Genomic DNA, 72,089 nt, shown 5'->3' on the forward strand with positions numbered 1-72,089 from the left:
GTTCTTGCGGTTGTTGCAGGGTTTTTCCAACATTTCTTTGAAAAAAAAAAAAAAAAAAAAAAATCCTTTCTGCAATTCATGTCATTTCTGCTCTCTTTCTAGCTGAACACAACCACCTGAGAGAAGCCTGCAAACTATGAACTACTGTTAACTTCTTAGGAGTTATAAGTGTATCTTTATTAATTCATGAAAAAAATACTCCAAATCTTCTTTTTTTTTTTTTTTTTTAATGCTTGAACCCTGACTTTTGGATAAATTATTATGCTTGTAATGAGAAACATTTTTCTTCAGATACTAACAGCTTGAGTGCATATAGTTGCAGCTCTTTAGGTTAACCATTTTTAGAAGCATTTTTCAAATATACTTATTTTGCATTTAACTTCAAGGCAATTTGATGTAGTATTGTTGCAGGATAATAGGACATTCTGATGGATGTACTTTTTATATTTTTTATCTTTTTTAATAAAAATATGTTTCTTTCAACTGAATTCAAAATTGAGAACAAAATATAACCACTAGTCCCTTTGTCTAGTCTTTTTCTCTGCAAAAGTTCAATTGATTTAGACTTGCACTTTTATACTAAACAAATAAATTCACAGATGTAAAATTTGGGAATTCAGGAGTAAAAAGCAAGCAAGATTCTTTCATTCTGCAGTAGAAGCAAATAATCTGAAAGATAATACCACAATGCATATAGAAATTTATATATAATTTTAACAGCAATTTGGATATCTATAAAAACATTAAAAATTTCCTGCAATATATTTTACTATGTGCACTTTACCATAGAAAAATGATCAGACAGGTCTAGTAATCAATGTTATCACAACTGAATAGCCTTAAGTAGGTCTGAATAATGCAATACTATTATTCTCTGTTTGGGTACAGTTCTCAGACTGTATTATAAATTTTTTTTTCTTAATATGATAAAAATTGATATGATAAAAATGATATGATAAAAATTGATATGATAAAAATGATATGATATACCATCAAATCTTTTAATTTTTAATAACAATAATATCCCTTTAAAATAATTTCCAGCAGAGATATTTCAAACCTGTATTTTTTGTGGACTTGAAGTCAATAAATCCTGATAGCATGACTAGCAATTATCTTCAGTGAGCCAAAAAATGTTTTTCACTGGGCACAAAGTATCTTTCCACTTTATTAACTAACATCACTGTTTTTCCCAAATGATTAAAAAACAACAGAAGCCATGACATTCCATACATTTGCAAATGTCAGAGAATATGGAGTGGTAATAAAAATGTGCAATTTGTAATCAAATCTATGACTAGTTACAGAAGGTTTGCCATGGACTTATAGAAAATCAGGTCTCAACATCCTTACATTTGACTAAAAGAAAACCTGTAATTTCAAATTATATTTAGAACGCTTTGTTTTAACACAATCACATAATTCTAGTTAATAAATTTCAGCATCAAGGCTCTTACCTTTCAGTTCTATAATCCATTTCCAAAAGAAAATATTTTCTTGGGATACTTAGAGAAGTATATTTTACTTTGCTCAGGAAATGAGGATATGAATCTTGTATTGTTAATTTGCCTGGTTCTTGCAATAATGGTTGTCACCACTCTCAGTAGTTCCACATTCAGACATTCTTAGCCCTTAAACTGCTATGTACCTAAAGTCTGGATGTTACTTTTAGCTTGAAATACTGATTTCCTTTTTTTTTTTTTTTTTTTTTCCTGGGAACAGATAGTGTTTATTGCTATAGTGAAACAAGCAAGTAATTTAAGATACATACAAACAATAAGTGTTGTTTATGTTATAGAACTACAATGGCAAGTTGAATAAATTCATCCATGTAGGAAAAGGAATATCCCTTTTCATATTAAAATGTCAACTGGCAAGTTCAAACCTACTGTGATATCTCAAAAAACCCCAAATTCTTCTGTTATCCTTTAGCAATGAATTGCAAAGAGCCTAGTTAGATTTCTCCAAAATATTACTCTGCTTACCAAGTGTGGAGAGAGTTGTTGCTCTTATTTTCTTTATGGTGTCAATATGCAGCTTTTCTCTTTACTAAGTGATTAAAGAAGCTTTTCTAGAAGTGTCAACCTCAAAGACATATTTTATAGTGCTGACCATTTACAATTTGACTTTGTTTATATATCTGCTGTTACAATCCAAGCAGTGGTTCAAAAACTTTTTTCTCTATCATGAGATACAACTATAAAAGCAATATTCTAAGAGGTTAACATCAGAATGAAAACTTGTTATCAAATAACTTATTAAAATATATGCAGGCTAAAATTGCGATGCCTCCGGGTCTTTTTCTCTATCTTTTTACATGAAACTTGTTATTGCTTTGAAAACTAATCACAAGTAATGCAGAAAGAACATGAAATAACATTGTGAAACCAGAGTCTAACATCTCCAAATGTAATCCGTGTCTCATAACAATATTTGCTGTTTTCAGGCACAAAGATATTCGCTCAAGCATTTCCACAAGGATCTAGGATTTTACTGTGGGAATAACCATGTAAACACATGAACCATTAGGAAAAAAGCTAATCATATGCTTAATGTTTTCTAGGAGCAACAACTTTCATAAGTCTGATTATAATGTAAAGCTACTGTTATCTTGATCAATATGAGAATTGTGCAAGTCATTTAAAATGAACAGAAGATTTAGTTGGCTGTAATCGTATTCAGTCATAGCAACGCTAAAGCAAACAATAGTAAAGTTGCATTATATATTTGAAATTCAGACATATACACTAGACTCAATTTAATTCCTATAATATATACAAAACATGAAATATTCGAATAGAAGATTCAAGAAAAAAATATACCTGTCAGAAATTGAAAGATTATAAAAGAATAAATATGCAAATGAAAATGGTTTGCTATGGAAGATCTTGATGCAGTGGACAGTAGTACAGAAGAGTGAGAAGCTAGAAGGATATTGCACTACTTAGGTATAACTAAAGTTAAACATATGAGCACACTTATAAGACTATGTTACCATCCTTCAGATTAAGAAAAGGAAACATTCTTTTATGTTTGGAGACACACAAGAAACAAAATTTAACAAAAGTGAATTTCATACTGAAGGATACAGTCATGGATCACAAAAATGCCGAAAGGGAAAACAATGGTATTTGAAAGGCTTCACAGAGCAGTTTGCTATTCGTACTGATTAGCCTGAGCTGTTTCAGTTTTTAAGACTCCACCTCCAGTGTGTACACACCACACCGCAGTCAGAGAAGTAAAGCTCTGTCTCCACCTGGAGTGAGAACCCAGAGAGTTCATCAGTCAGCTCTGACAGAGTCCTTCCTTGTAAAATGTGCAAAGCAAGTGTCTTAGAAAGAAGTACCTTGTTTTTCTTCAACTTTCTCCTGAGTATATTAACTGGGGTTTTTGCAAGTATGGACAGATACTTTTCTCATGGTTCTGTCTCTTGAGATATGCTTAAGAATCATTTCATTTAATACCTCCCTAAAACAGTAGGGTACCATTTTATTCAGGCTTTCACACTATCTTCCCTGAAATTTCCATGTATTTCTATTTATAATTCAGATTGTACAACTTTCTTCTCAAACTAATAAATCCAGTTAGAAACAAACTAGTCTTTTACTAAACAAAATGAAAAGAAGAAACAAAACCTTATCTTGTCTATTTACGCTCTGAGAAATTAGAAAGAACATAGTAAGTCTATGAAATGTGTTTAATTCTGCAACCAAAGTGTGTCTAGAATGAGAATATGAAGGTGTATGTAATATCAGCAGAATGCTTATAAATACTTACTCACTATTAGAAAATCTTGTGATATTAAGTGATGTACTTTGCTAGGAGATGAGTCAGAGTGAGGGGACCTAAAAGCAAATTGTTTTTGTTGTTCTTTAACCTATGAGGAAGAAAAGCTGTGTTATAAAAATTGCTTCTTAAAGTTTGATATATTATTTTAGTTGGCTTTTTGAGATTTTTTTTCTAATTTATATGTATGTTTATGCAGCATTACAGTTGTTCAGATTAAAATACCCCTCTCTTTCTAAAGACTGGAAGACTTAAAGTGTTATATTTCCATCTGTTTCCATGTAAATTAAAGCAGCATTTACAGTAGTACTAAAACTGGTGCTTGTATTTTAAACAATGCCATCAGAAGCAAGAAGCTGAGGTTACAGGGATAACAAAACAGAACCTAGACAGCAATTCTGTCTTCATTTAAAATCCTAAAATATCCTTCTGCTTTTGAGGAGTACCTTATAAGAAAAATTAACTGTGATCATCTGTTTGCTATAGGACAGATGAGTTTTGTTCAGAATATATTTTATTTTAATGTTTATTTTGTGTTATTTAGTACAAGATGTCTCTTTAGGAAATGAGTTGTGCTACAGCATTGGTTTTAAGGTAAGATATTTTATTTCTTTATACTATGTTACATGAATAAATGAAAATTATGATCTTATTCAAAACTAGCAGAATTAAAAATGTTGTGGTGTGCTCTTCAAAGACATCTAGCACTTAAAATACTGAGGGTTACTTTAAATCCAGTTCTTCATCCAAGTGCTCAAGGCACACAAAGATCTAGTTAGTCTGAAAAATACTTACTAGATGCATCCCTAACCTTGGCCTGGTATTCTGCAGGATTTAGGTCTTGTGGAGAAAAATGTAATTTGCCTGATTGTCATAGATGCATAAAGACTTAAATGTTAGAGAACTTTGATATACTACTACTAAATATCAATTACCTTTGTAAAATGATACTGGAACTAAGGTAAAACCAATTAGGATATATTTTCTTAGGCCTGTCAGTGTAAACTAATGAGTTTCTGCTATGGTTTCGATTACTTCATCAGAAAAAGACAGATAACTTAATAGTCCATGGAAACAAATGGATTGTTCCAAAGTTTCCACAGAAATACAGTGTTAATTCCTTTGTCACTAAGCAGTGTCAACAGATTCCTTTGAACAGGAGTCAGTACTGATATGAATGAAATCTCGTTCACCCAGGTAAACTAATTTTGTTACTTTCTGAACACAGAGTGCCAGCATGAAATTAACCAGATAATTAACAAATTTAGCACTTTACAGAATCATACAGCTTTCTAAGAGGATCTATTATTGCATTTGTCCAATTGTTAGTAGCTTCTTTACACAGTCAGGAAACTAACATGATTATACCAAAAGCACAGCCTCATTAGTCCCCTCAGGGAATTAATTAACCTGTTTTATCTAGGAAACTGTAATAATCTTCTTGTTATGAGTTGCTGTGTTTAATATTGCCATGTAGGTCCAACAAATGTAATGAATGATTAAGTTTTGGAAGACCCAGTGACACATTTATCTTCTGTCTGAATGAAAGGAGAGACTTCAGAAAGTGAGAAAAGAAAAAGATGTTTCCTTTCAAAGGGTGAGACATACGAAGATATATCATTTCCTTCCCATATATTATTAAGAGTTTCACAGAATTTTATTACTTAACTTCAGCATTTGTCACATTCATAAATCAGTGATCCAAATTCATGAAAAGATAACTGATTTAATCATTTTGCAACATCAATTTTGTGTTCTTCCTAGAATGTTTGACTTCACTGGGGGCAGATCTTAGGTAGGAAACAAAGTGTGAACAAACAATCCCTGCAAAACTGTACTTTGACTAGTGTAGCATGCTGTAATATCCCTTTTTTCTTCTGGGCAAAATAGACTATAATAGGGCAGTTCATTATTCAAAAAAAGTCAGGGTAAGCTTAGCAGAGGATACAATGAAGAGTATGTCTTTAGTTGAGTGCAGTGTGGAAAAGTCCAAACTCCGAAACCTCAGACCAGAAGCAATACAGTCACATCAGTGTAAAGATGCATCTTCTGGTATTTAGTACTAGTAGCCTCCTGCCCAGGCTATACTCTGTCACAATCCCTTGCTTGGCACCAGCTCAGATGTCACCATGCAGTGCTTCTCCATGTATGGTAGAGGCAGCACAACCAGCTCTGACTGGCAGCACAAATGCTGAAAGAGATGTGGATCAGAAATAAAACAGGGAAAGGAAGAACTGAGCCAGAATACTTTGTTGGCTTGTGAACAAATGCCTGTGGAGGGGAAAATGCATTTAGAGAAGAAATGAAAAGGTTTCTAAGTATGGGAGCAGCAAGCTTCACAGATATACTCCCAATTCAGAAAATCAAACTTTAGCCAAGAGCTCATTACAACCAAGAGGTCTAGTGGGACCTGTCACCTCTTTGACAACTGATGATGAGGGTAGCATTATTAAGTCAGTTGGCATGCATAAGGCTCCAGAAGCTTTTGCTGGATTTCTCAGCATCAGGCCCATGTTACAGGGAGCTCTCACTGTCTCCTTTACAACAGTTTTAGGAAATAATGAGGTCAGTTTCATTCTGATGCTTTCCCAGCAATTTTTGGCAATCCATTTCTAAAGGCATATAAAGATGCAATGCAGCATAAATTTTCTATGACTGAATTCAAAGAGGAGAAATCTGACTCTTGGCTCAGACTAACACATTTGTTGTGTTAGTGACACAATGACAATAAATTACAATATTAACAGGCAATTCATGTTCACCCATGAAAAAGTTCAACTGCCTTTCTCCAGGATATTCTAGGATGGCATCATACAGATAAAACTGTAAAACCTGATACTCTACCTGACAGTGTATAAATGCTCCTAGTATGAGCAAATTGTGATGTAAAATGCTGCCATTTTGAGGTTGTATTTTTTTTTTTTTAAGTTGTAATCACATAGCCCTGGTAAGTTTTTAACCAAATACAGGAAAACAAACACTTCAACTACAATTTCCTCTACATGAAAAAATAATATCACTTACCTATAAACTGCATTAAAATCTTGTTTGAATCATAGAATCATAGAATCTATGAACTTACACTAAGAATTAAAATGGCCTTTAGGTTTATTTACATCTGAAGTCATTTAGTATCGACAAAATTCAGACCTTTTTAATTCTTCTTAAGACCATCCATTCAGGGAGGAATTGTTTAGCTAATCTTCTTTTAATTCATACATCAACAATTTGAATTAAGAATCTTTATGCCCTTTAATTTTATATGCAAATATATTTTTTCTTTCATAAATTTAAAAACAACCTAATGAACCACCACTCAATAACAATATTTCATAAGCACAAGACTTTCATAATGGGGTAGTTGTCTCTACTATAATCTAAAAAATTAATTCAATTAACTGAAAATATTGTAGAGGATTAGTTAATCTGCACTAGGCTTTCCTCTGTAGACATCTTTTTTCATAATTAAAGTGGCCTCATTTTAGGTTAACCCAAATCACAAATTTTAAGTATACTGAGGTCATTTTAATTCTACATGAAAAAAGTATTATTCAGACATTAAACATAGTTTACCAGTCTACTTTAAAAGTTCATTCATATTTATTTACCTGAGTGTGTCTGTATTTATCCTTAAGTTATAGAATAAAAATTGAAAAATCTAACATCTGCTTCTGAATAAGGTCACTATATGAATCAAATACTAGGATTCTAAGATAACAATATATAAAGCTTTCTAAAATTTTTGAGATGTGTTATCAGTTTATTAACTTGGGTATCTTGATATAAAAGTTTCAACTCGAGTTAAACATATATAAATTAATATCAAATTCCCACCAAACTTCATTTTTTCTCTTGTAAGAAAATCTTTTCATAACCCTAAAAACTTTAAGAAAATGTCATTTCTTCCGTACAAATGAATGGCAATTTCTACAGTAACTTTATCTATGAGTAAATCTCAAGGACTTATAGAACTGAGCAAAATATTAGCTATAAAATTACTTTCACTAGGCTGAGTTCTTCCTTAACAGTATTTTCAGGATTGCAGATATCTGAAAGAAATTATGTATTCAGTTTCATTTCTAGAGCCAGTGTGTTTTAGTGCTGCAGACCCAAAGCTGAATTCTGATCCACAAATTTGTCTGGATTTCTGGAGGTGAATTTTCACAAAGAGCAGAATCCGGCATTGAATGGGGCAGAGGTAGCAATTTACAAAGGGAGAAATGAGCCCAAAACAGTGCTAGCAATAAAAGCTCCATTAGCTGAAAACTTGTTGTGTCATCTCCATTACAGAGTTTACAAAAACAGTAAAGAAAATTCTGTAACTCAGAGCTCCACTGCTATTGGCTTTACATAGTAGCCTGAGGTACAATTTTCTCAGTCACAATCTTCTGCAAAGAAAAATAAGTGCAATACCTGTCCTCCCAACAAGAGTGATGACCTCTTCCAGGGTAGACTCATTTGTTCATCATGAAGACAGCAAAAACAGCACCAACTACTTTGCCCTGTTGCAAAAAGTAAAATTGTCATTTTAGTCACAGTCAAGGAGATAGCAACTGCAACAACAATCATAAACTCATCTAAATAGCGTTTTATCTGAGTTATCTACTTAATGAGATATATAGTTTATCTAGATAATGAGTTATTACTTAAACAAGCAAACCCAAAGGAATAGTAATGCATGTAAAAAATAAAACATGAAACATTAAAAAATAATGTTCTTAAGAATAACTACAATCGAATTCAGTATCTATAGCTTCCAATAGAAACTTAAGGACAAAATTCAGCTTTGAGTAGAAGGTTTGCAGGTAATACAGAAGGGCAAGCCTCACTTATACCTTCCCTAGCAAGGTCTCTGCCTCAGTAACTCATTCACACTGCTCTACATTGATGTTTTCATCTTTTACAACTCTATTGGGAGACTGTTTAGCATGAGAGTGGGAGGCGATGTGCAGCACTTTTCCCTTTTGGATTCCCTTAAGACTAAGCAAAACTTATTGTCTCTCATCAATCTTGATTCATGTCCAAATGGCAGCCCTCTATGATTCGGAAGTAATTCATTCATATCACATCTTCATCTGCCCATTGACATTAATATCTGTTTAACATTCAAGAAAACTAACCTACTAATAGCCACGCTTTGTGTGTGCCACATCAGAAATTTGACAATTACTAAATTCAGTTACATAAAAATGCTTCTCCTGCTGAAGTTTCACTCTTGTTAGCAGAGCAGAATGTCCACTACCAGCGTCTTGGCAGATGTTTGTCTGTAATACACACAAAAACTGAAACAGACAGCACCTCCTTCCTCTCTCTAGGTGCTGCCTAATGAGAACAATGAAAAGGACCTGATCCAAGCTCATTCTTCAGGAACAAGATCCCATGCATGAAACACAGCATCTCCAAAAAAGAGTCAAATCACTTAAAGCTGCATGTCCTTAATACTTACAGGATAAAATCTGAGTTGCAGCAGTGGATGAAGACCACAAAAATGTTGCAGGTGGTGTTTATGGTAAGACTAAAATCACTTCATGTAATTTGGAGTATAAGTCTATCAAAGTCACAAAGGTCTTTCCAGAGAAAAACACAATTAAAATAATATGAATTCCATTTACTGCCCCCACCAAATTCTTGGAACTTTTGGTAGGTCAATGTACAGTGGCAAGTGATGCACTCACTCAAAGGACTTTCTCTACATCTGTACTCATTCCCAGACATCATCATAACTTCTTCTCAAGACTTCAACGTGACAAGTTCCTGGATGTGCAGAAGATCATGCTGATAAAGCGATTCACTAACCTCCACTGTGAATAGCAAATACATTTTACAAAAAATAAATGAGAGGTATTCCAATAGAACATAATTCTTCACAGTGACATAGGTTAAGCACAGGAAGGGGTTGCCAAGAGAGACTCTGAAACCGCTACCCAGGAGGATTTTCAAAGCTCAACTGGATAACACCTTGAACAATTGATATAACTCTGAATCAAGCCCTGTTTTGAGCTGGGGGTTGGTAAAGATGACCTGCTGAGAGCTCATTCAACTCTTTTTTTTTTTTTCTATGATTCCTATGATCTACTTTTCTCGTGAAAAAGACCAAACAGGTTTTAAAATAAAAGGAAGCAATAAATTGAAAAAAAAGGTCTCTATATGGGGAAGTAGATATGCGTACAAAGCATAAATTTTAATTCTTTATTTCCAATGGAAATAGCATGTCTTAATAGCAAAAAAAAAAAAAAAAATGGTAATGGCTATATCTGAATAGAGAAGTTTAAATGGCTACAAACAGAAAACAATTGCATGTACTGCTGCAAAAGTTGAAGTGGTGAGCATGAAACAGTAAGACTGTACTTGAGAAAGGGACTTCAGAAATCCATTCGTATTCAACATATGAAGAAAGAAAGAAAATCTATATAGCTGAATAAATAGTTCTGCAATGGGTGAATGGAGGAATCTGCACGTTACAAACTGCTTGATAGAACTGCGCTTGTGACTGAAAACATGAAAACTGAGTGAACATATGTGATAAAAATATCATTCAACATAATTAAGGTCAAAGATAACACTTTTCTAAAAAAAGATTACATTTTGCTGAAGTGGGTGAATAATAGAAAGAATACCATGAACTATGTCAAACTGGGAGAATTCTGAAGTTTAAATAATATATGGGAGACAAATGAAGAACTACATAAGGAAAAAATAGCTCAGTTTCTGCTTTCTTTTTTCATCAAAGGTTTCCTTTTCAGAAACATTTTGAAGACCATGTGTACATAGAGAACATTTAAATGCAGAGAAAGAAAGAATGAGTAACAGTATGACCAAGAACAAATTCTAACATATATCTGTAGGTAAAAATTTTTCTGTTTGTATCAATGACAAGTCCTTTTCTATATTTGACCTCCCAGAATTTCCAGTAAAAATCAAAAATCAAAAGAAAACAACAGGCATTAGGAAAATTAGAAGGAAGAGAAACAGTTTCTGTAATCTACTCACTTACCAAGATTTTTGTAATTTCTTTCCTTCCTGTGCTGGGTTTGATAATCTGCCCTTCTCCAAAATGGCCAGAGTATTTGCTGAAAGAACAGTACCAAAATCCTCTTCATCAGTTCACCAGGATGTTGAGCATCAACTGATGAACAACACTCAACACTTGAAGTGTCAGAGTTCGGCATCTTGGTATTGCATAATAGGACTTGTAGTCAAGCAACATTTCATCAGTTTTCATGGTAATGGTGCTAACATTTTCCAGCCAAAAGAAGCTTGTTTAAATAACTGCTCCTTGAAAGGAGAAGTCAGGGAATCTGCAAACTTGACCAGAGGAGGACCACACAGCCCTTATAAATTCTTTAGAAAATACAGAGAACGCAAGAAGAGATGGATATCAACATCAGTCAACACCAGTGTGGATGAGTATCTGTCCTTAAAGCACTGGAAGTGAGTTACCACTAATTCTGACTGTAGATTAAGACATTTCTCTGTCTCTCACTAGGTGTAGCATTCACCTTTGTTTGAAGTATGTATGTAATCCAGTCCTGCCCCCATCAGTACGCATCGGTACTTTCCCCCCTATACCCTGCTTCCCCAGGCCGTCAGAATTAGTTGAAGACAGGGGCTGGAAAGGTATTCAAGCCAACTTGTTTATGTGGCATGTGTTATTTAATTCATCTGATGTGTGCTCAGGGCAATGGCTGTGTTCCAGGTATCTTGATCTGTGCATGAGCTAATAAATTTTTATGTATGCTTAGCCTTGGTCTACTGTTAAAGCAAAAATTTATACTCTATGTGAAAAAGAAATCTTATCAAGTGTATCCACTACATAGCCTTATTAAGGCTTTATTACCAGCTGCAAGGTATTGTCTAATGAATGTTCAAGATTATTGCCGTTCATGAGTAAACAGTTTTAAGACATCAGTTGATTGCTACCATTTAACAAGTTTGCAAGGGTTATGATTACAAGATTTTTGAATAGGAATATTAAGTTATTTCATGAGATTTATAATTATGGAGGTAAAGTAAACCTCCTGCCTAAAATGGTTTAGTACTACAATTTTTTAAAAAACTTGCACCCCAGTAGTAAGATTATCAAGTATTGTTTTTAATCAGAATGACCACTACATTGAGAAAATAATTAGGTGGTGTTATGCTGTTTTGCAGTACTGTCCTCATTCATAATATGTACTAAACTTTGCACTGAATATAAAGGGGGTGTTTTTATTTTGGGATTTTGTGGGCTGGGTGGTTTTTTTCTCTTACCACACCTGGAATGCGTACATGTGTTAAGGAAGCTTGCTTTCTTGATTTATTATTCACCTTCAGAGTACAGACAAGCAAAATTCATAAACAATTTACACCCGGGGAGCAAAGCACAGATATTTTAAGCTAGTGTTTGCAGAACAGGTATCTCCCACAGCTGGTTTCCAGAATGAACAGCTAGGCCTTGATATTTTGTTCTTTCTTTACTTTTAGTATGTCTTATGCTCACCTGCTGCATATTCGATTACAATTTTAGGCATTCAGCTTCAGCCAGTATAGCTGCATTTTACTCATATCATAAATCTGACCCGAACAGGAACATCAGCTACAGAAACATTAGGAGTAAAACTTGTTCTCCTGGACAGCACATGAACCTTTGGAGGGTCCTTGCTTTCTCTAAAACCCCGTGCTTTACATGGTATGTACATTTTGATTTCAGCAAAGAAAGAAAGCAGGCGTCTTGCACATTATACAGGCTTCTATTATCTTCAAAGCTGATCTAATTTATCCATTATAAATGAAGCAGAAGCCTGACAGAAAAACATGACATCTGATGGTCTAATTAATATAATCACTTCCTAATAACATGGTTTTGCAAGTTCAGAGTTTACTTTCATCATCCTTTGTGCAAATAAATTTGATAGATCAAATGTTGACACAAATCTGCAGCAATGGTGACCTAACCAAAGCCTTTTTAGCAAGTCATGAATTTCCTGCTTGAAATCTAATCTTGGACAAAAAAGCTTCATTTTTTTTCTCTCTTTCAGTACGTGAGCTGAAAGTAAAATGAAGCAAACATACATAGAACTGTAGTAATCACTTTCAGCTGTCATTTTTCTCTACTTGGTGCTCTGCATTAAGTGAAAAACCATGGAATGTCCTCTTACAAAGGGAGGAACTCCATTATTATTCATTTTAAATAGTCTTCAATAGAAAGAGATGTACTAGAATTGCAGTAGGGTAATGCTGCAGACAGCCTTTCAAATTGCATTGGACACTAACTTTACATGTTAGATGCATCTTGGATACATACCTTCTGAAACCTCGCTATGCTACATTTCCAACTCTGCCCAGGTTTAACCAAGCAAAGTGTTATGCAATATAAATACATTTCAGTAACTGAGGTAATTCTGAGGAGAACATTTACTTTCTTATCCGTGTATGACTTTGGCTGTCCAAGCTCATTATCTTTACTCAAAAAGATCCAAACAGTAATTCAAGCAGTAACTGTCATGAAATTGCACTATAACCAAACTAATACTAAGTTTTTTATTCCAAGCAAGGAAATAAATTTATTCTAGCTAACCCTTGCTTCTACTGATTATGTATTCATAAGTCTGGCCATGTGCCTTACAAAATTATGATACTTGCATAATAAGATTTGCATTTAGTGAACACTACCTATCTTTGAGTTGTTATTATGGTAAGGCCCAAATTACTGTGCAGTACACAGTGCCAGAGAAAGAAGAGACTGGTCAGACCATGTTTTGTGAATGATGCCTCTTATTCCGAAAATTACTGCCTTCGTTTTTCACCTTTTTCCTTCTTCCAGGACTACAAGTGACTATAACAAGGCATGTGCTTGCAAACAGCTTCTTAAAATAGTTGTTATTAAGGCCAGATTAACAGTGACAGAAGGCAAGGTAACATGACTTTCTACAGTACACTCCCTTTCTATGAAACATATCCTGGGGCTTACTCTAGGTCACAGCTCTGCCTGCACTCTCGGGACACAACGATTTGGAGTGTCTGTACTTTGCTGACCTCTGTGGCAGGCCACTGGTCTGCGTCATCTTGACAATCAGATACACAGTGCTGTAGTCCAAAAATCTGTGAAAACCATTCCTCACCCACAAGAATGCATTTCTCAAATTTTAATGTTTCATGCTCATTCTTGTTTCTCAGTTTAGGTTTTTCATCCACTTCCTTGCCACAAGCAGTGAAATACAGATTCTCCAACTTTTCTCAAGTCTGAAATTTGTGTATTTTCAACCTTTCTCAAGTCTTAGGTTTGTATGTTTATACAAACTTTTAATGAAATTATAAACTATATGCACATTCTTCTAGTCCTCAGTCGCCACAGTACTGTCAGTTTCTGCTAGAAGCTACACGCAGCACTTTTGACTCCACATATAATGCATATCATAACACAAAGAATGAGTCACTTTTGTTGAGAAAGACTAAATTCAGATGTGTCTTGGGCATTGCTCCTCTTTTTAATTATTGTCATATGAAAATGTAATACTAAATCTTGACTGTCTTTACAGTGTGTGCGTTCATTCACAAGAGCAAACATTTGCAAAGGATGCATTAATACTTTCCTTGCACGAAGAAACTAGATTTTGTGCAGTACTGTGTGCTAATATCTAGGTTTTGCTTAACTTTGGACACCAATACATGTATCTGTCTCTTGAGCACTGAACTACACTACTTTATACTAAGAACCTGTATGGCAATAAAAAAGTATTCCCACTAGAAGTTTGTTGTGCATCTGTGAAGACTGCCTTAGAGACAGCCTGCAAGAAAATCAGAACAGCCTCAGTTATTCAAACAAAGAGCAGTTTACAACACAGACTTTTTATATCATCCTGATACTGTCATTTTTTTTTTTTTATAATGAAAATCTGGTTTATCTATATTTTTCTTTCTCAAATTGCTCTTATTTTATCCTCAGCCACATGCTCTGGATTTCCTGTTGTCATGCAGGTCTCATCTATACAACTTACTTTTCTGCAGTCACATGAAACACTTCGCTTTGTTCTGTTGGGCTTCAAAAGTTTGATTTGGACATTTTGTTGTTTAAAAAGCTCCTATCCCTCCACTTCACTTGTTTTTCTCTCAAGAGAAGAATGAGGGAAAGACAAGAAGAATCTTTTTTCACCTTTCTGTATTGTGCTTCTATCCAGTAGCATCACATTGCACTGAAACTGTTGTTACTGTATGTTCAATATTGATGGTATGTAAAGTAATAGCATTAATTTCTAAAGAACACAGGTATATATCTGTCCAGTGTTTCATTACCTAAAGCAGAAAAGGAACAACATTAGTCCTAACAAGTAATACAGAGTCAGACTAATGGGGAAGAATAATGGTTAAAAAAACTAAAAGTAAAAATTTTTAAGGAAACAACAGACGAAATCATAAGATAAAAGAGCAACAATCAAAGAAGCTGATACACAATCTGCCCTTTTCTTCAAACAGCTGTTCTTGAGTATGACTAGACAAGTGTTAGCGGTCTACAAGGTTGTCTTGCACAGAAAACATGATCAGGGAGACAAGAAAGCAATTACTCTAGTTTTCAAGAAAGGCAACTAATTCCATTAATTATACATCATCTGACATTTCTGCAAGACAGGTTGCTTTTAGAATCCAGTAGACTGGTGACCAGAACTACACCTGGGCACTTATAAGTAAATAAACAAAAAAACCCACCCAAACAACCTAGCTTTAAATGTTTTATTTAATGTATTCTGTATTCCTATATATAAAAAAAATATATTAAAAAATGAAACAACATTATGGTATTTCTATTGCCTAAGTTCCCTAAGTTTATAAGTTAATAAAATGCGCGTTGCCAGCCTTTGATCACAAAAATATTGGTCCTTAAGCCTTTATCATTCAAGGAATAATTTGGGATTTAGACTGAGACTTTGCTATGTGCTACAAAATATTTAAAAGCAAAAAACTAGAAGAAAAACTTTTTACAGAAATCATTAGTGAAATGATCACTGAAAAAAATATCGTATTTAAATCTCTTCACTTCAGGCTAATAAAAACAACATGCACTAGGCATGATTTCTACTTGCTTCAAAATTGCACCAAGTGCTCATGACTCATATGTTACATTTCTTAATCTGTGATCTGGATATATATGAATCAATTCAGCCAGAGCACCCTGCAGTTCTACTTCTCAGTTGCAAGATATAATTCCTCAAAGGGGGAACAGAATTTTCTGAGCATCATTTTCAGCTGTTTATATTTTTCTAGACGCTTGACTGGGTTTCAGAGAAGGGTTGCTACACTATACATATAAATTGTTAGTCAATATATAGATTGTAGTCATGGCAAAGTCCTTTAACATAGCAACTGAGACCATAATGCTTTTAGATTATTCAAATTATACTGTCAGTAGCACAAGTAAAATTTGTTCTCAAACCATTTGCACAAAAACATAAGTCCATACTGTCACTCAGGTTTGCAAATATAAGACAACTTTAAAATATTTACTTTAACTCTTCGTCATTTAACATAAGTTTTATCCCAGTGGAATAGTTAATGAAAGGGAAAAAATGGAGAAAACTCTGTCAAATAAAGCAAGTTAGACAGTTGTTACTTAGACAGTTGTTACTTACAATGACAATATTGACTGCAAGTCAGACTTGTTTGCCCAGGCAAAAGCTAGATTTCAAACCATAAAATCTACAGTATCCTGCAATTGAATTAAGAGAAATTATGTACTCAAGCAAAATGTAGTTGACACAAATCACTTACCAACAGAAGGTTACAGTGCTTCAATTTGCAGAGAAGAAAAGGACCTTGATTCTTGACACAGAAAGGCTGCTAAGGAGCTCTACTTACTTAGGGGTCAGGAGGCACAGAGGTCCTTGATAGTTCAAGTAATTTTTTTTTTTTCCCCCAGGTGTGCTAGTCAATTCGTCTAGAAGATGCTTTCCTCCCCCACCTCCAATAACAGAAAGAAAACACACTACTCTGAGAACAAAATCTACAACCGTGAAGCTTGAATACATAAGAGTGTCCAAGAGAAGAGAGGCTTAGTACTTAACACGAGCGTGCTGATGGTTCATGGCATGAGAAACTACTAGTAAACACAGAACGAAAAAATGTATGTCACAGCTCTGAATGTATTTTGGCAGTATAAATGAGAACATTTGGAATCTCCACTGTCTTATCACTAAAAGCACAAGAAAATGTACTAATTACCTGTTCTTTAGAAGGAAAAGAATGAAAACAAAAGTTTGTGAGGCTCATGAAATGCCAGTGGATCACCAGGAAGCCTTTACTGATTAATAGCAAAACTTTTGAATTCCTTGAATGTGCCTACACTAAGCAAGAGAATGAAAGCAGAGATGGGATAGAGAAATTACATATTCAAGTCTATTTTTTTCTCTCTTGTTGATTATTACCAGGGAGTGTGTGGGAAGATATTTTATTTTATTTTTTAACATTGAATTTTGGAGCCATTTGTAATTCAGCCCATATGTCTAGGTTTTTAAAAGTGGTTTCTTGACCCAGGAAGTGTTCTTCTCCCCTTTGAAGCTGCAGGTGTGTTAAAGACAAATGGAAGTTTGGGAAAGGGTAGCGATCAGTCACAGCTGGAAACCAAATGGAAAGGAGAGCTGTGAAGTATCAAGTGACAATGAAGTCTCTCACCTGATTAGAGGCTTCTCTAACATACAAGATTAATCAGTCATTAGAAGTAAAGTCAGAAGGGAATCTGTGCTCCAACTCATACCAAGAGCAACTTTTTCTTTAGATTCTTTTGCTTCTCTTTATAGTGTAGGGATGTGGCTTCCTTCCTGCCAAGGGAACCTGGATATGGTAGACTTCAAGATCAAGGTGATTTTCTTCCCCAGTCTGTTTGCTGTGGTCTTTTTAGGTCCAGCCAGCAGTGAGGCTGAGCATGTGTTCCCAACAGGCACAAGCAAAATGCAGACAGCCATCCACAAAGTGAGCAGTGCCTTTGATGGCACTCATGTAAGCACACACAGCACTTACAGAGACATGAACAACACAGCCCAGTTCCCCCTCTTCAGCTGATCAGTTTACTAGTGGACACTCACACAACTTCACTCTTTATTTGCAGTTACTCCTACATTTGCAGGTCCCAAGAACAGACCCATAGGTTGACCATCTGTGCCCAGACCCATGACCCTGTTTAACCTTGGCCTCAGGTCTAACCTTTGGTCTTTCAAGATCCTGGTCTCCTCCCACTTGTCAGCTAGTCCAGCTTGAAGTGTGTTAGTGAGGCACTTCCGCACAGACAGCAAGGTTAAACAGAAAAGAGTTAGGAACAGAGTTTAAGAAGGTAGGACAGACTACAGTGATCAGGCACAGAACTCAGATAGACAAACGTAGTGACCAGCAAGCAAGTTAAAAGGTGACTGTCTCCTTTTGTTGTCCTTATTTCTATTTTCTTATGCTTGTTCCTCCTTCCACCCACCTGGATCCCTCCCTTTCCCTGCCTTTGGCTCCTCCCCTAAACATCACAGAATAAATTTTGTACATTCCCACATTGCCTCTATAACATCCCATGATAAATTTCACATAATCCCACAAGCTTCCTCAAATATCTCATATATAATCTTCCCCCACTTATCAGTTACAAAATGTTGGTTAAGCATCTCCAAGGCTTTGAGTTGTTCCTTCAGTTGTGTTTCCTCAATCTGTGACCTGAGAGATTTGGTCTTTGGTCTCCCTTGTCTCCTGTGCCTTAGTGTTTGTGTATCTAGGTCAGGTTTATTACTGTTTCTGTCTCTAGTCTTCTGTTTTAATGTTGAATACTTGTTAATCAGATATGCCCACAAACCAGATGTCCTTACATTCCAAGTATCTACATATCCCTTGTATTCTGTGTATCCACATGCTGTATTTAACAATACTAGAACACTAAGCAACCTTTGGTGAGTGCCTTGACACCTCAAGTTGGACATATAATCTTTAAGCACCTGTTCCAGATTTGTTGTCAGATGCCGTGAAGTTTTTTGTAGGCCTTTGTGAACTCAAAGTCTTTGATTTGATGATCTACCTGGCACACTGACTTACATTCCTATAATATTCTTTTTTACAGGTACCTTTTGGACTAGAACAATGTTTTGTACAAGGATGTGAAACAAAGACATAGAGATACTACAAATCAATAAGGTTTGCTTTAAGCAAGAGCAAGTAACTACAATACATGTCGAAAACAGAAGGAAGTAGCTAAACCGAGATGTCTTTGGTTTGAATGCACAGAGGAAGGAACTAATTAGGTCTAATTGAAACAGGCTCGGGACTATACAGCAGAGTACAGGGCTATACTATCACCACTGCCATTGAAGACTCTCTGCAGGCCTGTAATTAGTCTTGTGTTTTACTGACACCGTAACACTTAGTACAGCGATGGTTGCGGTAGCACTTCATTAAACAGAAATGACCTGACTGAGAATATTCTCTCTTTCATATATGAATGCAACTCACCCAACCTCATGTCCAATTAATGAACAGGTAAAGGAGAGTTTTTAGCAACTATGCTTGAAATCTCTAATTCTCATCCCACCCCCAGAAAACTCTGATTCCCATCCTGTCCCCTTAGCTCTGTCTTTTACTTCCCCAGCTGAGCCCCACTAACTGAAATGACTGTGTGCTAGTTTGCTATCTACAGTTTCCAAGCTATTGATTTCAGTCTCATGCTACTCAGTGCAATACTTCATCCTCACCATGAGAAAAGCTACTTCAGCATTCTGATGTCTTTCATTCCCAATACATGCCCAGCCCACCAAAACTATCCTGTGACTGTTAGGATATCAATCCTTAGGATCCTGCAGCACTCCACAATGTTATTGTTACAGATTATACTCTGCTGCATTATACATAAGATAGCATACAGTCTGAACACAGCCAAAAGCCATATATACCCATCAACAGCAAAGGCAAGACTGGTACCTAAACAGAGGACTCATGTTCAGGTAACCCTAAATCCAAATTTTGCCTGACTGTTAACCAAAGAAGCATTGGTTCTGGATTTCTCAATGCCTTATATGAGAGGGTATCACTGAATAAGGTGCTGGCAAAATGGGCTAATCTGCAGGTGCCTTTAACCCTCTGTGCTCCAGCTATAATTATGGATCTATATACAACTTACTTCACAAAGGCCAGTGTAGAAATTGTGTGCTAGCTATCTCTTGGTTATGCCAATTTATTCACAATCAGCTCCATGTTTTGCTATGTCTGCTTCAAGGGCACAGTCATCAGCATGTGTGATTACCTTAATGATTTTGTGGAGCACTGTAGTCCATTAGGATAATTGGAAGCACATCCATATTCTAGCATGCGTTCCTTTGCTAGCCAATATACTTCAAAGCATTTAAGAAAAAAAAGAACACTGTTGTACCCATCACACACTCTGATTCAATGTTTCAATCATTCAATCATTCAATCATTCATTCAAACACCATACACTTTGACCTCAAATATCAGGAGATGGAACAGACCTGTTTTATCAGTAAATTTCTCTTGTGGAACTGTAAAACACTGAAGAAAAACTATGCTATAAAAAAATCTTTTGTTTTGCAAATCACCACAAGATGGCTGCAAACTGGGAATCTTTATGCTAAAAAGATGTATTGGCAGCTATCGGAAGGGAGTAGCAGGAGGGGGTTGCTCAGTAAAGGGAGGCAAGCTAGCAGCTGGGGGTGACAACAAGCCCGGCAGGGCAGTACCCTCATTGGCAAGGGCACAGACTCATGGTACCCACAGAAGCTCAACATTGTGAGCCTGAGGATGGTAATGAAGTTCATCTGAAGACCAGTGATCTCCAGAGAAGTCCATGGTGATGAGGCAGGTCTAAGGCCAGCCGGAAAGCCAAGGTGCGGCAAGACACATGGCCAGGCATAGGCACAGCTGCAGCATTGCTCAGGCAGATCCCAATGGTGAGAGCCTGAGCTTAAAAGCATCACCCAAGTGATGAGGACAACAAGTTCCTATCAAGGCTTTGGAAACCTCTTGCTCAGACAGATCACTAACACAAGGCCATACAGATGCCATATCAAATTTGGTCTGGGGACCAGGCAGCCAAAACACCAGGATGCAGAAGAAGAGGGTGTTCACTGCCCTGGCAAGTACGGTCAAGAATAAGGTAGTGCCATTATATTCCCTGTTGTCTCTCTATTAAGCTAAACAGACTACGGCAATAGTTTAAAAACTATAATAGATTATTCTTTTAAAATGTCTTCCTCATGCTCTTCATCTTTTATAAACTACTTTTGCTATAGGGATGAAGTGAGGACAAAGCCTTTCCATCACCCTGGTCTTTCCTCAGAACCCCTAGACTATCTGTTGAGCAATGCCTGCTGTATCTGGTTCAGATTTGTCAGCACGCGATATTTCCTAATCACTCCAGAGACTGTTTCCCTAACAGAAATGAGAAACATAATAGCTTGGCTGGCTTCAGTTGACCACAAATGTTCTATCCAGCACTTCAAGACACTAGAGAGGGAGATCAGCAGCTGTGGTTTCTCAGTTGTTCCTTAGACCAGCACTACTAATAGTCAACATTAACATACAGTTAACATAAAAACAAATAATCTTTATTACAGCAGAGATCAAACCCTAAATCTCATACATATCACAAGATAGCAAGGTGATAAAATGCTTTCAGAACTGAATACTCTTCTTCTGCCATTGGAATCAATATAAATGTTGTCCCTTGACTAGGGATTTAGTCAACCTAAGAAGCTCCTCAAGCAGTAGTTTCCACTGTCCTTTTTATTACCTATACAGTATAAATGGTACAAAGTGGTCCGGGTAATCTGTTCACCTATATTGCTTGCAGCTCTATAACCTTTTCACAGCAACTGCTTAGGCTGTTATGCTTAAAAATTTTGACATCATTGGACTGCATCCTTAGATTACCCTCCAGCATTCAAATTGCACCTAATGATTTTCATGGGTTCAGAGCAAAGTTGTTATACAGCTGAAATCAACCATCAAGCAGTTAATTTAATTCAGTCTTTACAGTCTGACTAAATACTATATTTTTCCTGGATTTTAAATTTGTGGCATTGTAGAAACCTCAATGCCACTTAAGCTTTATAAGCACTACCCATGATGAACAGAAATAGGATGTAATTGAATTCACGCTATTCAGTCAAAGAACAAAAAAAACCCCAACCAAACAAACAAAAAAACCCCACAGCCAAGAATTAACTTAACATAGAAATTTTCATACTGCTAACCATCAGAGCACTCAAGTACCAGAACAGACTGCCAGGGGAAGCAGCAATAGCAAAATACCCCATTGTTTTTGAGAAGATCAATGAATTTATGAAAACAAACATATAAAACATGGTGATTACATAATAAGGACTGGACTTAATGGACAGGTGAAATTTTTGAGTCCTATCTGACTAAAATATCAAAAAATATTATTCTGAATTTCTGACGATTGTACTGGAAGACTGAGTCTTAAGAAAATGCCAGGCAAGGAGGGGGGGGATTGTCCTCTAAATGTTTCTTCTGAGTGGCTAATGTTGATCCTTCCTCTTGCATGCATTGGAATATTTCTAACAGTCTCATTTCTAATTTTCTAAAGTATTTAAGAAATGGCTGAAAGTTGTAGCTCAACATGAGAGCAACTGTGAATTAACCTTCACTTTAATACTATCAAAAAGACACATTACTATACCACTACTGGCTTTAAAGTATGGCAGCATCTCTGAAATAATGAAAATTTCAGGCCAGTTTCCTAACCCAGGCAGTACGTGACAACATTCCTCCAAATCACCAATTGCTCAAAAGAGATCACCAATGGGTACTTTCTGATCTATTTCCATAAATATACACAGTTTTACAAAACCTATATAAACAGCTCATTTCCACTTAGATATATCACCATGATTTATGGTCACATTTCAGTTCCTCCATTGAACTTTCTGTTCCTTTTTCCAAAAATAGATGATGAAGTTCAAAAATTACACTCCTAAACAGTGCAGTATTTTCCCCCTTAAGAAATACATGTAGCTATACAGGTTCCATGGTAGTTTATTAAACTTCCAAAATCTTTAGTGTTTGCCTGCAGCTGGCAACAATTTTAAACACTATCAATTTGCCAAAATATTTAATGTAGCCCATAAATACGAGAAGTTGTGGAAGTAGAATAGAACAGATCAAAGTAAGAAGAAATAGTTTATCATTTCACACAAAAGCTAGTAAAAATTCGCAACTTAACATAGGATTAAAAAAAAAAAAAAAAAGGTAACAGGGCTACTTATCATTAAGGCATTGGACCACAACTTCAAAATTTCAATATGTGATCCTTTACCTCACCAGCTGACTTAAGAATAGAAACCAAAACCATGGAGAAGGTCCTCTGCTCCTCTGGTGAAGCGATAGCAAAGCCATCAAAACCTAGATATTTAAGAAAATAATAATAACATTTTAAAAAATCAAAATAAGCCAGAGCCTAAGTGGAGTTTGAACAAAACCTAAGATTTTGCAGTTCTAATTAGGGAGGGGAGGTTGGAGAGGGTCCTTGTGCACATTCCAGACATTCATGTCAAGCTTTTCTGAAAAGCACTATATTTGCCAAAGTTCACTACTGCTCAGCTAGCACGAGGCTTATGGGAGCAATAGACTGCTGGAAGGAAGTTCATTATGTTGTCCACAGTGAAATGCTAACATCAGACAGCCATATGTTGCAATAAAAAGTTTGAGAGCCAACAAGTGCTGAACAAAACAGTGGGGACACAGAGCTATATCACAGCATGCGTGTCACCAGATTCTGAGACATCTTGCACCTGCAATCTTGAAAAACAGTACATGACAGAATAATTACATCATTGAGCAAATCGTGTTGTGCCAGACAGCTATAAAGGAGCCCCTCCTCTCCTTCCCAAAACCTCTTCTTCCCTCACTTCCCTTGGGAAAATTTAGCATTATCTTTTACATAAAACTCCAACTGTTTTATGCAATATACAGCAACAAAACAAGTTTCTCCTCTCATCAGAATATATGGGCTCCAGCCAGCATCTAGCAAAGAGAAGATGAAAACTCCATTGCTAACTAAAGTATCTGCATTTACTAGAGCAGAACCAGCCACAGGGCAAAGTTTATAACCTATTCACAAGAAGAAAGACATGTTTATAGCAAGCACAGCTAGCTGCTCTCTATTAGTGACGTTACCTCTATCTAGCCCTAGATTAATCACAGGGGTTCACAAAAGTTGCCCTTAAAAACAAATCATTAACACTTGACACAAACTACAAGGCTTATTTTTTTTCAGAACATTTCCCAAAAGATACCAGGCAAAGCCCCGTTCATAATCTTCCTTTTAAATTGCAATGCCATATCAGTCCATTCAGCAAGCAATTAAGTCTAACACCTGATCAAAGTAAAAGAAAACACAATCTTGCGTCATTTAGCTTAATTATTGAGCAAACATTTAAGTGAACAAACACACATTTTAATTGCTTACAAAACCAGGAGAAAGGCACAAAAATCTCTGTGATTTGTAGTTCACTAGAAGCTGATGTTTGAGGAGGATTTTTAAGGTTCGTTTTTTTGGAGTAGCACATAGCATTTTTGCTTGGGTAATGTACAGTTTGCCAAGAAATAACCTAGATCTTTGGCAAAATGGGGAAGTTAGTGTAAGTGCTGAGATTGTTCAATAAAACAAAAATCTAGTATCTAATGTCAAGATTTCACAAGTATTTTTGTAATTAACTAATGAAAAAAAATCATGTTTATGTTGCCCTACTGAGGTTTTGGAAAGTTCTTTTCCTAAGTTGATGTAGAAGTCATTGATTTCTGATTCAGGATAAAACCAGCATATATTCACTTATGTAATCTGCATAGACATCAAGGTCTGGACAACTGCCTAAAGGATTTGATGTAATGATGTTCTCAGAACCATCATGTGTAACAACAGGGATTTGGGAAAGTTTGAGCATCCAATTCCATAGTCAAACCCCTTAAACAACAAAATTTTACTTTCTACCTGTGTTAGGATCTCTGCCTATTAAGCCAGAGTTCAACACATGGTAAAAGCTATATAAATATAGGAGATAATCACTGCTCTGAGAGCAGAGACAATAGAATTAACATAGATGTTATAAACGGACCATTGGGACAGCAGCGGACAGAATATAATACACTGTGGTCTAATGTCAGCAGCATAATACATGTGAATTTATATTTGTGCACATGGCAGAAAAGTTCATTACAGTCTCTAAGCTTCTGCTTCAGGTATTTCCATGTAATCTATTGAGATATTGATTCAAGTTCCTTTCCACAACAGGTTTCAATGGGTGATCATCAGGTAATTTCATTCTCTCCAAAGTGCTGTATTTGTATCTATTATCCTTTTCTGGCAATAAGTAGAATAAAATTAGTTTCTTTTTTAACTTTTAGTCTCTAGATATGGTTTATTAAAATTCACATTTTTTTTTTTGTATTATTACTCTGTAGTTTCAAACATTTTTGGTTTTGTTTTTGGTATTTTTCTTGCAGGATATTAGCCTCATCAGTTTGAAATTCCTATGTTGTAAACTGAAATTTTGCATGAAAAGTGAGGCAGGCAAAGTACAGCAACCACTGCTAAAAGGGTGTTTTTCCATTTTGAAAACAAAACTCAAGTGATTTTGATTTAGCTAGGGAAGAAAATGCATCTTTTAGTTTATATGGAATGGAATTGCTACTACTATTCTGCTTAGTACTCTGATTATCTTCAGGAGATGTAACTTTCTAAATTTCACTGTTTAGGAAAATTCTTCATGTATCAACCCAGACCACTGCATTGATTGATCAATGTTTCAAAATATTTCTACAAATACATTAGCAACAAAAGGAGAGATAAGGACAATCTCCATCCTTCATTAGATGCAGAGGGAAACATAGTAACAAAGGATGAGGAAAAGGCTGAGCTGCTTAATGCCGCCTTTGCCTCAGTCTTTAATAGTCAGACCAGTTGTTCTTGGGGAACCCAGGCCCCTGACCTGGAAGACAGGAATGGGGAGCAGAATGAAGCCCCCACAATCCAGGGGGAAATGGTTAGTGACCTGCTACACCACTTAGACACACACAAGTCTATGGAGCCGGATGGGATCCACCCAAGGGTACTGAGGGAGCTGGCAGAAGTGCTCACCAAGCCACTTTTAATCATCTATCAGCAATTCTGCCTGACCGGGGAAGTCCCAGCTGACTGGAGGTTAGTAAACATGATGCCCATCTACAAGAAGGGCTGGAAGGATGGTCCAGGGAACTACCGGCCTGTCAGCCTGACCTCAGTCCCGGGGAAGGTTATGGAGCAGATCATCTTGAATGCCATCACGCAGCATGTGTAGGACAACCAGGTAATCAGGCCCAGTCAGCATGCGTTTATGAAAGGCAGGTCCTGCTTCACTAACTGATCTCCTATGACAAGGTGACCCGCTTAGTGGATGAGGGAAAGGCTGTGGATGGTGTCTACCTGGACTTTAGTAAGGCCTTTGACACGGTTTCCCACAGCATCCTCCTGGAGAAACTGACTGCTCATGGCTTGGATGGACATACTCTTTGCTGGGTAAAAAACTGGCAGGATGGCTGGGCCCAAAGAGTTGCAGTAAATGGTGTTAAATCCAGTTGACAGCGAGTCACAAGTGGTGTTCCCCAGGGCTCAGTATTGGGGCCAGTCCTGTTTAATATCTTTATCAACAATCTGGATGAGGGGATTGAGTGCACCATCAGTAAGACGACACCAAGTTGGGCAGGATTGTTGATCTGCCTGAAGGTAGGAAGGGTCTAAAGAGGGATACGGACAGGCTGGATCGATGGGCTGAGGCCAACTGTATGTGGTTCCACAAGGCTAAGTGCCGGGTCATGCACTTGGGTCAAAACAACCCCATGCAACGCTACAGGCTGGGGGAAGCGAGGCTGGAGAGCTGCCTGGCATAAGAGCACCTGGGGGTGCTGGTTGACAGGTGGCTGAATATGAGTCAGCAGTGTGCTCAGGTGGCCAAGAAGGCCAATAGCATCCTGGCGCGTATCAGGAATAGTGTGGCCAGCAGGATTAGGGAGGTGATCATCCCCCTGTACTCTGCACTGGTGAGGCCGCACCTCGAGTACTGTGTTCAGTTTTGAGCCCCTCACTACAAGGACATTGAGGTGCTGGAGCGTGTCCAGAGAAGGGCAATGAAGCTGGTGAAGGGTCTGGAGAACAAGTCTTATGAGGAGCAGCTGAGGGAGCTGGGGTTGTTTAGTCTGGAGAAGAGGAGACTGAAGGGAGACCTTATTGCTCTCTACAACTACCTGAAAGGAGGTTGTAGTGAGATGGGGGTCGGTCTCTTCTCCCAAGTAACATGGGATAGGGCAAAAGGAAATGGCCTCAAGTTGCACCAGGGCAGGTTTAGGTTGGATATTAGGAAAAACTTTCACTGAAAGGGTAGTCAGGCACTGGAATAGGCTGCCCAGGGAAGTGGTTGAGTCCCCATCCCTGGAGATATTTAAAAGATGTGTAGATGTGGTGCTTAGGGACATGGTTTAGTGGTGGACTTGACAGTGTTAGGTTAACAGTTGGACTTGATGATCTTAAAGGTCTTTTCCAACCTAAATGATTCTATGATTCTATGATTCTAATATTAAATTAACAACTTCTGAGGACTGCAATACCAAAATGTTAAGAAAAAAATGAACATATATGGATTAATCAAAGGTAATTTATGCTGAAAGTTGTTGTTGTCAACAAATGTCAAGAGAAAGACTCCTGAGAGATGCTGTTTTGCAGTACCACCAAACCAATATAGCAGGCAGCTGCTGTATGAAGTGGTGGTCCTGACCCCTCACTGTCCCAGTCCCACATCCCCACCAGGAACTCATCCTATTTTCTTCATAGTTGCATAGGTACCAAGCTGACTCTATGGCAAACCAATCCTGGAAGATAAACAACAGAGAACTAACAAAAAAGAAATACTTTTCTTCCATTTAGTGTCTTGCACCAGCTCACCATTGGATCAGGCAAGCACTAGTGCTGACATAAGAGGGAGAGCAGGAACACACAATTCCCAGAGAGGGAGGATGGCAGAAGTAGGACTGTTCCTGTGAATGAAGGCTAACCAATAATTCATGTTAATTAGATTATGCACCTTCACTAGAAGAAAGGTTTTGATAAGTGTCTTATACAGTGCTGTAAAAAATTCCACCTGTAACTATCAAAATCTGCGGTACTGCTACATTGCATAATTTCCCGTGAAAATAAAATAACTATCTCTTCTTGAGAAAATAATAGTTACATTCTACAGATTGCCTTTGTAACTATTGGGAAGATTGTTCCCGGTGACCAAATACAGATTTTCAGCCTGGTGACAGAGACTGAAGCTGACACCCATTGCTCTGACTGATGCAGAGGTTCAAGATCTAGGGTAAAACACCATTAATTTATCTAAACAGTGAATAGCAGGCTCCAGGTAAACTAGCTTTCTTTCAGGAATAAACAAACCAAGAATAATTTTTTTGTTGTTTTCAGGAAAGAACTGACACAAGGAATGTCAGAAACCAAGTTTTATGCAGCAGGGTGTTTTTATTAGAACATGATGGAGGAGTTTACTGAAAAAAATGTGGAATTACAATGAGGAACATTTTAGTCCATAACCTTTTCTTGACATTCTGTTTGCTCTTAATCACCCATAAGTTCACTTAATATAAGAACTATGTTTTCTTAAATATCATCCTGCATATTGGGGGGGGGGGGGGGGGGGGCGGAGAGAATGTACATTCTTAAGCTAACTCAAATAGGCACACTGGCATTTGCACAGATTGTCAGATATTGGGAGAAATCAAACACCACATTTCATCTCCAGCCATCAGCCTTGCAAGGTGCTGTTGCTGCTGCAAAGAGATTTCTAGGAAGAATACAATTCAAAAAGAAGGGAAAGGGTGAAACAACCTTAAAATGAGAGAAGACTGTGTAATAATTAGATATTGGTTAGGTTAAACAGTCTTGCCTCTGACTTTAGCGTGGTGTGTAAAAGGCATAGGGCATGCATTGACTGTCGCAGGCACGATTCTGCTGGTGCAGAGCGCTGGGCAGCAAAGAAATCAGCCACTGCTTAGCTCACATCCATGCACAATAGGTGCTGATGGAGATTCTCTTGGCAGAGGATGTTTATCCTCATGTTTCTTGTATTTGACCATCAGTCAGATCATTAAAGTGACTGGCTACATTTAAGCTGCAGCGGTAGGGGAGGTTTGTGTTCAACCACTGAGACAGAATAGTAAATGAGCAAAGGAAGAGAAACAAGGATCTGGCTTGCACAGATTACCACAGCACAGGTAGCCTGTCAGACACTGGATGATTTGCCTTATTAAGTATTCATTAAAGTATGCAGAGGGACTTCATGGAAGGAAACTCAGCTTGACAGACAATTTGTACACAGTACCTGAAAAAAATGCCACCTAAATCCCACATACAGCAGAGAACTTGGAATCAAAAATTGTCACTTATATGCAACTTCCTGTATTAGTGATCTCCATGCCAGGCAGTCCACAGCCATTTACATGTTTACATAATAAAAGATGATGTAGTACTTCTGTATGCTATAAACACTTGTGTATAATATTAAAGCAATAGAAAATAATGGGGCAATTTAAAGGATAGCAGTATTTTTTTTCTTTCCTTCTTTAATCATGAGAATATATACAGGAAATATCTCACCTGTTTGAAGCTGCCAATTAAATTACTCTAAACTTAAGTAGTTAAAGGGTTTCTTTTATTCTTCTTTCAATAATTTGGAAGTTTCATATTGAACTTCAAAAGATGGCTGCCAAGGAAAGGTTTTAAAGACAACGTTTATGGATGCATTGATAAAAGTTAGCACAATATCTTAACTGCCAGAGATAAGGAAACCAACTTCTTTCTATTCATCCAATATTGAAATTCGAATATTCAGTATTGATACTTGACTGCCTTTCACAAGGAACAACTGTTCTTCCTTTAAGCCCCCAGCAGCTTTGTGTCAGATCTATACCAGACACCCCAGTTCTAGCTCCTGACTCCTCAGGGAATTATAGCTTAATATAAATGAGCTGAAAAGCTGACAAGAAAACTTCAGATATGTAACACCATTTCTCTTGCAGACCCCTACAGCTATTATTCCATATGGTTGCTTGTTGCAGAGTTTGAAGTGTATTTTCTTTTGCCATAGTCAGACATGCACACACTAAAATAATTGCTGAAACTGTTCTCAGTGCCTCAGCTAATTTTTGCATTAAAATTTGTTCTTCAGTTCTATAAATAGCTAGTTCATCGGATTCAAAGAACTTATATTTCCTGCACAATAACCTAAAGGATTTAGGCTAAGAAAAAAAAAAAGAAAACACACACACACACACAAAAAAAAATCTTTAGCTATCTACACAAAACTAATATTCAGTACCAGTAATTTAACTACAGGACTTAGAAAAGTTGCAGAAAGTTATATCCTGCCATAAAAATACTTAATTGTATCTTCAAAACATTCAAAATGCCATCTGTCTCATACAGAAATGGTTTCTTTGTTGTTTCCTCTATTTTTCCCAACCTTTATGTTGGCTGAGAGGGGGAGCAGGGGGTGGAACGGCTTTTTTGATTAATTTTATACCAGTATGTCTTAAGGCATCCCCTGATCTATTGAGTTCCTTCCTTTTATGATTTTAGCTTTGCTCTTGCAAATCATTCAGACACTTTCCACCAGTAGAACAGTAACCTTTAGCTTTTATAGAGTAATGCTGTACAGAATCAAAGTACAGGCAGCAGTCAAACACTGCATTGACATTTAGGAAGCAGATGACGCCATTAGGGAGCAAAGGGCCTCACAGTAGGAGTAATGTTGCTAAAGTGTCTCTGGAAAGTTACCTTCCAGATATTTTAAACTAAACAGATAATCCTGCCCAAGGGCATGGTTACCTGGACTGTGGTTACAGCAGATCTGTGTTAAATGATTATAACCCTAGCTATCTCTCCACAACACACTGGTGGTTGCTGCTCCATATCAGTTTTACCATTTACTTGACAAAAGGCTCTGTTTGGGTTTTTTTCTTAAAATCAGTTTATTTCACAGAAATGAGACTGAGAATAGATAGACAAATGTTCAAGCCAGGAAAAACAAAAATATTGAAAGGATATTGTCGCCAATGTAGTGCAGAGAAAGATAGGAGGACATGGGTAAAGAAATAAACTGGGAACAGAAATTACTTTAACTATGTCTGTCTTAGGCAGAATAATTCCTGTAAGCAAGGAACTAACCTTCTAAACCTCTCCCATGCAATTTTACTTAATATTCCTCACATTTCAGGGAAACTGCTGTGTAACACATAGTCCCTTATTTGCAAATGTGAGTGTTTTCACCATATACCAAGATATATATATTATAATGTTATTGACTGTAGTTCATCTATCTAAGTGGCTGAAGAACTACAGCACTATTACTGAACAACAATTTCCTGTGAAAATACATCCTTCTGCTGCCAGTGGAAGGAACATGTCTGTCTCCATTTCACAAGCTGTATCTTTCAATGCCAGTGGTTTTTGCAACAGTAAGAGAGGAAGTCCTTAGTGAGAGACCCAAAACTAAAAAATTAGTTATCTCCTAAACTACTAGTATAGATGTTACAATAGTATTGCACAAGAGCCCACAAAACAAACAAACAAACAAAAAAACCTACTCATGTCAAAATATGTGAAAATGGCATCTACACAATCTCCTGGTATAAAAGTGCCACTTCTGGTATTCCACCGCTTTGGAATACTAGGACACTTTACCTAATTTTATATTAAGAACAGCCCTCCAGTTCAGTCTAAGCAGAGAGACAACGGTTTTCATGCACAAGCTTCCTTAGGAACCATTATAATAAAGTTCCTGTAAAGATTAGCAGTCTACCATTTGGTCCTGGGTAATTAAAGAACTCTTGTCAAAATCTGTGTTCATTCAAAAGCTCAGTAGTTATGAAGTGGTCTTGCAATATTTATGTTACTGCAAGGCTGTTAGTCAAGTGAAAAAAATAATAGTTAAAAACAGGTCTGGTAGAACTATAAATTTTTGCCTGGCAGCAGAGGAACAAAAATTGAGAATGACTAAGCATCTTTAAGAAACACCTTTCCATTATCTGCAAATTTCTGCATATATGTACATGTGAAGGAAACCTAGGATGATTTGCAATTGCATTTGCAAATTGGTTGTCTACCTTTTTCTCTTTTTTTAAGAGACTTTGGTGAAAGGTGGCAAAAGAGCAGACACTCAGTAAGGAATCTTACCTAACAAGCAGCAGTATGTGACTTCACCTCAAAGACTGAAGAATTTAACAGAAACCTGTCCCTGGCAAAACCTTGTTTGACATCAAGTATACCAAACAGAGTCATCGCCAGTCAGATACATGTGCAAAGCTTTTGAGTTTTACAAATGACTAGAATTGTTAGAAATAAGACAAATAACCTTTTAAGAAAAAGGGGGAAAAAAGATTTCAAGTGAGCTCTTCTGGATACACTGTGATATACGATTATCCAGATACATTATATTTTTCTGATGTACCTATAAAATGCTTGGGAAATGAAAATCTCAGATAGGGCAGGTATCCTTTTACTACTTACGTATTAGATAGTCCTTTTGGAGGCTTACCTAACAGCTTTCACTCACAAAAATAACAGATCTCTCCCTACACACACAAAATCACCTTCCTAAAAGTCACACACAGGAAGTCACAGACTGCATCCAACTCAGAAGACAGAAAGCCTTCACTTATCCTGTAAAAAAGCACCCTAAATCCCATTAGAATACAGCTAAAAAGTTAGTTTCCAGCATCCTAAAAGGAACATCCAAACAGCAAAGTTTCTGAAGTCAACAGATGCTTCTTGACGCAACTTCCAGCTGCATAATTAATGCATGGAAATAGTGCAGCTCTTTTTTTGCACAGTTCTTCAATAACTGTTAACATCATCATCTATTTCTCCTAACTCTTCCGTCCACTGCCACATCGACACTTCATGCAGCAAGTGCAGGCTTCTCCCTTTGGATTGAGCACATCAGAGTATTGTCTCTCTGCTTCTTTGCCTGCCACTTTGCCTTGACTCTTTTCTGCAAGTTAAAGTTTTTGTTCACTGCTTGCCAGCAAGACAGTCACCAAAGTTAAAGCCATATACACACATGACCTACAAAGGGCATGATTTCTCAAGGATGATGAGTGCCTAAACTTCCACGTGAGAGAGATTCAATATTATTTCAAATTATGTCATCTTAAAAAAAAAATCCAAATCTCCTTCCAAGATATTCTGGTCCTTTTTGTAAAAGGTAGGCAAAGGAGCATTACTGCATGAGATAAGACAGCTGTGATTGTGCCTTGTGAAATATGAAAGGTGGCAGTCAGCCTTCCCTAGCTGTTGATAGATTAAAAAGCAGCATTTCACATTAAAATTGTTAATTTCAGTGACCTTTCCACATTTAGAAAGAAACATGGAAAAGCCTATATGGGTTACTCGCAGGCAACTGACAAAATCAGGGTGCTCATTTTATGAAACATTAGTGGCTTTCTTAACATGCAATCCCATCAGTAAGGACATGAAACTCAGGACATTTGCTGCAATCTCAAGAATGAAATGACAGTAACTGTAGAGAGAATATCTGTTTCTATACCTTATTAAGGTCCAAATCTCTTGACAAGAGACAAAATTGCAAGGCTGCACCAGCCAAGGAGCCATACCTGCTTGCTTCATTTTTCTAGGGACAACTGCTGTCATGAGTAGATCACTTTGTTCTGCTATCAAACTGGGTGGCAGTGGGATGCCTCTTCCATTTGTGGAAGATGTGCATACTGGGAATACCAGCGAGTCAAGCTGAGAAAATATTGGCTGATAGAAGGACAACAAAGAAGTCTGGAAAAAACAGATGAAAAATGTTTTTACATCATTATTATAGTTCTAATAGCTACTGCATATCAGCAATGGAGACAATTCCAGGTTATTGCTGGATTGCACTATGTAACAAGACAAATTCATTACTTAAATACACACTTGGAAATAAATGAAATAGAACCCAAACTGATGATGTGTACCACTCCATTAAAAACAAAAACAAAAAAAAAAAAGAAAAAAGCACATTGCGCATTTGTGCATCTCAGTCATGAAATCATCTTAACAATTACCAGGTGTAAAATGCAGAACTATCAACAAAGCAAGGAAAAGCTTAAGACTGGAAAACAGTTTCTCACATATGTACACATGCACATGTATGTGTGTATATGTACATAAGCACACTGTAACTTTATTTTGACTAATGTAAAAAAACTGTATCATTCATTACAGTACATGAACTACTATGAAGGAGAGTTTCAGCACCATTAGTAAATCAATGTCCAAGAGGGCTTGTCCAGTACAAATTTCAGCTGTGATTGTTGCTAACCTGTAAAAGTCCATACATTCCCCCGGTTCAGGACCAAAAACTGTGACTAAGCTCCCCAAGAATTACAACCATGTCTGTAAAAGCTATGTACAACCACTATATAGCAGAAACCTAGAAGTCATTCATGAAAGAGAAAGAGAGATCTCCTACTGCCCAAGAGAAATGGCTCAATAGTGAGAGAACAAAAAGAAGTGTATAACTGTTTCCCTTTTCCCCAATACCAAAAGACGACTTTTATGAACATGTCCTTAGTGAACTTCTATGTGAACATCTGTCTCTAAACATTTGTTTGAAACTATAATAAAAAAAATCTATTTTCTACACTCTCCTATACGGTTCTTTAGAAAATCTGGCAGGAACAATGCCAAAGTTTAGTTTGCGTGCCATGGCTCCCATAGTCCAAGCATCTTTCCCCTTTTTTTATTTGTCATTGCCAGCAAAACAAGCATTAGCATCACTGTGAAAGCCTTTTTTAAAATAATAGCTAACTGGTGCTTGCTTGCTTGCTTGCTTTCTCTTTCTTTCTTTTTTTCTTTTTTTCTTTTTGCTCAGAAAAGAAGCTTTCAGACATTGAAGGCTGACCTCTGCTGCTCGGCTTTCAAGTTAACATGGACCAACTGATGTCTGGCTGCTTATTTTGATAGAGCTAAAGATTATAAGAAAAGCTGCATGCTTTGACTGATGAAATATATGGAAAAGGCAGAACAACACTTGGTATTTAATTTCCGTCCTTGGTTCCATTCTGCTGATCAGACAAATAATTATTCCAGAGGAATTACTGGAACCAAGCACTAAACTGTTCCACTAGCCATCCAAACCCCCTGTGTTGCTGACATGTTTAATTAGGTCGTTCTGATCACAGGTGAAAAATGTAGTCATTTTGTCAAGATTTCATATAGCTCAGAAACATGCTTGTATCCTGCTTGTTCTGTATTAACGTTATCTCACTGCAAGGAATGTAGCCAGCATCACCATTAAGCTTCTGAAGTGAGGATTTATGGGAAATACCTCAACACAAAGCAAAAAGAGACTAAATGATCTATTTACATAGTTTTTAAAAAATAAAATTAAAAGGGTGGAGGTAGAGAAATCTTCAAAGAGATGATGCCCAGAGTAATTATCATGTAAAACACCATTAAAGCTACAATCAATCACTAAAATCAGTTTTAATACATTCTGATACTTTTATTATGTGTGATGAGTGTATCTGTTCCTCTGGGATGCCCCCTCAAATAACGTGACCTGTAATTAATAGTTCCTGCAGATGTTTTAGGCTTCTTAGCTCTGTCCTTGCACAGCCTTCATCCCCCTGTACAGTCACTCATACAACTGAGACATTGCAGTTCCACAATAGCTCCCTAACTACACAGACAGATGGTAAATATGTGACTTTTCCTGTATCATTCAAGTTCTTTAATAATCACTGGCATAGCACTCCTGAGCATTTTGCAAAGTCATAGCTTTCATTTTTGTGTGGCTGGTAGTTTCAGCTTCACATTAAGAGCTGGAGATAACAAAAGAGGACAAGTGGTATATCATTCAAAAAAGAAAAAAAAAAAAAGGTTCTACCTTTGAGATAATCCATCTTTTATCATAAATTGTATTTCATGGGGTTATTTAATTTTTTTAGCAGAAGTAGTTAATATGAACAAGATATGTTATATAAGCATATGTGGAAAACATTATCCCATTCTTTCAGTAAGGAAGCATATACAATATCAGACACAAAGTTGCTATGGAAGAAAATTAATATAATACAACGCATTATTCTGAAGTGATTGATTTCAGCAACATGCAAGAAACCCCTATAGCAGCTGTAATTCTGGTTCTAGGGTGGGGATGGAAGACTAGGATGCATCGTTCACTATTCAGCAAGATCTGCTTATGATGCACAAAATTGAACCTGTATCTCCCCCTGCTCCCAAATGCAAATCCATGCAGGATGTATTTTTAAAAGTTACATTTTAGTATGTGGCCCAGAGTTTGTAAAGCAGTTCTTCAGCTTCTTCCTTGGAATATCTATTAGAATGATACTAAATTAGGAGGAGCTGTGGTCTCCCTCGAGGGTAGAAAGTCCTTACAGAGAGATCTGAATAGACTAGAGAGCTGGGCAATCACCAACCATATGAAATTTAACAAGAGCAAGTGCCAGATTCTGCACCTGGGATGGGGTAATCCTGGTTATACATAAAAATTGGGGGACAAGAAGCTGGAGAGCAGCCCCACGGAAAGAGATCTGGGGGGCTGGGTTGATGGCAAGCTGAATATGAGTCAACAGTGTGCCCTGACAGCCAAAAGGGCCAACTGTGTCCTGGTGTGCACCAAACAGAGCATAGCCAGCCAGTCGAGGGAAGTGATTGTCCCACTCTACACTGGACTACTGTGGTCCCACCTCAAGTATTGTGTGCAGTTTTGGGTGCCTCAATATAAGAAAGACATCAAACTATTAGAGTGTGCGCAGAGGACGGTGACCAAGGTAGTGAAAGGCCTCAAAGGCAAGACTTACGAGGAGTGGCTGAGGTCACTTGGTTTGTTCAGCTTGGAGAAGAGAAGGCTGAGGGGTGAGCTCATCGCAGTCTACACCTTCCTCAAGGGGGGCAGCAGAGAGGGAGGTGCTGATCTCCTCTCTCTGGTGACCAGCGATAGGACACGAGGAAATGGCATGAAGCTGTGCCAGGGGAAGTTCAGAGTGGACATTAGGAAAAGGTTCTTCATTGAGAGGGTGGTTGGTTGCTGGAACAGGCTCCCCAGGGAAGTGGTCACAGCACGAAGCCTGTCAGATTTCAAGTATCGTCTGGATGGTACTCTTAGTCATATGGTTTAGTTTTAGGTAGTCCTGCGAGAAGCAGGGAGTTGGACTCGATGATCCTTATGGGTGCCTTCCAACTTGAGATATTCTATGGTTCTATGATTCTAATTAATAACTGATTCAAATTAATTTAAGAAAAGGACAGAGATTAGCTTGCAACTTAATATTAAGCCATTGTGATAGGTAAGGAGTTCAAAACTGGCTGAGATGAATTTGCATGAAATTGTTTTCATCTTGATCTATCCTTCTAAATTTAGGTGTCTTCAGGGTTAGGATCCCCCTCTATCCTGTGGAGAAAGCAGCACTTTCAGAGTGATCCGTTCCATCCTAAAACAAGTGAAATGAATCCCCATCTGGAGGAGTGTTTTTCTCCAGCAGACAGCAGAGTCTGGATGACTCTCTGATATTAGAAAATTAATTTTACTCAACTAAAAGTAGGTAAAATGAATCCCACCTAAATGACAACTGGAAGCTGTGATAGTTTAGGACAGGACAGGAAATATTATCAGTTCAGTGCAAAACAGGCTAGCTGGCTGTCCACATCACAGAAAAAAACATCTTCAAGGGACACTGACATTAGATGATGTATTTCAAAAAAGAGCAATGGGACACAAGTACCCTAACAGTGTGTTTATCATTTCAGATCAGTTCAGGGCTGTGCTTTTGAAACAAATCTTCTGACTGTCCCCACTTGCTATGCTTTGGTTCACACTGTGGAGCAGTCTCTAAGTGCAGGAGCAGCATTTCTTTTAGATGAGGCTGAACCAAAAAGATGAAGTCCCATCTCTAATGTACATTCAGTCCCTGGGACCAGTCTAGAGTTAGTCCAAGGTAAGTCCCCTTAATGCAAATAGTGTGTGTTTCCAGCCCTCAGCTCCAGCTGTTTTGTTTTATAAAGCACCTATTGTTTTACTTTATAAATCTAGTCCTATAAAGATGCACTAATGTTAATTAATGGCTCTTCAACTCAGTCTGAAGTGAGGGGGTCCTCATATGCTTGGAAAGGTATAAAAAAGTTCACACTGCTGCCCTCTCTATTTGTACAGTAGACTTATGTATAAGTCAAAAGCAACAAGACACAATTAGAGAATAAAAGGAAAAGCTATCAAAATGTTTACTTCAGCTGTCTCATACATTACTCTCACTTAAGAAATAAGAATTGCTTCCATCTGCTTTTAGCTTTCTTTTTTCTCTAATGTGAACTTTTCTATACATCAAGAAAGCTTTAAGTCATTATGAATGGGCTGTTTTGTTCAAAACAGACTTTTAAGACCTGAAACTGTCAATCTACAACACCATACTTAGGCAACCAATTTACTTCTCAGACTGTTAAAAATGGTTAAATGTGGCAAACCTGTGAAGGTTTGGAAAATATATTCATTATTCATATTTCTGAAAACAATAGAAAGGATTACATGAAATTAATCATACACACATTTTAAAGTGACCGTAAAAAGACACATATCTAGAAACTGACTGTGCTCTGATACACATCTGCCCAAGTACATCAGTGTCAATTTACTACGTGTTAATGTATGCCTCAGTTAACATTTTGGCATTTGGAAACAGTCTATAGTTAAAATTGGGAAAAGAGTGAAATCACTGAATTTTCCATCTAAAGTAAAAATCACATCTATAATGTGCTTTTGTTCTGACAGAAGCCTAATCTTCTAAAAAACTTCAAAGTCGTAATCTTGGAAACACTGAAACTACATATCATATACATAACTATTTTTTCCCTCACAGCTTCTTAGTCAAACTGCTATGATTTTTTACATTTCACATTGTTCATAACTCCAGTGATTAAATTATCAATAAAGTTCAGTTACAAAAGCTATGAAGAGGACAGAACATCATATTAACTAGAACGGTTTTATAGCCCCTAGTGCTGGGTAGCCCAATCAGAAAGCTCTCCTGAAGCTGCAAGTTTCCAACCTTTGAGTTTGGTGGCTATCATTTATCCAACCCAAACATAGTAAATATGTCAAGGACTCATTGACACACTTGGACCATCAGCCCTAGAAATCTTTCCCAGCACTTCCACCACTTTCTCAATACCATTTTGTGAAGCTGGGGTAATAGGAAGGATGCTTCTGCCCTGTTATTTATCATCCATCTTTTCTGACATTTACATTTTATCAGCAAATTCCTAACCAGGTCTACTGATGTTTGATTTTTAAAACCATTCCTTTGAGGAAGTTGTGGCTAATGTTCATTTGTCCATTAATGTTTCCCTTAGATTATTTCCAGAGAAACAAAGATTGGTTCTGGACAAAAATATTTTAAATACAAAATAGCCTCAATGAACTTTCTGGTGATCTTTGTTCCAAAGAAGATAAGAATATTTAAAGTTCCTTGGTTAAGCTAAGACACATCCAAGACTTGCTGGCATATCCTTGTCCAACAACAAAACAAGCTGCATAGACCTTGATATTTGGTGTCTCTGCTCCATGAAAGCAACATTTGTTTTATTTCTTATAGAAGAGAAAGTGATTTCACTGAAAAACAAAACTACATACAAATAATAATAATCCTAGTTTATGGATGTCTTCTTCACAAAATTATTGGAAAAATATTTTTCCTAAATTATAGTGTAGAACACTGTCATCTGACCAGCTTTGTGTCCCCATCTAGCGCTATATACACAGGCTCAGAAGTCTGTTACTGCTTAAAGTTAATGATTGCATTGTGCAGTACAAGACCTAAAGCCTACTTTTTTATATCTTGAAATTTCACATTCACACTCTGCAATGACACAAATGGAACAATTATAATGAAGTTTCAGAATGAGTTAAAATCTCACAATTAAATGGACCTGCAAAACTTGCTGTAGTCTAGGTAGGGAGAGGCTGTGAGTTTTATCTATCAAGAGTTTTAAATCTTTCAATCAGTTTCAATCAGGTAGCAGTGTGTTTTGCATTTATCGTTCCAGTCTTAGAAAATAGCTGCTCAGAGTAAAGGAGTGAGAAAGAGCTATCATTCATCTTTTAGTTTACTAAAGGCTGAATCAGCTCTCTGTTAAAATCGCATCTTGTTAAGGCAGACACTCTACTTTTGTAGAGTGAACAATACAGTGGGACCTTGACTTCAGCACAGACATATAGGTATTGTTTTCATCTGTACTGCACAGTTAGTATCAACTGCTGGTTAGTATCAACAATGTCCTTTCCATGGGAAGTTTGACTTATTTTCACATTACTCTTTTGCAGCAGTTAGCATCTCCTAGAAGGAATTATAGATTGCACAGAATGAATTTTTAAGAAAAATGTTAATATATTTCAAGATTTTCATGGAACAAGGGGTATGTTTCAATTCATCAGATGACTGTACCTCACCCAATGGGAAAGATGAATTTGAGGAAATATCAGTCTTTGGTATGTCTTTTCTTTGGTATACATTTACAGTATTTTTTTTGCCTGGGTTGATACTATCCAATATACCCAAGCTTAGTTTTTTATGTCCACTACCAGAAAAGTAAAATCTTTTTACAGTTCATGAGAGTGAGGAAATTCCTGTAGACAATGCCCTAGAGAGATTGAAGGCTTCTTAAAAAAAAAAAAAAAAAAAAAAAATTGTCAGATTCTCTGCCAGCCCAGACTATTTACTGAATCTGAAATGCAGAGAACAGGCTCAGTTATTCAGGAAAAGCCCTGTGCAGCGTCAGGGATGGAACCAGTCGCAACCAAATCAATCCCAAATGTGAAGGTACTGTTTACAGGGACCTTCAAATTTTACAGCTATCACATAGGCAAATATTTTTCTTTGGGTTTAACAAAGTGCGAGGTCTTTTAGCTTGTATGCATTCATTGTGCTTTTTAGTAGCTTCGTCCATATATACTTATTCTTCTGACTTCTAAGAATCCACAGGCGGAGAAAAACCCAATACTATAATCCTATCATTGCAATACAACTCTCATTTGCAATTCAGGCATAAACCTGAATATGAGCAAGTTAACTTACTGAAGCACAGTTATTACAACTATATATTTTTCTGATATTAACAATGTGAAGGTCAGCAGATAGTACTTTAATTTAGACTTTGGCATCCAACATCTTACTGCAATCTCTGTTCAGGCATAGAAAAGTGTATCATCATACACTTGATACCAGCATACTATCAGGCATATAGATTTATTTGTTTGTTTGGGGGTTTTGTGGCTTGTTTTTAATTCAGTAACAAAAAACAGGATTTTTTTTTCTATTTGCACCTGTAGTAAGCCTTTTACTCACCAAGCCCCTAATCACTACAGCTTACATGTAGTAACAGTAATGAGGTAGCAGTCTAGTATCAAGACCTAAAAAGATACCTAAGTATAGCAGATGCTATGATCATTCATGGACCTTTAAATCTATCACGCACACAGGGATTGAAGAAATTCTGCTTCTAAATGTAAAACATCCAGTATTCCATTTATTCTTTTTTTCTTTTTTTTTTTCTGAATTGTTTCAGAGATGAGCTGTGTTTTCCTCATATCTGTTTTTAAATACCGATACACAAATATTTCTGCGAATTATCTTCCTTGTTATTGATGACAACCTCTTACATACAGACTTAACAACACTTACCCACTTTCCTTAATTGATTTGGGTTTCAACTCCTTAGCATAATCCTACATACATTGGAAAAAAAATACAGAATTAGGATTAGTATCATACCTAGTTGAATTTCATTTCCCACTGAAACATCAAGGAAAAAAGTTGCCTGTGTCTAAAGCACTGCATTTTGTTATTTCTCCCTTTTTGGTCAATATTTTCAAAAAGCATGTCACCTTCTCTGTTTTAAGGATAACTTCTGATCCTGTTAGTTTCAACAGGAACAAGAATACATGTTTGTCTACCAGCAGTCTTCTAACTCATTCTCATTCTCCACTTTCCTACAAATCATACGTGGATACGCACTCATTGATCATACCTATGAAACTGAAGCTTGACCACAGGCCCCTTGTAAGCTTTTCCAGCCTTCACTCCTGTTGCATGTACCCTGCCCGATGCCTCTCTGACTCTGGCCCCTTGCCACATTTTAGAAGGTTTTTCAAGCTGTAAGTTGTTAATACCCCATGAGGAAGGAGGAAATGACATTGTTATGCAGCTGTTTTGGGTAGGTGAAGATTTTTCCACTGCCTGTAATATGCAAGATGAAAGTGCTTGGCTGCAACATGCATTTCCAAATTTTAACAATGTTGTCACAGAACAGCTCTGGCTGTTCTATAGAATATATTTGAACTGTTAGTCCATTCATTTCTATGTTCTGCCTTTCTTTTCTGTGTCGAATATTCTGCCACAGGTAACCACACCCATTGGGGACTGAGCCCAGGGGATTTCTCCCGTCCCAGCGAGGCTGGTGCAGTTCTGTGTCTCCAGGCTGTAGTGAGGCCGAGCACGTATTCCCAATAGGTGCCAAGACACACACACACACCACAAACAGTGTACATATGACCAGCCACACAGATTGAGACAGACAGAGCAGTGCCTTTACCTGCACCCACACAAACACAGAACTCGCATAAACATCAATGATGGATGACTTGATCCTGTTTTTCCTCTCCAGCTGAGCAAGATTGGAGTTTTTTAGCTGCAACGTGCACACACTTACACACGTATGAATCTCTCAGGTTGCTAGTGTTGGACACAGTCGATCCAGCGGCTGGCACTCACACCCTGGTGTCCTGCAGTTGCTGTCCCCTAGACCCTCACATCTCTCAGACCCATGACCAGCTCTAGTGGACGGTACTCAAACCTCTCACCCTACTTCTCTGCTAGTCCAACTGGATATTTGCTAGTGTTCACACATGCATACACAGAGGATAGAGAGTGCACTCTCACAGAACATAGAATTAGGATTGAATGAGAATATAGGACAAACTGCAGTTCAAGCATAAGAGCTCTGTCACACAAGTTTACAGATCAGCAAGCTGTTTAAACATGACCAGAGCTCTTTATCCCCTCTTCCCTCTGTTTTCCCATACCTGTTCCTCCTCAGCCCACCTGGATCCCTCCTTTTCCCTGCCTTTGCTCTTTCCCCTAAGCATCCCATAATACACTACACACATCCCCAAAATCCCTTTACATAAAATCCCCCAAATTATCACGGTCTGATTGTAAATTGCTCTTTCCCCTGCATCCCATAGTAAATCCTATCCCCCTGTAAGCAATAACCTCTGTCAGTTTAAATGGTACTCTAGGGAGAGCATTTCTGTCCTTGTGTCATCCTGGTGGGTTTCACACCAGGAGCAGTGGTCTAGTTGTTCTCCTTGGCTGGATGTGGGAGGGGCCAACTGAGTTTTCTCCATTCTTACCGATTAAGTGATACTGTGCCTCTGATCCTTCCTAGGTGTTTGTGTTTAATTTGCTTAGTATATGGTCAAATAACTTAAAATATCCTACTACCACTAAACCATATAACTTTTTCCCCACAATCACCAGCTTTAAATATGACTATGTCAACCTTGCAGCTCATGGAAGGTGCACTTGCTGTAGGCTGAGAAGGCAAGCTCCTCCTCCTGTATGTGCTGGTGCTACAGTGGGCACAAATTGACCCAACAGATGATTTTCTTCCAGGCTCCTTAATTTTATTGATCAGATACTGAACATCAAAAACACCCACCATGCCATAGGACTTTACTAGCATAAGCTTCTCACCTCTGACATATCTACCTGATACACCACAGCACTTTAGCTGCAAGTCTGGAAGGGGTTTATGAAGGATGTCAATGCTGGCTGCAGAATTACAACATTAAGTCCTATTAAACTTCAGGAGTTTTTCTGAGTGTAAGCTTTAGGGTTTGACTGGCCATGGATATTTATTTAAGATTAGAAATAAAATTTGCTCAACAGAAGCTAATCCTGGCATTTCTATTTTTACTTTTGTCAGGTTTTGTATAAAAGCAAGATCAAACAACTAAAGTTCCAGCACCCAATTCACTGTCCTACCCAGAATATTCATCTTACACTTTGTCTTTTGTTCCTAATTTACTTTATTGATCAGGATAATTATTTCACTGCTGAGGAGTCTGACTCTTTGACAGAACATGTATCACCAAAGCTACACAAGTTTGTGGTTTACGATCAGCTAAGGGACTTTATCTAACTTATTCCAAGGTTGAAAAAGACATTGTGAGAAGGTCTTTTACATTTATTTTCATGAACACATCCTGGAATAAATTACTGCTATATCTATCTAGTGCAGACAGGGATTCTAGCTTGAAAATAGTTCTTCAAAATGAATCTGCAAAAGCAAATTAACTACTTATTTTACATATTTTTTATTTCATAGTGGATTTAAAAAAAATTAGTCTTATAAAAATGAGATTAAGTGCTATAAGTTAGGGTTTCAGTATTTACTGTCTCCACCAAAAAAAATTCAAATAACCATACTTAGAATAACATATAATATTTATAATTCAATCAAGTGAAATCCTGTGTCTAACTCAGTTTATATAGCATTGTATAGACAGATTTAGAACAAAAAAAAATCAAGCTGGTGCAAAGACCGATATAATTGTTTTTCACCAGATTCATAGAATCATAGAATCGGTAAGGTTGCAATGCACTGCCCAGAGCACTCCAAAAATCCTTGGACTAGTGCTGAAATTAGTAATTTTGGTTAAGAAAATATTACAGGCATTCAGAAAATATTAAGAAAATACAATAATAACTTAATAATAATTTTAAGATAATAAAACTACCAATTATTTGGGTGAAAAAAACAGAAACCAAAAACCTGAAAGGCACTAATGTCAGAGTCGAGTTTCATATTTAGACTTGGCTTATAAACACATGTAGCTCAAAAACTCCTTGTTCCAAATAGACCAGCCATCACAATTTGTTTATAGTTATTTCACCTATAAAAGAACAATGGTATAAATGGTCATTCTCATCAAGTCTGCATGGGATAGATACTTGAGTTGGCATATACAGCTACACTTTTCTAGAACAGTTGTTTGAACTTGCATGTAATTAAGAATTAAAAAATAATTTCTGTACTTGCTCTTTTCATATGTTTCTTTTAGGGGGTCCTTTTTCTTGAGTATCTGTAGCAATTTTCCTCACAAAAAGTATATGTATGTAAAAAAGACAGTAGTAGCTTCCCTTCCATTCTCCATTTCACTAATACTGTTGAAGACATACTTGCAAAACTGTAGAGAATTTTATTCTTCCAATACTACAATTTTAAAATGAACATTCAAAATAAATATTTCATGCAGCTTTTAAGTAATGAACTGACCAAAAGGATGTTTTTATCATACGTGTTTCAATGTTTTAACTACTAACTACAAAAAGGGAAAAATTTCCAAGATGTGATTTGGGAAAATGTCAGCCAAACAGTTCTCACTGCAGAGAATTTGACAAAAACACGTGTACTCAAATGTTCATGGTATTCAATCCTCTACTAAGGTAACTTGCCTCTCACAAAAATAATGCAAAAAATACTCATAGCATTAAAATGTGCATGCAGTCAGATTGCTTAACAAAGGCTTATGCTTCAAGCACCAAGCACATATACACAGTTTCATCTAGAGTGTGCCAATTATTTCATAATAATGACAATGATGAAATGCACTAGGAGTTAAAGACCTCCACCAGGAGCGTGTCAGGTACAGCAGTCAATTGTAAGAACGCTTACATTGGGGAATTCACGTGCAGTATTCTGCCAAGTTTAAAGATGCTCAAGAACTGCGTGTATGGTGGAAGGAAGGCTACAGTCATAAGACGGCATTTCGGAGCAAGCTGTCTGTGCCACCATTTTTGCACAGCACTCTGTTGGCAGCTGCAATCATGAGCTTGCACAAGTTAAGATTCCAATATAGCAAGATATATTTAAGCTTTTTATGGCCATCTAACAGCTGTTGCAGTTGAGAGGTGTGAGTCATTTCTCAGCTATACGAACACAGTGTATAACATAAAAAAAATTCACACAGTATAGCATTCTGCAAAGAGCTCCCAGGTGAATTGGGTAGTATAACAAAAACTGAGTAAATGACATTCACATGGGCTTCCAGCAGGCCAATTTAAGAGGAAGTGGTGATACAACCTGAAGATGGTCAGGCCAAGAAGCTGAGTACAAGTTGCTTCTACAAATCCTCTGAGAAACCATTATAACTTCCCCAGAGGCAGAATTTGAAAGTGCTTGTTGTTCCTGCTATCAGTTTTGCACACCATGTTGCCACTGTGGTGAGTGAAACAGCCTTAAGGCAAGTTCTTCCATAGAAATCATTCAAAATTCATGAAAGCATTAAATGTGGGATCTGACCAGCACTAACTGAACCCAGAAAAGCTTTCATTCATGTTTACCCATTTTCCTAGTAACTGTCATACAGAGATTTTTTAATACATATATATGATTCTCAGATCTTTCTTGTTTCCCTATAAATTTTTTTTTTTTTGGTTCTGTTCTTCTTTCAAGACATCTGCAACACCATAACAAAATCTGTAGAGACTAATAAATGAAAGGGACTCATAAAATTTCCAGCTTTGATTATAGCTTTTCCTATAGATATCCTATGGGAAAGAGATCGCTTAATAGCTCTGTGCATCAGTTTTCATGTCAGTGTATCACTGTTTGCAATTTTCCTCAGAAATCACAAATAATACCTCACCGCACACCTATGAAGTCTCATCATCTGAGCCACCTATTCGTTCAAACAGTCCCCCGTTCTCATGCTCCCACACCATCAACAGCCCATCACAGCTTACACACTTTTTTTAGTCCTGCACAAACTGTGTAGCTAAAAAACACCATAATAACCTACATCCAATCCCTAGTTTTGCATGGCTAGGATTTGACAAAAACAAACATAAACAACCCAAATCTCAGTAAGCTCTGTAATATATTTCTCAAAAGAGCTATTAGTACATGAGAATATGCCTTGCACCAGAGCTGTGGGTTCTAAACACTTCTAAAAATGTGAGCAGCCTGATCTCAGGTTGAGACACACAGGAATAACAATTACAAGACTATATTAATTACAATCATTTTAACTGCAGTGTTATCACTGCCAGCAGTAATGTACAATATAGCAGCTGTGAAACATCTTCCATCTAGTAAGTGTACATTCCTTTTTGCATTCCTTCTAGTAGACCACTTTCTTAACATCAGATTGTCTTAGTTGGTATTTAGATGGTATTTCACATTCTCGGCAGATACAAGAGGACTTAAACTCATTTATTAGAACACATTTCTGACTTGAATTTCATCCAATAATATTGTTATTCATCTAAGAATCTTAGTTCTAACAGTCATCTATAATTCATTAAGTCCTCGCTACTCCACTGACTATAACTGCTGCAACAGTAAAAATTGAATATTGCACACACCATCCAAAAATAAAATGGAAAAAAAAAAAAAAAGAGAAAGTCCAGGACACATAAAGAAAATGTTCACAGAAAGAGAAAAGTAGAATGTAACCTTCACTGCCCTTTACCATGAACCTGCCGAATCAATAATATCCCAACAGAAACCTTTTTTTTTTTTTTTTTTTTTTGGGGGGGGAGGAGGGGCCAGGGCTGGGTAGAAGTTAAACACATGCAACACACTAAAATACTTGCACTACTACTTAGCAGTTAGTACTTTTGCCCTGTGATAGGCTCAAAACTTTGTTTATGGGCAAAGAGGAAGAATGTAAAGAATGACTACCAATTGTAAAGAAAGCTGAACTTATCGCAACACAAAGGGGACTGGAGGGTAACCTTTGTTTTGGCTATATGGCTGCACTAATTATCCCAGCTTTTCCTGAGATAATTAGTAGAGAGTAATGTCTTCCTGATGTGTGACCAGCCTGGTGTGTGGAGGGGAAAGTGGTACATGGCTCAGTCCAACATAAAGTATAAAAATTGACAACTAATAAAATAGTCTTTGAAAAAAACAAGTTTGAGCTGATTTCAATGCACATACTCCTACCCAGTGAATGGGGACACCCAGCATTTGGGACCATGAGCACATAGAGACCTGTAATAGGAACCACGTTTGTATTGTGATGCAACCATATATAGCAATTGCTATATTATGCAGTACATTGCTGTATCACACTGCTGAATAAAAATCCCATGTAAGGCCAAATATATCACATCAGTAAATTTGAGATTAAACTGTGGTGGGTTGACCCTGGCTGGATGCCAGGTGCCCGCCAAAGCTGCTCTATCACTCCCCCTCCTCAGCTGGACAGGAGAGAGAAAACACAATGAAAGTCTCATGGGTCGAGATAAGGACAGGGAGAGATCATTCATCAGTTACCGTCACAGGCAAAACAGAGTCGACTTGGGGAAATTATTTTAATTTATTACCAATCAAATCAGTGTAGGATAATGAGAAATAAAACCTAAATGTTAAAACACCTTCCCCCCACCTCTCCCTTCTTCCTGGGCTTAATTTCACTCCTGATTTCTCTACCTTCTCCCCCTCCAGTGGCACAGGGGGACGGGGAAAGGGGGTTGCCATCAGTTCATCACACGCTGTCTCTGCTGCTCCTTCCTCCTCAGGGGGAGGAATCCTCACATTCTTCCCCTGCTCCAGCGTGGGGTCCCTCCCATGGGAGACAGTTCTCCATGAATTTCTCCAGCGTGGGTCCTTCCCATGGGCTGCAGCTCTTCACGACCTGCTCCAGCGTGGGTCCCTTCCACAGGGTGCAGTCCTTCAGGAACAGACTGGTCCTGTGTGGGTCCCCCACGGAGTCACAAGCCCTGCCAGCAAACCTGCTCCAGTGTCAGCTCCCCTCTCCACAGGTTCACAGTTCCTGCCAGGAGCCGGCTCCAGCATGGGCTTCCCATGGGGTCATGTTTTCCTTTGAGCATCCACCTGCTCCAGCATGTGGTCCTCCACAGACTGCAGGTGGATGTCTGCTCCACCGTTAACCTCCGTGGGCTGCAGGGGGTCAGCCTGCCTCACCATGGTCTTCACCAGGGGCTGCAGGGGACTCTCTGCTCTGGTGCCTGGAGCACCTGCTCCCCCTCCTTCTTCACTGACCTTGGCATCTGCAGAGTTGTTTCTCTCACATATTCTCACTCCTCTCTTCTGACTTCTGCTGGTGTTGTGCAGTTTTTCTTTTTCCTTCTGAAATATGTTATCCCAGAGGCACTACCACCGTCGCTGATGGGCTCAGCCTTGGCCAGCAGCAGGTTTGTCTTGGAGCCATCTGGCATTGGTTCTATCAGACACGGGAGAAGCTTCTAGCAGCTTCTCAGAGAAGCCACCCCTGCAGCCCCCCTACCACTACCAAAACCTTGCCATGCAAATCCAATACATAAACATTAACATGCCTTGTGGAATATCTAAAGAGCCTGGTTAGAGAGCATTGTCTCTGACAGGCAACAGCTCATCCCTTGCCTGGAAAAAATCAGATGAAGAAGATGCAGGGAATCCTGGCAAAAGATGGAAAGGACAAACAAGTGTCCCTGGAAGAGAGAACCAGGCCATCGGCTTCTGCTCAACAGGGCAAAATCCTCAGGGAGAAGAAGGAGAAGGTATTAGTATCACAGGACTTCTTCTGCAGGACACTGTGGCACCCATCTGCTGACCTGACACCCGGTCACAGAAAGTTTGCTGCTTACTGGAGCCAAAGTCCTGCATGTCATGAAGAGACTGCCAAGGCTGATCCAGCCCACAGGTTTCTACCCTCTACTTTTCTTCAGTGTGGGTGCCAACAATTCTGCAAAACATGAGCCAGAAAATAACAAGCAGGACAACAGAGTCCCAAGGGCTAAATGAAAGAGGACCAGAACTAAGGTTGCTTTCTCCTCAATGTTGTCAGTGCAGGGCAAGGGTGCAGGCAGGGGCAAGAATATCACCCAATCAGCACCTGCCTGCATGACCTGTGTCACAGGCAGGTTTTTGGCCCCCATGACCACAAGATGCTCTTTGAAGAGAATTCAAAGGCTTCTGGAAGGAATAGGATCTGCTTACCAAGAAGGGGCAAGGACATTGTCAGTGGGCTGGCAGAGAACAGGGGGGCGTGCATTCTGTAGAAAAGCAATTTGAGTGCACAGTGTGTGATCTGTAGAGTGCCTTTGGGCCAAAATCAGAAAGACCACCAACAACAGAGACCTCGTAGTAGGTGTCTGCTACAGGCCACTGGATCAGACAGAAGAAATGGATGGAGCTTTCTGCAGATTCCTCCAGCAGGCCTCAGGCCTACAGGACTTGCTTCTCATATGGACTTTAAACCCCCTGCTATTTGCAGGGAAATCAACACAGCAGCACAGACCACAGTGGCTGTATAGTTTCAGATCTAAGAGGCATGAGGCAGACAAGCAGCAGAAAGAAGACCTAGAGACTTCAGAAGAGCCCAGGGAACAGTGAGGAGGGATCTCATGGGTGTCTGCCTTGGAAAGCAAAGAAGCTCATGAGTGTTGGGAGATTTTTGGAAACAGCCTTCTTGAACCACAAGGACAGCCCTTTTTTCCTAACTGGGAAAAGGATCAGGTATAAGAAAGCAGGCTGGAACAAGAAAACAGGAAGATACTGAGGCAGTTCCTCAGAAACATACGAGAAATGGAAAAGGGGACAGACTCCCAAAGGGAACATAGAATTACCAGTTGGGTGATCTGCAGTTAGGTGCATCTAGGACTGCAGAAGATCTGCTGGAGCAGAGCAAACTGGCAAGAGATATCAAGAATAACATGAAAGGCATCTAGAGCTATCTCAGTAGGAAGTAGTATAAGGAAGATGGAGGTCTGGTGCTGAATGAGGCTGGCAAGTTCGTTACAAATGACACAGCAGACGCTGGGGTAGCCAATGGCTTCTCCACCTTGGTCTTCATGGCTAAGGTCAGCAACCAAGCCTCTACACCAAGAAGCAGTGGCAAAGAAAATGGTGAACCACTGGCAGCAGAGAAGGGTCAAGTTAGGGACCATCTGTATAAATGAGACTCCTACAAGTCCACAGGACCTGACAAGATGCATCTGAGTGTGCTGAGCGAGTTGGCTGGCATCATTACAAAATGCCCCCTCTCATCTCTGAAAGGTCACTGGGATCAAGGGAAGTCCAGATGCCTGGAAAAGGGCAATTATTTTGCCCATCTGCAAACAAGGCAAAAAGAAAGATCCTGGAAACTAAAGTCTGTCAGCCTCACTTCATTTCCTGGGAAAACTGAGGAAAGGTCCTCAGGAAAGCTACTGACAGTAACGCAATTGACAAGAAAGTGACTGGGAGAAGCCAACACAGATTTACCGAGGGTAAACCGTACTTGACCAATTTGGTTGTCTTCTATGATGAAACAACTTGCTGAGTGGATGAGAGGCAAGCTGTGGATGTCATCTGCCTTGATTTTGGCAAGGCTTTTGACACCTTCTCACCCAACAACCTTGTGAACAAGCTGGCAAGCTCTGGACTGGACAGATGAACCACAACATGGGTTGAAAGCGGCCTAAGCTACTGAGCTCAAAGGGTGACGATGAATGGCTCAAAATCAAACTGGCAGACATCAGGCATGAAGCTCCCAGGGAAGAGATACTGGTAGTCCTGCTACTTAATCTTTATAAATTATCTGGATGATTGGATCAAATGCGTGATCACAAATTGTGTGGATGACAGCAAAGTAGCAGGAGAGACAGATAATCTGAAAGGATAAAACACCATACAGAGAGACAATAACAGGCTGAATGATAGGGACAACAAGAAAGACTTTTCTGTCTTTCAAGAAGCATTGACGTACAAAAGAAAGTCAAGGTAAAGCTGGGCCTGCTCTTTCATGGGGCAGGCAACCCAGTGACAAAGGACATGGAGAAGACAAAAAGTGACCCAAGGCTTTGGTGGAGAAGGTCTGCTCTCAGGTGCCTAAGCCCAGCTGCAGAGTTGGGAGCACTGAAGCATTACCTGAAAACACCGTAATTTCCCTAAGAGAAAGGAAGGTCAAATATGGGACCTCTTCAGCAAACCAGATGACCCACAACTGCAGGGGACCATAAGGAAGGCATCCAAGGGTGCTGAGAGAGCTGTTCCATCACACTGCAAAGATGTCATCTAGCATCATGGAAAAACAGCAAAACAGGAGCAACTAAGAGATGCAGCAGTTTGGGCGGTTATTTCTAGGCTCAGCTTCTAGATCTTCTCTATTTTCTAGAAACTTCTGTGATTGTCAGAGGATTTCAAAGATCTGTTCAAGGTTCAGGGTGTCTGCTTCTCCTGGGCCAGGGGAGTTGCCCCAGGCTTTTGCTCCTCACAGACTCTAGCAGTTTCTAATGACCTGTCAGATGTCTCTGATCAAAGGGTGCTTTGACCTTTTATCTTCAGCAGATTCCTGTTTAAAGAGTTTCCGGCAACAGTTTGGCTCGTGCTAGGGATAACACTAGCAGGCCTAGAGCACTGCTAACAGATGTTTCAAATAAGAGACACAGCAGTTGGTGCAGGAGGGAGCATAGTTGGGGGCTGGAAACTCTGCCCATGACAGGATACAAGTACTCAACAGTGATGGTGTCACAACATAGGGCATGGTCCCCAGCAGCACCTGGAGCAGCTCCCACAGCACAGCAGAGGTTGGACCCAGAGGGGCTTCTGATGGACGATGTGGCTACCCAGTGCCTTGGGCCTCCCTCCAGGGTGAGGGCAGGTGGAAACAGTATCCTTGCTTGCAGAAGATGTGGGCTGGTTGGGGAGCTGCATCACCAGGGTATGGGGCTGCAGGAGCAGGTGGGCAGGCTGTGGAGCATCATGGAGGATGAAGAGATTAACAGGATCAACACAGAATCCCTGCAGAGATGATCACCTTAACCCCCAGCTCCACAGGAGGAGGGCAGCCAGAGTCTGTGGCCTAGGTCTCTACTGGGGTTCTCCATGCCAACAAGGACATGACCAAGCTGCAGAAAATGCCCAGATGGACCCCCCAGGTAAGCAGGCAGATGGAGCACAGGACCTATGGGGAGATGATGACATAGCAGGCTTAGGTCACTCTGGAGAAGAAAGACCAAGGAGGCTTTCTCAGCTACCTGCTCTCTTCAGCTACCCTGGGGAGTCCAGGAGAGGACACAGACAGGCTCTTCTTGCAGCTTGACATTGGAAGCACAAGAGACACCAATGCTAGCTGCACCAAGGGCAGGACTGTGCTTCTCATCATTTTCTCAGGAGGGAGCACACTGTTATTTGACAATTTTCTAGAAATCCCTGTCATGTCAGAAAAGATGCAAATGAAAGCCATGAAGGAATAGAGAAACTAACTTCCTTAATTTGAGAAAATGGACATGAAGTAGTCAAACAAGAACACACTTCATTAGCTACCTCAGGGGTTCATTCCCAGTCTTTTCTGTGCTTAATTTAGCTATGAGCTGACAAGAGGGATTCTGTGTTTCTTAGATCTGAAGTCTGATTCATCAGAAAATATATATCCCTCTGGCACTGCCTCCCAGATTGTAACCTCTTAACTTGAAGATTTCTTTGTTGGAATTTTTACTTAATGTAAATATATCCATCAGGATTTCCTATAATCCAGAGTCCCGTTGATAAATATGATCAGGATATTGACTTATGAATCTCCTGCTAATGTAAGGCCACGCAAAAAAAGTGCTAACTGCCTGGGTAACTGGCCTCTATTATCAGTTAGCTAGCCAGGGCAATTTTCCTGTGGGGCAGATGTATTCCTTCTGGAAAAACTGGTGAGAAAAGGAGACATTAATCACCTCTCAGTTTGTGAGTCTCAGCACATACTCTTTTCATGTTGTAAAACTCCAGAAGCAGTTATACAAACACATCAGTGATATGAAATTCAGCTAATTACTAGTTTCATAGTGAGACTAAATATAATGGGATGCAAATGACATTATATGGGGTGACTGAATCATGGAAATAGCTGCTCAGGACTCTCCAATTCATTAAAGAGCCATCTCTTTGGGAAACTGATCAGGCTGAAGAGAAAGCTGCCTAGAAGTCAGGAACTGGATCCCTGTGTGGTTAGCTTTACAAAGGAACAGAGAGCTTTGGCAGGACTCTCCTGTCCCCCTAACAGCACCAGGGAGCAGCGTGCCATGAAAACTGAGAAACAAGCAGGCTAGGCAGTTTCTCCCAAGAGCAGAGACAACAATCAGTATGTTCCCATCAAAACATTTCCTCAGAATCAGAAAATGGTTTTCTTATGGAAGGCTTTCAATGGTTCTTCCCAAAGTGCTAGGCTATTAATAAAATTGTCAGCTGTATCATCGGTGTTTTCACAAAAGCAAATTCCAAAAAGTCTTTATTGTAGTTATTCCCTTCTCTCCTCCTGTTTTTATCCTCCCTTCCTGGATCTTGAAGTTGAAAGAACACCACTCCATGTAAAATGATTCATAAATATTAATCAGAGGAAATACATGGGGAAGGAGATCACAGTTAATGATCGTTTAGAGAAGGATCTATTTTATGGGAAAATTAAATTATTTTATTACATTGTTATTGTAAGTTGTTAAAATTACAATTCATTTGCATAAGTATTGTAGCAATAGTAAATTAATGTCAAAATGTGTTGGCTCTGCAGTTTTTTAATACAGAATAAGAACAATATACTAGGAAAAATAGTCTCTTCAATATCAAAATATGCTCTTTGCTAACAGAACAAAAATTTTTACATAGATATTAATGAAAACACAATGATGTCCAATAGTTAGGACAATCCTGAAAGTGTATTTGGCTTTTTGCTGGTGGAAACAGAGGCATATAACTACTAATATAACAACTTGCCCAGTTTGCTGCTGCAGTGTTATGTAGTAGGTCCTGAAGAGTGCTTTATTACAGCACTCTGAGGTGTGGAAGCACTGCAATTAGAGGCCTAGAGTCCCTCCACTGTCTATGACTATCCTCCAAATGTAAGAACACGACTATTAAAATGTTATTATAACAATAATTAAGACCCATGGGAACTTGATAAGTGTGATAACATTGATAGCAGAGTTGAACACTCAAGATGAGATGGTCGATATGCTCTTTTATCTCCATTTTCAAATATAGAAATAGAGACAAATTAAGAGATTGGCCAAAAGTATCACGTTAACAATTCAAGGGTCAAGACAAAAAGCTCAGTTTGAAGTTGTATTCTCAGGATCAACTGAGATACTGAGACCACATGGTTCCACTATAAAAAGCTATTAAATAGTGGATTATACCCCCTTCCACATAGTGAAACAAAAGAAAATCTTTACCAACATTCTGGAAATGAAAAATGGTATCAAAAAGGTTATAGAACAAAGCATCAGAAGAAATACAACATCCTATTTTCAATTAATGTATTAAAAGCGCTATTTTGGAAATCTTGGGTAGCAGAGGAAAAGAACTACAGCAAGAAACTTTTTTTTACTCAGTGTGCTGGTTTTCCCTGGGATAGAGTTAATTTCCTTCATAGAAGCTAGTATGGGGCTATGTTTTAGATATGTACTGAAAACACTGCTGATAATACAGGGATATTTTAGTTGCTGCTGAGCAGTGCTTACACAGAGTCAAGGCCTTTTCTGCTCCTCACACCACCCCACCAGCGAGTAGGCTGGGGGTGCACAAGAAGTTGGACGGGACACAGCTGGGACAGCTGACCCCAACTGACCAAAGGGATGTTCCATACCAGATGACGTCATGCTCAGCAATAGAAGCTGGGGGAAGAAGATGGAAGTGGGAGGCATTCGGAGTGACGGCATTTGTCTTCCCAAGAAACCGTTACGTGTGATGGAGCCCTGCTTTCCTTGAGATGGCTGAATACCTGCCTGCTGATGGGAAGCACTGAATGAATTCCTTGTTTTGCTTTGCCTGCTTGCACAGCTTTTGCTTTCCCTATTAAACTGCCTTTATCTCAACCCACGAGATTTCTTACTTTTGCCCTTCTGATTCTTTCTCCCATCCCGCTGTGGGGGGAGTGAGTGAGCGACTGTGTGGTGCTTATTTGCCAGTTGGGGTTAAACCACGACGCTCAGTCAACCACTGTTCTCAATCAAATTCTGAGCCATCAAGCCAGGTCATAGCTACAATTAGCAAGTACACACTCTCCTCATCCTCATACAACTACTGCAGGTCTGTAGAGAGGATGTCGTTTTTGTTACTGTACATCAAATGTGATGCTTATTTACATTGCCACACATAATGGCCCTGTTCATACTGGGAAATTAATCTGCAGAGAATACATGTTATGAGGCACAGCTAAAGAACAAAGAGCATGATGCATCAAACAGCTAGTCATCCTGAAAGAGGTCTATTTCTAAAGCTCCTCTCAGTAGTGAATAAAGATAAATCTAGGAAACTCTTCTATTTATAGGTGCTTTGCTATTCGTTTCTAGACCAGAAAGTAGGAAGCACTTCTGGCAGCAATATCCACCCAAGATTAGCAATTTCATTGTTTACTGACAGAAAATACTGAAGGAAAGGGAAGGAAGAAGAGCATGCAATATTAGGATATGTTTAAAGGTTTAAAGTTTGGCAGAAAGATGAAAACACAAGAATGCAGAGGCAAAGAGAAGGAATGAAATGCATGGATGAGTTTAAGGAAAAATAACAGAAGGAAAATTGGTGGCTTGTGCTACTGTAAACAGACAACTCTCAAGCATCCAGGCTGAAAATCCAGTTGCTCTGCCACAGCACGTGCTATCTATGCTCATATTTTGCATTTCCACTGAGACCAGACTCAATTTTTTCTTTCCTAAACTTCATTTTAAAAGCTTAAGTGTTACTCCTGTGTCATACACAATTTTCCAAAGAAAAAAGGGAATACTAAGGGAAAGGCTCATGCTTGCATAGTTGGTTTGAGGTTTTTTCCAATTTAATAACTGAAAATCATCTTCCAGCAATTTCAGCATTGCAAAGTCATCTTATAAAATCCTTCACTATCTGTTATAATCTGATACGCCATTGGACATGTGGTGGGAGTACAAATGCAGTCAGTTCAAATCAGGTTATCTCAGCTCAAATCAGTTAATTCAAATTCACAAGCTGTTCATCTAACCTTAGAATAGGATGACAGAATAGGGGTGACCTTAGGACAGGACAATTTGTAGTGGTTACTTCTGAGTACAGAAGTAGTACTGTATTTGAAAAGATACCAGCTTGGACATAGCATGCAAAGACTGTTTACATTTTGCATCCAGTCCATGTTATTGCTCTGAGAAAGAACTGGAATTAAGCAGGCAAATCTGGGAATAATTAGTCCAAGATCTCCCCGATGCAGATGTACTTACATCAGCAGCTACGAAGACTTTTGTTACTAACATCTCAGCTTCTGTGACTTTTATGACCCCAAATGCATCAAGGATTTTTAACAACTTTTAGGTAAATTCAGATTGACTCTCAAAACTACCCACTCCAGCTGTAAGTCAAAATTCCTCTATTCCCAGCTAGTGCCAAATCTCCCATTGGCTGTCAAAATGTACATTGGGAGAGAAAATACTTTGAGACAGAAGTGCAATTTATCCATTGTATTCCCACAGGATATAATAGGAAACAAGCGCACTACCAACGTCATTTTATGATGGGAGTCCCAGTTCTACCACTATCTGAGATACTTAATGCCTATCCACCTAATTAATGCAACAGGTTAAAGGAGTAAACAAACACATGGAGAAAAATACCTATTTGTTCTGGACATTTTTGCATGTTTGAGCTAATCTAAACAAAACCTAAAGGCGGCATTTTTTATTCGGTATTCTGACCATAAGAACTGTTAATTTCATTTTCTTAGAATTTGGGGGTTGAGAAAAGTACAGTTATATCTTATAGAAACAAATGATTTTATGCAGATTTTTTTTTCTGTATTGAATGCAGCGTGAAGCATTGAAACTATTAGGTTACTTAGACCATCTTAATCTACAAGGACTTCAGGGAGTGAGCTCTCAGTTCTAATTTCATTCTGCTAAGCCTCACCAGAGCTGAATTCTTTATCCAGAAGCTGACCAGCAGAATTGTTAAATAAGTTAGATGTATTCTAGTTATTTATTCTTGACATTTTGCCAGAAGAAATCAAAATGAATGAAAAAAAAAAAAAACCAAAACTTTTCCATTTTGAAAATTTAGAAGCAAGTTGAATTAATAACCAGAGTTAAATCTTCCCTGTGCTGAAATAAAACACTTGAGAAAGCACACTGCAGAATTTCACAGTTCTGGAGAACTCTCTTCTTTTTCTTCAGGAATTACAGGGTATTTATAAAATAAATTGTTTACAGAAGAAATCACCTTAAGCAAGAAAACTCCCACCATAATTTTGGGTTTAACTTTAGATCCACTCTAAACCAGTGAAATTTTGGAGCTCTACATACCATCTTTGAGTTCCAGTACTACAAAAGCATTCTATTTCAGTATCTCCAGAGTCACCTTTCACTCAAATATAGCAATACAAGACAGAAAAAAAGTCACTAAATATGCACATTTACTCTATGCACACAATACATTCAAACTGCAACAAGGCAATGGCTTACTGTAGGGAAATGGCTATCAGCTGCCTCTGATGTGAATCAGCTCCATTTTGACCCAGTAGAATGGTTTTGTTTTGGTTTTTAAATTAGTCCAAATGCCCTCAGGAACACAAAAGACATAGAAGTGGGTATGCACAGAAGTAGACTGCAAGAGCTGCTCCAGCTTTTGCTTTCAAGCTTCAGACCTTTTCAAGGAAAAAGCACTTTACACAGTTACTGTACCACATAAAGTCATTTCAGTTCATTGAATAATACCATTGTTTTCCATTTTCTCAAAGTGATCTCTCATCGCTCTACATCATCCAGAGTGGAATAATGGTAAGATTATCCACACTTCATTGTCTTCTAACCACGAACATTTCTGAAATCTCAACAACTCTGTTAACCATTTCACTGCAAAACCTGCAAGGGTAATAGTGTGCTCTTTGACCTGTCTAGGTTAACACTGTACTCTCCCTAGCCAAAGATATTTTCCTCCCTCAAACCAGGAGCTTTCAACGCCATTTCCATAAAGAACAAAGCATTATGAAAAAGGGTCCCTGCATGACAGGGTGCCTTTGGAGTACAATGACATTACCCTCTCTGACTCAAAAGTAAACCACTGTTCAATGTCCCACTGAAACCAGTCTTCTAATACCCAAATGTGTCTGTAGCCATTCCACAGAAGAATATTCTGCAGTGCTAAGAACAACTAACAACTTTTGATACTTTTAAAGAAATTTGATACCTTTGTAATAGCGAGCAAATAGAGATAGATTTTGCATCTTTTTTGCATATAATTAGATGACTTAAAGCAGTATTTTACTATAAAGCCACACTCTGAAAACTTTTTATTCGTATGATCAAATTGAAATCAAGATATCCAAGACTGACTCAACTAATAATTGCAAATGCTGCAACAATCTCTATCAAAGCAGCAGAAAAGAACAGGCCAGAAGGTGGAGTCCTCAGAAACCTGACCAGTTTGCTCAATAATTTTATACTTCTTATTACCAACTGTGTTGACACACTGGTTGTGCAGGGAGAGATTGGTGTGATGGTTAATGGTTTTAGCCCTTTAATGGCAAGTTAACATTGGAACACACTTGTCCTGCTGAAAGTGTGCAGAAGCTTACCTGTCATTAATTTGAAAGGCAAATGGCCTTTCAGTTACTGAATGGTAAAAAAAATCCACAAGGGCAGTGCTACACAACAGCTAAGTGACAGAACACAGTGTTAATACATTAATTCAGTTGAAGTTAATTTTACGAACAACTTTGTTCATTGTCTTTTTCAACTCCATTTTCCCTGGAAGCAATACTTTCCTTCCTAAGGTCTATACCCTGTAATTAATGTAAAAATTTTCTTACCCACAAGTGTAAGATGTTCTGTTTCCTCTTTGAAACCAGATAGTTCTCTCAGTTCTTACTAGATGTCTCAGAAAATCACAGACAATCCTAATTTAACATATTGCAGAGTATGCATCCAAATACACTGAAGTTTTTCTTGCTTTTGTCAGTAAAATACATCTCAATACTCAATTCACTCATCCTGATAAAATAACAAGATCATTCACAATATATCAAAGTCTTCAGCTTCGTATGATGACCTAGTCAGTTCAAGGAGGTAGAAAAATTTCTGTGAAGATTAACCAGATTTGCATGCATCCTTAAAGATGTGCCTTTAAACCTAGAAAATATTTCAGAATCAGGTGACCTGGTAACACAAAAGTGAACTAGGTTTGTATGTAGAACATCTAACAGTAAAGGAAAGGAAAGCAGGATCATACAAAAAAAAATGTGACTAAATTGGGTTAGATTCAAATAAACAGATACTTGTTTCCACTTCTGTAAAGCTGATCATTAAGCATGTGCTGAACATGAAGCAAGTGGTGCCTGAATAATATAAAATAATTTATAATATTATTGTATTTTATGGTTTATTATTATATCCTATATTATGTTGTTAACTTCAAAACCAACAATATTTAATTGTGGTGCTAATACATGCCAATATGAGGGCATGAACTCATGTATACTGGTAACCATCTGAAAATAGTGTAAAAACTGCTATTATATCTAAAATGGAGACAGATATATAATTTTCCTTTTGATGCCTACAAACAAAATCTATAGCCTCAAAATCCTGTTGAATTCCAGCTGGGAGAACATTGTACACAAATCACAGGACAATATCTCATTCTGGAGTGACGACATTCTTTTGAATTTTTTCTGAGCAAAGAGAAATCAAGTATCACTGGGCCAGAGAACAAGGGCACAGTGTACGGACTGATGCTTTCGATAGAAGGTGTAGTAATAGAGGTTCCAGCAAATGCTGCTCTGAAGAGTTCCATGCTGCATATTAGATAGTCATTTCTCAGAGTAAAGCTTGACTTTTTAAATTTTTATTTAAAGCAAGCCAGAGGCATCTAATCTGAAATAAATACCAGAAGGAAAATAGTAGACCTACTTTACATCTGTGGCTAGTATTTATTAAATATATTTGAGGCTTGACAGTAGATAACTGAACACTGAGTAGGTTTTATTTATTCATTTTTCTTATTGATAAAAAATTAAAAGTCACATCTATGCAAAAAGGTAAATTATGTCTTTCAAGAGCAGAATAACAGTGGCTACTTCATAATGGATTCTGGCCTAAAAAATAATACAGATGGCTATTTGCAGACCATCTGATCTCCATGGTGAAATTTTCCATGCTTTTCATACAATCTGCCAAAGCATTTCATCCTCGTTTTAATTGTAGTTTTTCAAACTTAGGAAAGACAAGAGCTGTACTGAAAGGTATTAACTGACTACTCGACCACAAATAGTCAATACATGATAGTCACCTCCTGCGCAATGCTTTAGGAATGCCACATTGAATTGGCATATTGGATTCAAGATGGGCTCAGCATAAACAGAAAGAAAACTGTGCCTCTGGTTAGCAGTTAATGTAAAGCTTTCACATATGCAGGATGCTGTACGAGATTCTTGGTGTTCAAAGGACTTTTGTTCTTTTTCGCAAGACTGGTAGCAAAGCCAGTTCCCACCTCCCATAGAGCACCATAGCAGAGAGAGCAGATTGCACTGCCTTACAGGAGAGGTGAGCGACGAAGACATTCAACCTACAGCAGCAGGCTGCAAAGGTTTCTCCTAAGAGGAAACAATATAAAAGAATAAATTTCCTTTTAGCTCAGAAATATTTTGATTAGGCCAGCCCTAATAATAAATACCTTGATGTGTTTCTTTAAAACAAAATCAGAGAGAAAAAATGTGTAAAATGTATGAAAATGTTACTTTAACAGAAACTACAGTCTTCACGATACTAAGATTTTCCTAGAATTTCCCAGCTACCTCATCTTGTTGTTGTGATATTTTAGCTAACTTCAGGATATGACTTAGATTGCTTCTAATAAAACATCACTTTAGAACATGACTAATTAGTTGACTAATTTGAAATACAAAAGACTTGTTTGCCAAATAATAAAAGCGATAGCAAACTTTTGTCTCAATAGGCCTATTTTAGAAATCTGGAATAAGTCATAGATGGTGTAGACCAATTGACAATAATTTTCTTTCTGCAAGGCGGTAGCCCACTTAAAACTAATGATGATTTAATTAAAAAAAATCCCAAACGACAACAACAAAAACCCCTCTAGCCACTTCAAAGACACTAAAGGAGAAGCTAGAAGAGATTCACTACTAAGTATGGTATAGTCACTCATATCTATACTGCAAGCAGCAGACTGCATGTAAGGGAAGTACGTATCTCAGTAAAGCAGAAGAGAAGATGCTGAGACAAACTGACAGCTGGTCTGTGCAATTCCTCTATGAATAGAAAGTGTGTATTTTGGCAGGGAATTAGGTGCACTCAAGTGCTTATAAATTTGAAGTGCTCAGAAAAACAATTTTTTTTATTAAATCATACTCCCAGAAGGCATTTCCCCCTCTTTCTTCTTGCAAGCTCTCACTCCTCTAGTCTGTTATGTAAGATAAATGAGGCAGTCCAAGCAAAACTTACATGGTGATTGAAAACTGAATGGCAAATATATACTACAAATCAAAGAAAGCTGTGCCAAGCTGTGCCAGACTAAGTTCTTAATAACATCATGTTCTTTACAGGATGGGACTTGAAAGAAATGTCCCCTTAGTAAAGAGTTTTACTTACCTCAAATAACAGTATCATGACCACTTTGAAAATGGGGAAGGGGGGCAGGGGGAAAGTAATGCAAGAAAGTGGTTTGAAAAGACATTACTTTCAACAAAGGATAATTTATTCATGCACTACACCTTTTGATTTTGAGGGATGTTGTAGGGAGACACTACTGAGAAGTTCTGAAAACAAGTTTTCAAAAAATGGATATATGAATGTAAAATTGGAATTTAGGTTTTTTACTTCAAATGGGCCAGATATTCAGGGGATTAGTCAAGCTGAAGTTCAGAAAATTAAGCCTCTTATCTGGACACACAGGCTGCAGCACAGTGCACAAATGTAGCAAGTGACATGGGCTCAACTACTCAACAGTCAAAGTACTGAATAGTTGCTCAGTATCAACCATTTGGTGCATGAAGATTTTCTTTCCCACCATCCACTTAGTTTACAGAAAGACAAATATCATGTCCCTTCATCAGTGCAGTCCACAGGAGCAGTTTCATAGTTCTGATATCAACTGACTTAGCTACGTTTCTACTCTCAAGTCACCTTCTTAATTCCCTTAAAATATGAGTTAAAACATACAATAATGTTTCATTCATCTGTGCTTCACTTAGACCACAGGGTTCTTCATAGCTACCACAGAACCAGCCCAATGGCATGGATTTTAGCTGTTTATCAGCAGCTTCTACACAACATCATAGCTGCTGTTCTCAGCTCCTGTGTGAGCCTCTTTCCCCATTCAAATACAAGTTAATATTCTCATAATATAAAGCTTCAAATATGTATAAGCAAGCAATGTACACAGTTCAGTTTCACTTTCTAAATACTTCCACACTGATGTCTACAGATCTCCTCCATAAACTCCTTCAGTTTCTCAAATGTCTTAAAGATATTAGCATAACATTTTAAGATGTGTTTGTGTAATAGTCCTCCAAGGTCACTGATGTGGGCACATAGTTCGCATTCTGAGATCACTACATCAAAGAAATCTTTGAACTGATTCTTTATCTGTCCTGGCAGAAATAACAGGAAAATTTCAGTTTTATTATGATCTAGCCATTAATCTCATAACAGTTATTCATCTAAGTATGCCTTTTTTCTAATAAATCCGTTTACTGGGTACCAGGTTCCAAATTCAAATGAACAAATGGCAGATCACTTGGTGGATTTATAATTCATTCATTTCCTGACGCACAAATGTCTAACAATTCACTCAAGGTCTTCCTCTGTGCCAACAGAGCTGTGTCACAGTTATACCTGCTCATGCATTACAAATACTGCCCACCTCAACAAGCTCTTGAAGAATAATTAAATCTTGCTTTTTACTTTTCCCCTCAAACACCAGGAAACGTAATAAAACATGACAAACAGCGCATATAGCTCCACATACTACCTTTTAATCCAGACTCTGAACTGCTGACTTTTGCTTTGATTCTCTCATTCTAGAACATTCTAATTATAACATTTTGGATTCACTTTACCAATGGCAGAACCAGGGCATCATCAGCTATCAGCAGTTTCATCTATTTTGTCACTGATTGACTATGGTCTTTCTAATATCCTCAAAATTTTATTCTAGAAGCTAGCATAACTAGAACTCCAGTCAGAGTCCAGACCCTTAAAACTCTACAGTTTCCAGTCTTCTAATATATGTGACATCATTTTTTTATATTCATTTTACAAACATGGAATACGTATCACGTTTTTGCAATGCCCATAGCAATTCCCTTCACTTCAGTAATAGTTTCTTTGCTGAGCTACCTGAACATTCAGACTCAAGTGTTTCAAGACCTAGGTCTTGTCACTACTGCACCTTTTCACTATTTTCCTTCCTGCTAACGCCTGTTGGTTGTAAACACAGAGTATTTAAACCTACCTCAGTTCTGATTCACATTTTAAGTGAACTGCTGTTCCAGTGGGACTTTTAAGAATTATATTGTTCTGCTTAAGACATTATTTATTTTATTAGTGATAATATATTTTGTTGAGAAATAATTCAGAGACAAGAAATCTGACAGATCTGCTACACTGTCTGGGTTTTTACTGACCATTTTGAGCCTCTGCACAACAGAACAGCTTCCAGATAGCTCCTACAAGCTGCCTTTATAGATACAATGCTCAATTATTATGATTTTTTAAATTTAAAAAAAGCTAAAAAAATAAGAGGTAGTGATGGTAGGCCTTCACACAAGAGGAAAAATCAAATGTTTCTGTATTTCACTGCCCAGGAGGAAATAATGTGAGTGAGGCAGCTGCTGCTGTGGAGAAAATTAGCTAGAAATAACCTGCATGCACACCATGTACCAGCACAGGACAGCCTTTTTTGCTGTATTGAATCTGGAGAACTGCTTTGACTCCTAAATGGTGAAGAACTCAGGCCGTCGATCACAGAAGTTGCCTCTACAGAGAACAAGTATGGATTTTATACTATGTCACTATTCACATTCATTTCAGAGATACGATTTTGAAAATTATTTCATTAAGTAATTAAAAAAAATTGTCTGATACCTTTGTCTGCAAATTGAATTTTCTTAGTGTCTGAACTCTAACTTTATGATCCTCAAGGGAAAAATAGGGTACTAGTATATTAAAGAAAGCCCTAAATACTAGTCAGAGTAGGCGTGGTGTACATAGGAACACCACCATTTAAGATTTTGAATTATTATAGAGAAATTGTCAAATTCTGTCACGTAAAGGACAGTTCCCTAGATCTATAATGTCCCCATTGGTGAAGCATGATTCAATAACCTCCATTCTGCTTTTGTGCCACAAAGTAATTTGGAAAAATATACTATGTTTGGAAAAGAAAAAAATACAATTTCTCCTGAAACAACTTTTTTTTGAGAAGTACCTCTTTAGACATTCAGGCCATACTAACTATACTCTAACTGAGACTGATTTATAAGTGGAGCAGAGGAAAGCAGCCAAAAGGATCAAAACATATATTAAATACTTCTCAGGTTTGCCCCATATCTATTAAAATCATGCATTGTCTGAGACAGAATGTATGACTTATTTTTGTAAATATTATTTAAGAAATCAATGATAATATTTAGTAGAAATATATTACTATTTCTTTATCTTAGTCTGTTCCTGAGTGCCACAACATGAAATTTAGACAGCTTTGGAAAAGAGGCTATTGTAAACATACACAGACTGAGAATGTAGTTTCCCTGGCAACCAAAAAATCTGAGAACAACTCATTCCTTCAGGTTGCAATTCAGTTTATGAGCTTCCACATCTGCTTGCATAGGAATGAGACACCTGAGATTACATTTCTAGAGTGATGAGTGAGAAATTAGAGAACAATAGACATTACATAGCTAATTTTGTGCCATGATGAAAATGAGTCCTCTGATGTTCATCGTCACGGGCCACCCAGAATATCTGAGGACACCAGGATTCATACCCTGATTAAGCATCCAGTCTCTTCCCTACTTATCTTGACAGGAGCCAAGACCTGTAAGAAAACCAAAGAGGATGCTCTCCTGTTTTGTACTGACACAGGTTAATGGACTATTTTGTTAAACACAGCTTAAGTATTCCTTTCTGTCAAGGAAGAATATAAGCCAGAGGAAGGAGGAAATATTGCACATTAGATGGTGATCAGGAAAGAGCAGGCACTTCTGTTTGCTATTTCCAAGAATAACAGGTGCAAAAAAAGTCATTTACTATGAAATTTTATTTAACTCTCAACATGGATAAAGTTACATATACTCTGTTGGCTTGGATGGAGGGAATTACTGTGGCAGGATACTTTTATTTCCTAATGTCTTCTCTGCAAATACTTAGTGTTTGCCTTCCTTTACTATATGCAAATTACTTCATATGGATGCTATCACTCCAACAGGGCTTTTTCATTCAGCCTGACATCTACAGGCAAACTACATCAGCTCTGTTGTGATTAGTATGTCTAAGAAGTAAGTGCATTTTTAAGACTTCTGTATTCAACACATTTTACTTAACACTCAGATGGTCCTATATTAGTTCAACTGAAAATATTGGTTTTGTTATTATTATTAAGATTATTATCGTTAGTTAATTTTTTTGGACAAAACAATTTTTTAAGGGGTTGTGGGGGGTTTTTTGCTTCCAAGATCATTTAATATTCTTTCACTAGGTAAAGCGAATGCAAAAATGACTACAGCATTGCTCCTTTCCATTCTAAATGTGTTGTGCTTCTGTCTGAACAATATTTTGTTGTATATTTCTAATAGTCAGAAATGCGCAGTAAGCTGTCTATTGTATACGTAACCAGAATTATCGAAAGAAACTGTCTTGTGAAGACAAGTATCTCTAAAAATCATCAGGGTTTGCTTTTTAATTTTTTTTTTTTTTAATCCAATATCTAGCATTTTTCTAAGAGTTTTTTAAAAGTGAGGCTCAAGAATATTCATGTCTCCTACAGAACTTCAGTAGCAAGTTTTCTAACATACACAGCCCTCAATGCACTCTACCAAAAAAAAAAAACCCAAACCCCCAAAATTCCCACATAGTTTTACAGTCTGATTTAAGATTGTTTTGAATTTGATTCAAGCAATAGCATTCTCTCAGTTTTTCACCTACTGCACACTCAGGCTGCCTGAAAAGTTCAGATTTTTCAGTAAGAATGTGTTCAACCTTTAACTATCAATAACTGGGTAATTTTTTAGGTGAAATTCTGCTCTTAAACTCCTAACATGAGCACTTCATCTACAACTCCTCTTACCACACTACTTGATCACACTTGTAGAAGCTGAATACTGAGCTTCTTTTCAGGCAGCAAATGCAGGTGGAACCTGCCATACAAAGGCCAGAGTTTATCCACCTGAAGGTGAATACGAAGTCATCTTTTTTTCCATGGTCATTAACACAAATTCAATTTTTGCAATTAGAAGTATAGCTCCCTATTATATTGACTGTACATCAACACTAATAGAACCAAGCAAAAATATATTTCTTCCATAGCAGAACAAATATTTTGAAAATTCAAGTACTTCACATTACACACCAAACTTCCCTGTAGCTTCTCAGGAATTGAATCTCCAGGACCTGTTTCACAGCACAATGTAACTCATGGCAATGTGTAAGGAAAAACTGCTAAATCCAAAAAGCTGCATTTAAACTGATCCTTGAGAAACAAGCTTCAAGACAAGCAGCAATGTCATGTTGAAAGAAACCCTGCATGTTGGAATGGTTTCATAAATCTGTTACCTTCCTATTTTCATCTATAAGCAACTTCAAGTCTTTCTGGAAGTTTTATCCTTCCAGCATTTTAAAGCAGTTGCTTTCTTCCGTACATCACTGCCTCCTGTGAGAAAATCCTCTTATCAGAAACCCTTTATTATCTTCCCCACACAAACATTCTTTAAACTACGTTTCTTTATACTGTGCAAAATAAGTAACTACATTGTAACCCTTGTAATTCCTATAGCAGAACAAGGCTATACACATTCAAAAAGTAGTGACAAAGTATCTTTCAATCCAGAACTGATGATTACCCCAAGTTTGTCCTCTGGCAGCACTTCTAGACAAGCCTGACCCCAAAAGTCTGTGGTTTCCCACACTGAGGCCTGCATGTCACTTACATACTACCTTATAAGCTATAAAAACATAAATTCAATCAATAGCAAAATTTCCCATCTTTGGGAAATCCCAGTTCTGGGCTATACTGTCCACAAGTGTAGGCAAACTTGAAAAGAGGAAAAAAAGTTATTCTTAATAGGATGCCCCTTTAAGGAACAGGAAGCCTGTTATGTTGTCTTAACATATTAAGTAAAGTTTGCATAGCTTGGGCTGAGTAAGGGTGTTTTGAAAGATTACGTCTAAATCAGGATATATGTCTCAAGACACATGAGAAGAGGCAATCTTGTAAGACCAAATAAATACAAAAAGTCTGCTTTTCAATGAACAGACCTTTCACTAAGTCTGAAATAAAAACAGGGACATCTAATGATAAATACAGACTGAGAAGAATTGATTAGAGCTTAATTTGCTTATATTAATTAACCTGAGAGAAAAGAAAGATTATTAGTACCAGCAGGAAAGAGGAAAATATTAATAAGGGGACAGATGATAAGATTCTTAGCACATTAGACAGATGGGCACACGATTGCCTGGGGAACACTGAGGTCTAAGTTGACGGTGGGAAAACTTACAAGGTATTATAAAATCAATAAGTGTTAGAATGGCAAGAAGTCCCCTCTAGGTGTTCCCTTGTCAGCAGTAGGGAAATCATCCCAGGCCCCCTCACAACCTTGGAAAGTCAGTCATACACAAGTATGGTTGGAACAAAAACAGGTTTATTGCCCTGCTCCAAGCTGCATTTGTCAGACACAGAGCTGCTCAACAGGGACTCCTAAACCACCCTGATCAAAAGGTTTGCTTAACTCTATAGTGCCTTTCCTCCTGCCTCTCAAATAATTTCCCTATATCTCCTCCACCCCATCCCACATACAGAGTATGCCCTTCTTTCCCCCTTCCCCAGTGGCCTCAGTTTCATTGATTTTCTAGCATGATCTGGCATTTATGATATGGATACCTTGTTAATTTCGGTGTTGGTTATTAATTCTATTAAGCTAACACACACACCCCCATTCTGTTGTCTACAGTATCCTGACATTTTCATGTCACTGTCTTGTTAGTGATGCCATAGGTCAGGGTGAGCCATCTGCACAAATATCACTCTCCTTCTGTAGTCTGCAGCATCCTGAAACTCCTCATGTTGTTACCTTGTTAGTGGTGCCACAGGTCAGGGTTAGCCATCTGCATGCAAACCCTAATCCATAACTCAAGTGAGTTCCTGAATTTTAGAAGCAAATAAAGGCAGGCTTTTCAGTGCCAAGGCTCCTCTCTTTGTATGAGTCCCTTGAAAACTGGGACTTAAAGGTCAGCAATGGAGGAGGTGTTTGTGAAAAAATGCTTACTTATTGATAAATGAGTGTTCTGAACATCATTAATAACCTTATGCAGGTGATATCAACAGATTTAACACCTCAGTGTAGCCATTCCAACTAGTTTTTATTTTCCAACAGCCTGGGTATGCCTGGTCTTGCAGAAAACCTCTGTCCGGTTTCCTGCTTAAATGCAACTTCCCTTAGTTATATCCAGTACAAAGATCCATCTAATGCAAACATTCATGAATATGGAACATGCCAAGCAATGTTGTTTTGCAGCCTTTGGATCTAAATTTTGTGGTGGTTGCTACTATTTTGGTGAGTGTGAACTACCTGCCTTAAAATTTTCTTCAACCCATTTCATTCAACTGCTGATAACCTTTTTTTATTACAAACTGAGAAAACACTATTCTTATTATTTAGAAAGCAGAGTTTAAATACAGTTTTGATTTTCATACCCACTTTTTGATCACCAGTCATTTTAATCAGCTATCCCCACCCTCCACCACCATGTGGACACAAGTCTCTAACTGGAGTTAGAATTAACACCTTCAAAAAACTTGATAACAAACATACATACAAATAAAAATACAATCAGTGGATGTCTTTTTAGATTTCTGAAAGAATCACATTGTACTCGCCTAGCATCAAAATAAAATCTATTTGGCAAGCCCACCTCAACACCTGCTTAGATCTCTTTTTCCCTGCCAATTTGCATTACCCTTTGTGCAAATAGTATAAGAACTCCACAGAGCATAAATATATTATCACTTCAATGTCCTAAAAATATTTTAAAAATGCAATTTAGCCAAAACTTGTGAGAAATAGAGTTGCTTCCACCCATTTTGTTGATTCTCTCCACACTGAAGAGCAAACTGTAACGTGTTAAGTAATGGGTTATAGAACTTTCCTTTTTACATCTCTCAATTAAATTTGTTCTATTTGGTTAGTAGCAGGAAGTTGTTATAACCTATAGGTCTGACCAATAGAAAGTGTACATAAATAGTTCCCAATCAGGATTTCTTTTTATTATTATTTATTTATTTTATTATTTTATTGTTTTAACTGTGGTTGATAGGAGGTATCAGTCAACTGCAGTTGTTCACTCCTGGGCAAGAAAAAAGAATTATCTGGATACAGACACCATACCTGCCAAAACCTATTCAAGTTGTCATAACAGCTAGTATTGCTGCAGTGACTTTTTATATGAGTAGATGAATTTCTTTTTTCAAAGTATATCTTCAGCTCCTTCAATACACATTTTGCTTAAGTTCCAGTACCTGAGACATGGGATAACATTAGGACCTCAACTTTGGCAAATCTTTCCAGTCATTGTTACTGAGGAAAGGTGAAGGTGAAGCACGTGATCTCCACCAAATAAATGCCCACAAAGAACATTGATGTTCTAGATCTCTCATTAAATCACTAAGTTCTTGAACTCTCAAAGGGGCAGTATCTGACATAAGATCTTTGTATTCAAAAATGCCAAGTCTAGAACATTCTTATTACTGCATACAATTTTCCAAAACACACAAAAGTGCATGAAAGGGGGAAATTATCTACCTCCTTATTCATCTTGGAAAAGTGCAGCTCAGGCTTTTACGTGACTTTTTCTAATAGGCTTTTTTTTGTTGGATATTTTTTCTATAGCTTTATTAGATGCCTTCCCTCTACCCTCTCTTATCCTGTCAGAGTCCAATACTCACTGACCAGGTTCTTTTAGATGTTCCATGAGTGGAGGGTGTAACGTTTAACATCAAATTTACTTCTTTGAAAACAGTGGATATTACATGGGATTTTTGATTTAACAGAATGATACAAAATATACTGAAATCATAATATAAATGTAAGTTACACTTAGCAAAAAATAGCAATTGCAGTACGCAGTTCAATCACAATACAAATGTGGTCCCCATTACCAGTCCCTATAATATACTCACTGTCATGATGCTGGGTGTCCACAGTCGCTGCGAAGTCGCTCATGCCCATTTCTCTCTTTGAAATTCTTTTGTTAGTTGTTTAGTTTTCATACTCTTAAGTTGGGCTGAGCCACACATTCACTTCCCCGTGCTGGTCTGTGTAACTCAGGGAGACATTCACACTGTTTTAATGAACTCAGGGAGAAACATTTACACCACCATTTGATCCACTGACCTGTTGATAGCTGTTTATCTAAAACAAAGGCCTCCCTCTGGTCCCCTGTGTTGAGATACAGTCAGCTTCTGTGCAACAGCTGTGGTCAGTCACGCCCTGCACTATGCCCTGAGCTTCATGGGCACATCCTCCTCGCCCATCTCCTTTGAGCCTTCTTCCATTATAGGGATTTATTCAGGGAGTCACATTCTACTCCTAGGGTTCTGTCAGTCACATATCTACACACACATTTCTGGTACCTCTGCTTACCGTAATAGAGACTTTTTTCTTTTGCTAATGTGATAATGATAATGTGAATTATATAAACATTTACTTGTTTAGTGTACTGTAATATAGTTTATCTGTTGTTAAAATGTTGTAGCTTGGCAGTGGAGGGAAGCTGCCTGTTAGCTTTGCTCTTGCTGCTGTCCGCTGGATTGGGTTGAAATCTCTGTAAAAGGACGAGACGGTAACTTGCTTGAGATCAGCTGAGCACAGGTAAATGGAAGACATTTTGAGAGAATAGATTGAGGAAGCAGGGAGAGAAGACAAGACAGATTATGTCAGTCCAAGTAAGAAGGCCACATAGCACTTACAGAGGTTTATATACTTTATCTAGACTTGCCTGTTCAGTGGCTGTAACATTCCCTC

The sequence above is a fragment of the Platalea leucorodia genome (genome assembly GCF_965183815.1).
Source record: "Platalea leucorodia genome assembly, chromosome: 1".
In the NCBI taxonomy this organism is placed as follows: domain Eukaryota; kingdom Metazoa; phylum Chordata; class Aves; order Pelecaniformes; family Threskiornithidae; genus Platalea; species Platalea leucorodia.